This window comes from Pseudophryne corroboree, chromosome 8, assembly GCF_028390025.1.
Source record: "Pseudophryne corroboree isolate aPseCor3 chromosome 8, aPseCor3.hap2, whole genome shotgun sequence".
Lineage (NCBI taxonomy): Eukaryota > Metazoa > Chordata > Amphibia > Anura > Myobatrachidae > Pseudophryne > Pseudophryne corroboree.
This window is the reverse complement of record NC_086451.1, coordinates 375,943,021-376,005,955: the sequence shown is the minus strand read 5'-3', so window position 1 is coordinate 376,005,955 and position 62,935 is coordinate 375,943,021. Positions and strand designations below refer to the sequence as shown.

At 35.3% G+C, this 62,935-nt stretch overlaps 26 non-coding genes across 26 annotated transcripts; all 26 read left to right on the top strand.

Moving 5' to 3' along the window:
• Positions 1-6,693: 6,693 nt before the first annotated feature.
• Positions 6,694-6,766, top strand: TRNAR-UCG (transfer RNA arginine (anticodon UCG)). Its single transcript has one exon. It is a non-coding gene; the product is annotated as a tRNA-Arg (tRNA).
• Positions 6,767-7,439: 673 nt separating this feature from the next.
• TRNAR-UCG (transfer RNA arginine (anticodon UCG)) lies at positions 7,440-7,512 on the top strand. Its single transcript has one exon. It is a non-coding gene; the product is annotated as a tRNA-Arg (tRNA).
• Positions 7,513-8,931: 1,419 nt separating this feature from the next.
• TRNAR-UCG (transfer RNA arginine (anticodon UCG)) lies at positions 8,932-9,004 on the top strand. Its single transcript has one exon. It is a non-coding gene; the product is annotated as a tRNA-Arg (tRNA).
• Positions 9,005-9,677: 673 nt separating this feature from the next.
• Positions 9,678-9,750, top strand: TRNAQ-UUG (transfer RNA glutamine (anticodon UUG)). Its single transcript has one exon. It is a non-coding gene; the product is annotated as a tRNA-Gln (tRNA).
• Positions 9,751-11,168: 1,418 nt separating this feature from the next.
• Positions 11,169-11,241, top strand: TRNAR-UCG (transfer RNA arginine (anticodon UCG)). The gene has a single exon. It is a non-coding gene; the product is annotated as a tRNA-Arg (tRNA).
• A 1,419-nt stretch (positions 11,242-12,660) lies between these two features.
• TRNAR-UCG (transfer RNA arginine (anticodon UCG)) lies at positions 12,661-12,733 on the top strand. Its single transcript has one exon. It is a non-coding gene; the product is annotated as a tRNA-Arg (tRNA).
• Positions 12,734-13,406: 673 nt separating this feature from the next.
• On the top strand, positions 13,407-13,479 carry TRNAR-UCG (transfer RNA arginine (anticodon UCG)). The gene has a single exon. It is a non-coding gene; the product is annotated as a tRNA-Arg (tRNA).
• A 1,419-nt stretch (positions 13,480-14,898) lies between these two features.
• TRNAR-UCG (transfer RNA arginine (anticodon UCG)) lies at positions 14,899-14,971 on the top strand. The gene has a single exon. It is a non-coding gene; the product is annotated as a tRNA-Arg (tRNA).
• A 2,164-nt stretch (positions 14,972-17,135) lies between these two features.
• On the top strand, positions 17,136-17,208 carry TRNAR-UCG (transfer RNA arginine (anticodon UCG)). Its single transcript has one exon. It is a non-coding gene; the product is annotated as a tRNA-Arg (tRNA).
• A 688-nt stretch (positions 17,209-17,896) lies between these two features.
• TRNAR-UCG (transfer RNA arginine (anticodon UCG)) lies at positions 17,897-17,969 on the top strand. Its single transcript has one exon. It is a non-coding gene; the product is annotated as a tRNA-Arg (tRNA).
• A 688-nt stretch (positions 17,970-18,657) lies between these two features.
• TRNAR-UCG (transfer RNA arginine (anticodon UCG)) lies at positions 18,658-18,730 on the top strand. The gene has a single exon. It is a non-coding gene; the product is annotated as a tRNA-Arg (tRNA).
• Positions 18,731-20,894: 2,164 nt separating this feature from the next.
• Positions 20,895-20,967, top strand: TRNAR-UCG (transfer RNA arginine (anticodon UCG)). The gene has a single exon. It is a non-coding gene; the product is annotated as a tRNA-Arg (tRNA).
• A 688-nt stretch (positions 20,968-21,655) lies between these two features.
• TRNAR-UCG (transfer RNA arginine (anticodon UCG)) lies at positions 21,656-21,728 on the top strand. The gene has a single exon. It is a non-coding gene; the product is annotated as a tRNA-Arg (tRNA).
• A 674-nt stretch (positions 21,729-22,402) lies between these two features.
• Positions 22,403-22,475, top strand: TRNAR-UCG (transfer RNA arginine (anticodon UCG)). The gene has a single exon. It is a non-coding gene; the product is annotated as a tRNA-Arg (tRNA).
• Positions 22,476-23,893: 1,418 nt separating this feature from the next.
• TRNAR-UCG (transfer RNA arginine (anticodon UCG)) lies at positions 23,894-23,966 on the top strand. The gene has a single exon. It is a non-coding gene; the product is annotated as a tRNA-Arg (tRNA).
• Positions 23,967-26,130: 2,164 nt separating this feature from the next.
• On the top strand, positions 26,131-26,203 carry TRNAR-UCG (transfer RNA arginine (anticodon UCG)). Its single transcript has one exon. It is a non-coding gene; the product is annotated as a tRNA-Arg (tRNA).
• A 688-nt stretch (positions 26,204-26,891) lies between these two features.
• On the top strand, positions 26,892-26,964 carry TRNAR-UCG (transfer RNA arginine (anticodon UCG)). The gene has a single exon. It is a non-coding gene; the product is annotated as a tRNA-Arg (tRNA).
• A 673-nt stretch (positions 26,965-27,637) lies between these two features.
• TRNAR-UCG (transfer RNA arginine (anticodon UCG)) lies at positions 27,638-27,710 on the top strand. The gene has a single exon. It is a non-coding gene; the product is annotated as a tRNA-Arg (tRNA).
• Positions 27,711-31,363: 3,653 nt separating this feature from the next.
• TRNAR-UCG (transfer RNA arginine (anticodon UCG)) lies at positions 31,364-31,436 on the top strand. The gene has a single exon. It is a non-coding gene; the product is annotated as a tRNA-Arg (tRNA).
• A 1,418-nt stretch (positions 31,437-32,854) lies between these two features.
• TRNAR-UCG (transfer RNA arginine (anticodon UCG)) lies at positions 32,855-32,927 on the top strand. Its single transcript has one exon. It is a non-coding gene; the product is annotated as a tRNA-Arg (tRNA).
• A 1,417-nt stretch (positions 32,928-34,344) lies between these two features.
• TRNAR-UCG (transfer RNA arginine (anticodon UCG)) lies at positions 34,345-34,417 on the top strand. Its single transcript has one exon. It is a non-coding gene; the product is annotated as a tRNA-Arg (tRNA).
• Positions 34,418-37,326: 2,909 nt separating this feature from the next.
• TRNAR-UCG (transfer RNA arginine (anticodon UCG)) lies at positions 37,327-37,399 on the top strand. Its single transcript has one exon. It is a non-coding gene; the product is annotated as a tRNA-Arg (tRNA).
• A 2,164-nt stretch (positions 37,400-39,563) lies between these two features.
• TRNAR-UCG (transfer RNA arginine (anticodon UCG)) lies at positions 39,564-39,636 on the top strand. Its single transcript has one exon. It is a non-coding gene; the product is annotated as a tRNA-Arg (tRNA).
• A 688-nt stretch (positions 39,637-40,324) lies between these two features.
• TRNAR-UCG (transfer RNA arginine (anticodon UCG)) lies at positions 40,325-40,397 on the top strand. Its single transcript has one exon. It is a non-coding gene; the product is annotated as a tRNA-Arg (tRNA).
• Positions 40,398-42,560: 2,163 nt separating this feature from the next.
• Positions 42,561-42,633, top strand: TRNAR-UCG (transfer RNA arginine (anticodon UCG)). Its single transcript has one exon. It is a non-coding gene; the product is annotated as a tRNA-Arg (tRNA).
• Positions 42,634-43,306: 673 nt separating this feature from the next.
• Positions 43,307-43,379, top strand: TRNAR-UCG (transfer RNA arginine (anticodon UCG)). The gene has a single exon. It is a non-coding gene; the product is annotated as a tRNA-Arg (tRNA).
• Positions 43,380-62,935: the final 19,556 nt, after the last annotated feature.

The window sequence follows — 62,935 nt, the reverse complement described above, 5'->3', positions numbered from 1 at the left end:
ACAGCACATGACGCAAAGAAAAAAAGAGGCGCAATGAGGTAGCTGTGTGAGTAAGATTAGCGACCCTAGTGGCCGACACAAACACCGGGCCCATCTAGGAGTGGCACTGCAGTGTCACGCAGGATGGCCCTTCCAAAAAACCCTCCCCAAACAGCACATGACGCAAAGAAAAAAAGAGGCGCAATGAGGTAGCTGACTGTGTGAGTAAGATTAGCGACCCTAGTGGCCGACACAAACACCGGGCACATCTAGGAGTGGCACTGCAGTGTCACGCAGGATGTCCCTTCCAAAAAACCCTCCCCAAACAGCACATGACGCAAAGAAAAAAAGAGGCGCAATGAGGTAGCTGTGTGAGTAAGATTAGCGACCCTAGTGGCCGACACAAACACCGGGCACATCTAGGAGTGGCACTGCAGTGTCACGCAGGATGTCCCTTCCAAAAAACCCTCCCCAAACAGCACATGACGCAAAGAAAAAAAGAGGCGCAATGAGGTAGCTGTGTGAGTAAGATTAGCGACCCTAGTGGCCGACACAAACACCGGGCCCATCTAGGAGTGGCACTGCAGTGTCACGCAGGATGTCCCTTCCAAAAAACCCTCCCCAATCAGCACATGATGCAAAGAAAAAGAAAAGAAAAAAGAGGTGCAAGATGGAATTATCCTTGGGCCCTCCCACCCACCCTTATGTTGTATAAACAAAACAGGACATGCACACTTTAACCAACCCATCATTTCAGTGACAGGGTCTGCCACACGACTGTGACTGATATGACGGGTTGGTTTGGACCCCCCCCAAAAAAGAAGCAATTAATCTCTCCTTGCACAAACTGGCTCTACAGAGGCAAGATGTCCACCTCATCTTCACCCTCCGATATATCACCGTGTACATACCCCGACTCACAGATTATCAATTCGTCCCCACTGGAATCCACCATCTCAGCTCCCTGTGTACTTTGTGGAGGCAATTGCTGCTGGTCAATGTCTCCGCGGAGGAATTGATTATAATTCATTTTAATGAACATCATCTTCTCCACATTTTCTGGATGTAAACTCGTACGCCGATTGCTGACAAGGTGAGCGGCGGCACTAAACACTCTTTCGGAGTACACACTTGTGGGAGGGCAACTTAGGTAGAATAAAGCCAGTTTGTGCAAGGGCCTCCAAATTGCCTCTTTTTCCTGCCAGTATAAGTACGGACTGTGTGACGTGCCTACTTGGATGCGGTCACTCATATAATCCTCCACCATTCTATCAATGTTGAGAGAATCATATGCAGTGACAGTAGACGACATGTCCGTAATCGTTGTCAGGTCCTTCAGTCCGGACCAGATGTCAGCATCAGCAGTCGCTCCAGACTGCCCTGCATCACCGCCAGCGGGTGGGCTCGGAATTCTGAGCCTTTTCCTCGCACCCCCAGTTGCGGGAGAATGTGAAGGAGGAGATGTTGACAGGTCGCGTTCCGCTTGACTTGACAATTTTGTCACCAGCAGGTCTTTCAACCCCAGCAGACCTGTGTCTGCCGGAAAGAGAGATCCAAGGTAGGCTTTAAATCTAGGATCGAGCACGGTGGCCAAAATGTAGTGCTCTGATTTCAACAGATTGACCACCCGTGAATCCTTGTTAAGCGAATTAAGGGCTGCATCCACAAGTCCCACATGCCTAGCGGAATCGCTCCGTGTTAGCTCCTTCTTCAATGCCTCCAGCTTCTTCTGCAAAAGCCTGATGAGGGGAATGACCTGACTCAGGCTGGCAGTGTCTGAACTGACTTCACGTGTGGCAAGTTCAAAGGGCATCAGAACCTTGCACAACGTTGAAATCATTCTCCACTGCACTTGAGACAGGTGCATTCCATCTCCTATATCGTGCTCAATTGTATAGGCTTGAATGGCCTTTTGCTGCTCCTCCGACCTCTGAAGCATATAGAGGGTTGAATTCCACCTCGTTACCACTTCTTGCTTCAGATGATGGCAGGGCAGGTTCAGTAGTTTTTGGTGGTGCTCCAGTCTTCTGTACGTGGTGCCTGTACGCCGAAAGTGTCCCGCAATTTTTCTGGCCACCGACAGCATCTCTTGCACGCCCCTGTCGTTTTTTAAAAAATTCTGCACCACCAAATTCAAGGTATGTGCAAAACATGGGACGTGCTGGAATTTGCCCATATTTAATGCACACACAATATTGCTGGCGTTGTCCGATGCCACAAATCCACAGGAGAGTCCAATTGGGGTAAGCCATTCCGCGATGATCTTCCTCAGTTGCCGTAAGAGGTTTTCAGCTGTGTGCGTATTCTGGAAAGCGGTGATACAAAGCGTAGCCTGCCTAGGAAAGAGTTGGCGTTTGCGAGATGCTGCTACTGGTGCCGCCGCTGCTGTTCTTGCGGCGGGAGTCCATACATCTACCCAGTGGGCTGTCACAGTCATATAGTCCTGACCCTGCCCTACTCCACTTGTCCACATGTCCGTGGTTAAGTGGACATTGGGTACAACTGCATTTTTTAGGACACTGGTGAGTCTTTTTCTGACGTTCGTGTACATTCTCGGTATCGCCTGCCTAGAGAAGTGGAACCTAGATGGTATTTGGTAACGGGGGCACACTGCCTCAATAAATTGTCTAGTTCCCTGTGAACTAACGGCGGATACCGGACGCACGTCTAACACCAACATAGTTGTCAAGGACTCAGTTATCCGCTTTGCAGTAGGATGACTGCTGTGATATTTCATCTTCCTCGCAAAGGACTGTTGAACAGTCAATTGCTTACTGGAAGTAGTACAAGTGGGCTTACGACTTCCCCTCTGGGATGACCATCGACTCCCAGCGGCAACAACAGCAGCGCCAGCAGCAGTAGGCGTTACACGCAAGGATGCATCGGAGGAATCCCAGGCAGGAGAGGACTCGTCAGACTTGCCAGTGACATGGCCTGCAGGACTATTGGCATTCCTGGGGAAGGAGGAAATTGACACTGAGGGAGTTGGTGGGGTGGTTTGCGTGAGCTTGGTTACAAGAGGAAGGGATTTACTGGTCAGTGGACTGCTTCCGCTGTCACCCAAAGTTTTTGAACTTGTCACTGACTTATTATGAATGCGCTGCAGGTGACGTATAAGGGAGGATGTTCCGAGGTGGTTAACGTCCTTACCCCTACTTATTACAGCTTGACAAAGGGAACACACGGCTTGACACCTGTTGTCCGCATTTCTGGTGAAATACCTCCACACCGAAGAGCTGATTTTTTTGGTATTTTCACCTGGCATGTCAACGGCCATATTCCTCCCACGGACAACAGGTGTCTCCCCGGGTGCCTGACTTAAACAAACCACCTCACCATCAGAATCCTCCTGGTCAATTTCCTCCCCAGCGCCAGCAACACCCATATCCTCCTCATCCTGGTGTACTTCAACACTGACATCTTCAATCTGACTATCAGGAACTGGACTGCGGGTGCTCCTTCCAGCACTTGCAGGGGGCGTGCAAATGGTGGAAGGCGCATGCTCTTCACGTCCAGTGTTGGGAAGGTCAGGCATCGCAACCGACACAATTGGACTCTCCTTGTGGATTTGGGATTTCAAAGAACGCACAGTTCTTTGCGGTGCTTTTGCCAGCTTGAGTCTTTTCAGTTTTCTAGCGAGAGGCTGAGTGCTTCCATCCTCATGTGAAGCTGAACCACTAGCCATGAACATAGGCCAGGGCCTCAGCCGTTCCTTGCCACTCCGTGTGGTAAATGGCATATTGGCAAGTTTACGCTTCTCCTCCGACAATTTTATTTTAGGTTTTGGAGTCCTTTTTTTTCTGATATTTGGTGTTTTGGATTTGACATGCTCTGTACTATGACATTGGGCATCGGCCTTGGCAGACGACGTTGCTGGCATTTCATCGTCTCGGCCATGACTAGTGGCAGCAGCTTCAGCACGAGGTGGAAGTGGATCTTGATCTTTCCCTAATTTTGGAACCTCAACTTTTTTGTTCTCCATATTTTATAGGCAGAACTAAAAGGCACCTCAGGTAAACAATGGAGATGGATGGATTGGATACTAGTATACAATTATGGACGGACTGCCACGGTTAGGTGGTATAAAAAAACCACGGTTAGGTGGTATATAATACAATTATGGATGGACGGACTGCCTGCCGAGTGCCGACACAGAGGTAGCCACAGCCGTGAACTACCGCACTGTACACTGGTTGATAAAGAGATAGTAGTATACTCGTAACAACTAGTATGACGACGGTATAAAGAATGAAAAAAAAACCACGGTTAGGTGGTATATATTATAATACAATTATGGTTGGACGGACTGCCTGCCGAGTGCCGACACAGAGGTAGCCACAGCCGTGAACTACCGCACTGTACACTGGTTGATAAAGAGATAGTAGTATACTCGTAACAACTAGTATGACGACGGTATAAAGAATGAAAAAAAAACCACGGTTAGGTTGTATATAATACAATTATGGTTGGACGGACTGCCTGCCGAGTGCCGACACAGAGGTAGCCACAGCCGTGAACTACCGCACTGTACACTGGTTGATAAAGAGATAGTAGTATACTCGTAACAACTAGTATGACGACGGTATAAAGAATGAAAAAAAAACCACGGTTAGGTGGTATATATTATAATACAATTATGGTTGGACGGACTGCCTGCCGAGTGCCGACACAGAGGTAGCCACAGCCGTGAACTACCGCACTGTACACTGGTTGATAAAGAGATAGTAGTATACTCGTAACAACTAGTATGACGACGGTATAAAGAATGAAAAAAAAACCACGGTTAGGTGGTATATATTATAATACAATTATGGATGGACGGACTGCCTGCCGAGTGCCGACACAGAGGTAGCCACAGCCGTGAACTACCGCACTGTACACTGGTTGATAAAGAGATAGTAGTATACTCGTAACAACTAGTATGACGACGGTATAAAGAATGAAAAAAAAACCACGGTTAGGTGGTATATAATACAATTATGGTTGGACGGACTGCCTGCCGAGTGCCGACACAGAGGTAGCCACAGCCGTGAACTACCGCACTGTACACTGGTTGATAAAGAGATAGTAGTATACTCGTAACAACTAGTATGACGACGGTATAAAGAATGAAAAAAAAACCACGGTTAGGTGGTATATATTATAATACAATTATGGATGGACGGACTGCCTGCCGAGTGCCGACACAGAGGTAGCCACAGCCGTGAACTACCGCACTGTACTGTGTCTGCTGCTAATATAGACTGGTTGATAAAGAGATAGTATACAATACTACTAATATACTGGTGGTCAGGCACTGGTCACCACTAGTCACACTGGCAGTGGCACTCCTGCAGCAAAAGTGTGCACTGTTTAATTTTAATATAATATTATTTATCATGTACTCCTGGCTCCTGCTATAACAACCTGCAGTGCTCCCCAGTCTCCCCCACAATTATAAGCTTTATATACAATACATTGATGTGCAGCACACTGGGCTGAGCAGTGCACACAGACTGAGTCACTGTGTGACTGTGTATCGTTTTTTTCAGGCAGAGAACGGATATATTAAATAAAACAAACAACTGCACTGTCTCTGGTGGTCACTGGTCACTGTGGTCGTCAGTCACTAAACTCTGTCTGCACTCTCTTCTAATCTACAGTATCACAGCAATCTCTCTCTCTCTCTTCTAAATCTAATCTAAATGGAGAGGACGCCAGCCACGTCCTCTCCCTATCAATCTCAATGCACGTGTGAAAATGGCGGCGACGCGCGGCTCCTTATATAGAATCCGAGTCTCGCGAGAATCCGACAGCGTCATGATGACGTTCGGGCGCGCTCGGGTTAACCGAGCAAGGCGGGAAGATCCGAGTCGCTCGGACCCGTGAAAAAAAAAGTGAAGTTCGTGCGGGTTCGGATTCAAATAAACCGAACCCGCTCATCTCTAGTTACTATACTTTCTTAGGCATTAATATATTGACAAACAGTGACCACCTGGCCTAATGGATAAGGCGTCTGACTTCAGATCAGAAGATTGAGGATTCGAGTCCCTTCGTGGTCATTGGATTCAATGTTATTTGTTTATACTGTATTTTTTTCATTAAGATGAAATATTTTGTAAGGAATATAATAATGAAATCAGAACAAACACAGCTCAAAGTAAAATATCTCAAAACCTTTGTTCTTTAAACTATTTAGCAAACTTTGTAGATTGCACAGCAGTCAATGTATCTTTAAGTTGATTTAAGGTTTCTCAAAATTCTAGGCTTGGGTATTGTGGAATACTAAACATTATTATTTTCTTTCAGAATCAATAACTAAAATTATTGTTGGATCAAAGTTTGTCATCTAGGTGTATATATTTTTACATAAAGATAACATCTTATGTTTGGATTATAATCATGAAATCAGATCAAACATGATTCAAAGTGAAGAATCTCTAACCCTTTGGTCTTTAAACTATTCAGTAAACTTTGTAGATTGCACATCTACCATTAAATATATTTCTCAGTTTGTTTAATGTTTCTCAAACTTCTTGAATGGGGTATTGTAGAATAATAAACAATATTAGTTTTATTCAGAATTAATAATTGAAATTATTGTTGGATTAAAGTTTGACATCTGAGTGTAAGATTATCCAAAACAGTTGTCTCAAAGAAACAAAACAAATACGTTTTTTACTTGAATCTTTAAATTACTATACTTTCTTAGGCATTAATCTTTGGACAGACATTGACCACGTGGCCTAATGGATAAGGCGTCTGACTTCGGATCAGAAGATTGAGGGTTCGAGTCCCTTCGTGGTCAATGCATTCAATGTTATTTGTTTATACTGTATTTTGTTCATTAAGATTAAATATTTTGTAAGGAATATAATAATGAAATCAGAACAAACACAGCTCAAAGTAAAATATCTCAAAACCTTTGTTCTTTAAACTATTTAGCAAACTTTGTAGATTGCACAGCAGTCAATGTATCTTTAAGTTGATTTAAGGTTTCTCAAAATTCTAGGCTTGGGTATTGTGGAATACTAAACATTATTATTTTCTTTCAGAATCAATAACTAAAATTATTGTTGGATCAAAGTTTGTCATCTAGGTGTATATATTTTTACATAAAGATAACATCTTATGTTTGGATTATAATAATGAAATCAGATCAAACATGATTCAAAGTGAAGAATCTCTAACCCTTTGGTCTTTAAACTATTCAGTAAACTTTGTAGATTGCACATCAACCATTAAATATATTTCTCAGTTTGTTTAAGGTTTCTCAAACTTCTTGAATGGGGTATTGTAGAATAATAAACAATATTAATTTTATTCAAAATTAATAATTGAAATTATTGTTGGATTAAAGTTTGACATCTGAGTGTAAGATTATCCAAAACAGTTGTCTCAAAGAAACAAAACAAATATGTTTTTTACTTGAATCTTTATATTACTATACTTTCTTAGGCGTTAATCTTTGGATAGACATTGACCACGTGGTCTAATGGATAAGGCGTCTGACTTCGGATCAGAAGATTGAGGGTTCGAGTCCCTTCGTGGTCATTGCATTCAATGTTATTTGTTTATACTGTATTTTGTTCATTAAGATTAAATATTTTGTAAGGAATATAATAATGAAATCAGAACAAACACAGCTCAAAGTAAAATATCTCAAAACCTTTGTTCTTTAAACTATTTAGCAAACTTTGTAGATTGCACAGCAGTCAATGTATCTTTAAGTTGATTTAAGGTTTCTCAAAATTCTAGGCTTGGGTATTGTGGAATACTAAACATTATTATTTTCTTTCAGAATCAATAACTAAACTTATTGTTGGGTCAAAGTTTGTCATCTAGGTGTATATATTTTTACATAAAGATAACATCTTATGTTTGGATTATAATAATGAAATCAGATCAAACATGATTCAAAGTGAAGAATCTCTAACCCTTTGGTCTTTAAACTAATCAGTAAACTTTGTAGATTGCACATCAACCATTGAATATATTTCTCAGTTTGTTTAAGGTTTCTCAAACTTCTTCAATGGGGTATTGTAGAATACTAAACAATATTAGTTTTATTCAGAATTAATAATTGAAATTATTGTTGGATTAAAGTTTGTCATCTGAGTGTAATATTATCCAAAACAGTTGTCTCAAAGAAACAAAACAAATATGTTTTTTACTTGAATCTTTATATTACTATACTTTCTTAGGCGTTAATGTTTGGACAGACATTGGCCATGTGGCCTAATGGATGAGGCGTCTGACTTCGGATCAGAAGATTGAGGGTTCGAGTCTCTTCGTGGTCATTGCATTCGATGTTATTTGTTTATACTGTATTTTGTTCATTAAGATTAAATATTTTGTAAGGAATATAATAATGAAATTAGAACAAACACAGCTCAAAGTAAAATATCTCAAAACCTTTGTTCTTTAAACTATTTAGCAAACTTTGTAGATTGCACAGCAGTCAATGTATCTTTAAGTTGATTTAAGGTTTCTCAAAATTCTAGGCTTGGGTATTGTGGAATACTAAACATTATTATTTTCTTTCAGAATCAATAACTAAAATTATTGTTGGATCAAAGTTTGTCATCTAGGTGTATATATTTTTACATAAAGATAACATCTTATGTTTGGATTATAATAATGAAATCAGATCAAACATGATTCAAAGTGAAGAATCTCTAACCCTTTGGTCTTTAAACTATTCAGTAAACTTTGTAGATTGCACATCAACCATTAAATATATTTCTCAGTTTGTTTAAGGTTTCTCAAACTTCTTGAATGGGGTATTGTAGAATAATAAACAATATTAGTTTTATTCAGAATTAATAATTGAAATTATTGTTGGATTAAAGTTTGACATCTGAGTGTAAGATTATCCAAAACAGTTGTCTCAAAGAAACAAAACAAATATGTTTTTTACTTGAATCTTTATATTACTATACTTTCTTAAGCGTTAATCTTTGGACAGACATTGACCACGTGGCCTAATGGATAAGGCGTCTGACTTCGGATCAGAAGATTGAGGGTTCGAGTCCCTTCGTGGTCATTGCATTCAATGTTATTTGTTTATACTGTATTTTGTTCATTAAGATTAAATATTTTGTAAGGAATATAATAATGAAATCAGAACAAACACAGCTCAAAGTAAAATATCTCAAAACCTTTGTTCTTTAAACTATTTAGCAAACTTTGTAGATTGCACAGCAGTCAATGTATCTTTAAGTTGATTTAAGGTTTCTCAAAATTCTAGGCTTGGGTATTGTGGAATACTAAACATTATTATTTTCTTTCAGAATCAATAACTAAACTTATTGTTGGGTCAAAGTTTGTCATCTAGGTGTATATATTTTTACATAAAGATAACATCTTATGTTTGGATTATAATAATGAAATCAGATCAAACATGATTCAAAGTGAAGAATCTCTAACCCTTTGGTCTTTAAACTAATCAGTAAACTTTGTAGATTGCACATCAACCATTGAATATATTTCTCAGTTTGTTTAAGGTTTCTCAAACTTCTTCAATGGGGTATTGTAGAATACTAAACAATATTAGTTTTATTCAGAATTAATAATTGAAATTATTGTTGGATTAAAGTTTGTCATCTGAGTGTAATATTATCCAAAACAGTTGTCTCAAAGAAACAAAACAAATATGTTTTTTACTTGAATCTTTATATTACTATACTTTCTTAGGCGTTAATGTTTGGACAGACATTGGCCATGTGGCCTAATGGATAAGGCGTCTGACTTTGGATCAGAAGATTGAGGGTTCGAGTCTCTTCGTGGTCATTGCATTTGATGTTATTTGTTTATACTGTATTTTTTTCATTAAGATGAAATATTTTGTAAGGAATATAATAATGAAATCAGAACAAGCACAGCTCAAAGTAAAATATCTCAAAACCTTTTTTCTTTAAACTATTTAGCAAACTTTGTAGATTGCACAGCAGTCAATGTATCTTTAAGTTGATTTAAGGTTTCTCAAAATTCTAGGCTTGGGTATTGTGGAATACTAAACATTATTATTTTCTTTCAGAATCAATAACTAAAATTATTGTTGGATCAAAGTTTGTCATCTAGGTGTATATATTTTTACATAAAGATAACATCTTATGTTTGGATTTTAATAATGAAATCAGATCAAACATGATTCAAAGTGAAGAATCTCTAACCCTTTTGTCTTTAAACTATTCAGTAAACTTTGTAGATTGCACATCAACCATTAAATATATTTCTCAGTTTGTTTAAGGTTTCTCAAATTTCTTGAATGGGGTATTGTAGAATACTAAACAATATTAGTTTTATTCAGAATTAATAATTGAAATTATTGTTGGATTAAAGTTTGTCATCTGAGTGTAAGATTATCCAAAACAGTTGTCTCAAAGAAAAAAACAAATATGTTTTTTACTTGAATCTTTATGTTACTATACTTTCTTAGGCATTAATATATTGACAAACAGTGACCACCTGGCCTAATGAATAAGGCGTCTGACTTCGGATCAGAAGATTGAGGATTCGAGTCCCTTCGTGGTCATTGGATTCAATGTTATTTGTTTATACTGTATTTTTTTCATTAAGATTAAATATTTTGTAAGGAATATAATAATGAAATCAGAACAAACACAGCTCAAAGTAAAATATCTCAAAACCTTTGTTCTTTAAACTATCTAGCAAACTTTGTAGATTGCACAGCAGTCAATGTATCTTTAAGTTGACTTAAGGTTTCTCAAAATTTTAGGCTTGGGTATTGTGGAATACTAAACATTATTATTTTCTTTCAGAATCAATAACTAAAATTATTGTTGGATCAAAGTTTGTCATCTAGGTGTATATATTTTTACATAAAGATAACATCTTATGTTTGGATTATAATAATGAAATCAGATCAAACATGATTCAAAGTGAAGAATCTCTAACCCTTTGGTCTTTAAACTATTCAGTAAACTTTGTAGATTGCACATCAACCATTAAATATATTTCTCAGTTTGTTTAAGGTTTCTCAAACTTCTTGAATGGGGTATTGTAGAATAATAAACAATATTAATTTTATTCAAAATTAATAATTGAAATTATTGTTGGATTAAAGTTTGACATCTGAGTGTAAGATTATCCAAAACAGTTGTCTCAAAGAAACAAAACAAATATGTTTTTTACTTGAATCTTTATATTACTATACTTTCTTAGGCATTAATCTTTGGATAGACAGTGACCACGTGGTCTAATGGATAAGGCGTCTGACTTCGGATCAGAAGATTGAGGGTTCGAGTCCCTTCGTGGTCATTGCATTCAATGTTATTTGTTTATACTGTATTTTGTTCATTAAGATTAAATATTTTGTAAGGAATATAATAATGAAATCAGAACAAACACAGCTCAAAGTAAAATATCTCAAAACCTTTGTTCTTTAAACTATTTAGCAAACTTTGTAGATTGCACAGCAGTCAATGTATCTTTAAGTTGATTTAAGGTTTCTCAAAATTCTAGGCTTGGGTATTGTGGAATACTAAACATTATTATTTTCTTTCAGAATCAATAACTAAACTTATTGTTGGGTCAAAGTTTGTCATCTAGGTGTATATATTTTTACATAAAGATAACATCTTATGTTTGGATTATAATAATGAAATCAGATCAAACATGATTCAAAGTGAAGAATCTCTAACCCTTTGGTCTTTAAACTAATCAGTAAACTTTGTAGATTGCACATCAACCATTGAATATATTTCTCAGTTTGTTTAAGGTTTCTCAAACTTCTTCAATGGGGTATTGTAGAATACTAAACAATATTAGTTTTATTCAGAATTAATAATTGAAATTATTGTTGGATTAAAGTTTGTCATCTGAGTGTAATATTATCCAAAACAGTTGTCTCAAAGAAACAAAACAAATATGTTTTTTACTTGAATCTTTATATTACTATACTTTCTTAGGCGTTAATGTTTGGGCAGACATTGGCCATGTGGCCTAATGGATGAGGCGTCTGACTTCGGATCAGAAGATTGAGGGTTCGAGTTTCTTCGTGGTCATTGCATTCGATGTTATTTGTTTATACTGTATTTTGTTCATTAAGATTAAATATTTTGTAAGGAATATAATAATGAAATTAGAACAAACACAGCTCAAAGTAAAATATCTCAAAACCTTTGTTCTTTAAACTATTTAGCAAACTTTGTAGATTGCACAGCAGTCAATGTATCTTTAAGTTGATTTAAGGTTTCTCAAAATTCTAGGCTTGGGTATTGTGGAATACTAAACATTATTATTTTCTTTCAGAATCAATAACTAAAATTATTGTTGGATCAAAGTTTGTCATCTAGGTGTATATATTTTTACATAAAGATAACATCTTATGTTTGGATTATAATAATGAAATCAGATCAAACATGATTCAAAGTGAAGAATCTCTAACCCTTTGGTCTTTAAACTATTCAGTAAACTTTGTAGATTGCACATCAACCATTAAATATATTTCTCAGTTTGTTTAAGGTTTCTCAAACTTCTTGAATGGGGTATTGTAGAATAATAAACAATATTAGTTTTATTCAGAATTAATAATTGAAATTATTGTTGGATTAAAGTTTGACATCTGAGTGTAAGATTATCCAAAACAGTTGTCTCAAAGAAACAAAACAAATATGTTTTTTACTTGAATCTTTATATTACTATACTTTCTTAGGCGTTAATCTTTGGACAGACATTGACCACGTGGCCTAATGGATAAGGCGTCTGACTTCGGATCAGAAGATTGAGGGTTCGAGTCCCTTCGTGGTCATTGCATTCAATGTTATTTGTTTATACTGTATTTTGTTCATTAAGATTAAATATTTTGTAAGGAATATAATAATGAAATCAGAACAAACACAGCTCAAAGTAAAATATCTCAAAACCTTTGTTCTTTAAACTATTTAGCAAACTTTGTAGATTGCACAGCAGTCAATGTATCTTTAAGTTGATTTAAGGTTTCTCAAAATTCTAGGCTTGGGTATTGTGGAATACTAAACATTATTATTTTCTTTCAGAATCAATAACTAAACTTATTGTTGGGTCAAAGTTTGTCATCTAGGTGTATATATTTTTACATAAAGATAACATCTTATGTTTGGATTATAATAATGAAATCAGATCAAACATGATTCAAAGTGAAGAATCTCTAACCCTTTGGTCTTTAAACTAATCAGTAAACTTTGTAGATTGCACATCAACCATTGAATATATTTCTCAGTTTGTTTAAGGTTTCTCAAACTTCTTCAATGGGGTATTGTAGAATACTAAACAATATTAGTTTTATTCAGAATTAATAATTGAAATTATTGTTGGATTAAAGTTTGTCATCTGAGTGTAATATTATCCAAAACAGTTGTCTCAAAGAAACAAAACAAATATGTTTTTTACTTGAATCTTTATATTACTATACTTTCTTAGGCGTTAATGTTTGGACAGACATTGGCCATGTGGCCTAATGGATAAGGCGTCTGACTTCGGATCAGAAGATTGAGGGTTCGAGTCTCTTCGTGGTCATTGCATTTGATGTTATTTGTTTATACTGTATTTTTTTCATTAAGATGAAATATTTTGTAAGGAATATAATAATGAAATCAGAACAAGCACAGCTCAAAGTAAAATATCTCAAAACCTTTTTTCTTTAAACTATTTAGCAAACTTTGTAGATTGCACAGCAGTCAATGTATCTTTAAGTTGATTTAAGGTTTCTCAAAATTCTAGGCTTGGGTATTGTGGAATACTAAACATTATTATTTTCTTTCAGAATCAATAACTAAAATTATTGTTGGATCAAAGTTTGTCATCTAGGTGTATATATTTTTACATAAAGATAACATCTTATGTTTGGATTTTAATAATGAAATCAGATCAAACATGATTCAAAGTGAAGAATCTCTAACCCTTTTGTCTTTAAACTATTCAGTAAACTTTGTAGATTGCACATCAACCATTAAATATATTTCTCAGTTTGTTTAAGGTTTCTCAAATTTCTTGAATGGGGTATTGTAGAATACTAAACAATATTAGTTTTATTCAGAATTAATAATTGAAATTATTGTTGGATTAAAGTTTGTCATCTGAGTGTAAGATTATCCAAAACAGTTGTCTCAAAGAAAAAAACAAATATGTTTTTTACTTGAATCTTTATGTTACTATACTTTCTTAGGCATTAATATATTGACAAACAGTGACCACCTGGCCTAATGAATAAGGCGTCTGACTTCGGATCAGAAGATTGAGGATTCGAGTCCCTTCGTGGTCATTGGATTCAATGTTATTTGTTTATACTGTATTTTTTTCATTAAGATTAAATATTTTGTAAGGAATATAATAATGAAATCAGAACAAACACAGCTCAAAGTAAAATATCTCAAAACCTTTGTTCTTTAAACTATCTAGCAAACTTTGTAGATTGCACAGCAGTCAATGTATCTTTAAGTTGACTTAAGGTTTCTCAAAATTTTAGGCTTGGGTATTGTGGAATACTAAACATTATTATTTTCTTTCAGAATCAATAACTAAAATTATTGTTGGATCAAAGTTTGACATCTAAGTGTATATATTTTTAAGATAAAGATAACATCTTATGTTTGGATTATAATAATGATATCAGATCAAACATGATTCAAAGTGAAGAATCTCTAACCTTTTGGTCTTTAAACTATTCAGTAAACTTTGTAGATTGCACATCAACCATTAAATATATTTCTCAGTTTGTTTAAGGTTTCTCAAACTTCTTGAATGGGGTATTGTAGAATACTAAACAATATTAGTTTTATTCAGAATTAATAATTGAAATTATTGTTGGATTAAAGTTTGTCATCTGAGTGTAAGATTATCCAATACAGTTGTCTCAAAGAAACAAAACAAATATGTTTTTTACTTGAATCTTTATATTACTATATTTTTTTAGGCGTTAATCTTTGGACAGACATTGACTACGTGGCCTAATGGATAAGGCGTCTGACTTCGGATCAGAAGATTGATGGTTCGAGTCCCTTCGTGGTCATTGCATTCAATGTTATTTGTTTATACTGTTTTTTTTTCATTAAGATGAAATATTTTGTAAGGAATATAATAATGAAATCAGAACAAACACAGCTCAAAGTAAAATATCTCAAAACCTTTGTTCTTTAAACTATATAGCAAACTTTGTAGATTGCACAGCAGTCAATGTATCTTTAAGTTGATTTAAGGTTTCTCAAAATTCTAGGCTTGGGTATTGTGGAATACTAAACATTATTATTTTCTTTCAGAATCAATAACTAAAATTATTGTTGGATCAAAGTTTGTCATCTAGGTGTATATATTTTTACATAAAGATAACATCTTATGTTTGGATTATAATAATGAAATCAGATCAAACATAATTCAAAGTGAAGAATCTCTAACCCTTTGGTCTTTAAACTAATCAGTAAACTTTGTAGATTGCACATCAACCATTAAATATATTTCTCAGTTTGTTTAAGGTTTCTCAAACTTATTCAATGGGGTATTGTAGAATACTAAACAATATTAGTTTTATTCAGAATTAATAATTGAAATTATTGTTGGATTAAACTTTGTCATCTGAGTGTAATATTATCCAAAACAGTTGTCTCAAAGAAACAAAACAAATATGTTTTTTACTTGAATCTTTATATTACTATACTTTCTTAGGCGTTAATCTTTGGACAGACATTGGCCATGTGGCCTAATGGATAAGGCGTCTGACTTCGGATCAGAAGATTGAGGGTTTGAATTTCTTCGTGGTCATTGCATTCGATGTTATTTGTTTATACTGTATTTTTTTCATTAAGATGAAATATTTTGTAAGGAATATAATAATGAAATCAGAACAAACACAGCTCAAAGTAAAATATCTCAAAACCTTTTTTCTTTAAACTATTTAGCAAACTTTGTAGATTGCACAGCAGTCAATGTATCTTTAAGTTGATTTAAGGTTTCTCAAAATTCTAGGCTTGGGTATTGTGGAATACTAAACATTATTATTTTCTTTCAGAATCAATAACTAAAATTATTGTTGGATCAAAGTTTGTCATCTAGGTGTATATATTTTTACATAAAGATAACATCTTATGTTTGGATTTTAATAATGAAATCAGATCAAACATGATTCAAAGTGAAGAATCTCTAACCCTTTTGTCTTTAAACTATTCAGTAAACTTTGTAGATTGCACATCAACCATTAAATATATTTCTCAGTTTGTTTAAGGTTTCTCAAACTTCTTGAATGGGGTATTGTAGAATACTAAACAATATTAGTTTTATTCAGAATTAATAATTGAAATTATTGTTGGATTAAAGTTTGTCATCTGAGTGTAAGATTATCCAAAACAGTTGTCTCAAAGAAAAAAACAAATATGTTTTTTATTTGAATCTTTATGTTACTATACTTTCTTAGGCATTAATATATTGACAAACAGTGACCACCTGGCCTAATGAATAAGGCGTCTGACTTCTGATCAGAAGATTGAGGATTCGAGTCCCTTCGTGGTCATTGGATTCAATGTTATTTGTTTATACTGTATTTTTTTCATTAAGATTAAATATTTTGTAAGGAATATAATAATGAAATCAGAACAAACACAGCTCAAAGTAAAATATCTCAAAACCTTTGTTCTTTAAACTATTTAGCAAACTTTGTAGATTGCACAGCAGTCAATGTATCTTTAAGTTGATTTAAGGTTTCTCAAAATTCTAGGCTTGGGTATTGTGGAATACTAAACATTATTATTTTCTTTCAGAATCAATAACTAAAATTATTGTTGGATCAAAGTTTGTCATCTAGGTGTATATATTTTTACATAAAGATTACATTTTATGTTTGGATTATAATCATGAAATCAGATCAAACATGATTCAAAGTGAAGAATCTCTAACCCTTTGGTCTTTAAACTATTCAGTAAACTTTGTAGATTGCACATCAACCATTAAATATATTTCTCAGTTTGTTTAATGTTTCTCAAACTTCTTCAATGGGGTATTGTAGAATAATAAACAATATTAGTTTTATTCAGAATTAATAATTGAAATTATTGTTGGATTAAAGTTTGACATCTGAGTGTAAGATTATCCAAAACAGTTGTCTCAAAGAAACAAAACAAATACGTTTTTTACTTGAATCTTTAAATTACTATACTTTCTTAGGCATTAATCTTTGGACAGACATTGACCACGTGGCCTAATGGATAAGGCATCTGACTTCGGATCAGAAGATTGAGGGTTCGAGTCCCTTCGTGGTCATTGCATTCAATGTTATTTGTTTATACTGTATTTTGTTCATTAAGATTAAATATTTTGTAAGGAATATAATAATGAAATCAGAACAAACACAGCTCAAAGTAAAATAGCTCAAAGTAAAATATCTCAAAACCTTTGTTCTTTAAACTATTTAGCAAACTTTGTAGATTGCACAGCAGTCAATGTATCTTTAAGTTAATTTAAGGTTTCTCAAAATTCTAGGCTTGGGTATTGTGGAATACTAAACATTATTATTTTCTTTCAGAATCAATAACTAAAATTATTGTTGGATCAAAGTTTGTCATCTAGGTGTATATATTTTTACATAAAGATAACATCTTATGTTTGGATTATAATAATGAAATCAGATCAAACATGATTCAAAGTGAAGAATCTCTAACCCTTTGGTCTTTAAACTATTCAGTAAACTTTGTAGATTGCACATCAACCATTAAATATATTTCTCAGTTTGTTTAAGGTTTCTCAAACTTCTTGAATGGGGTATTGTAGAATAATAAACAATATTAGTTTTATTCAGAATTAATAATTGAAATTATTGTTGGATTAAAGTTTGACATCTGAGTGTAAGATTATCCAAAACAGTTGTCTCAAAGAAACAAAACAAATATGTTTTTTACTTGAATCTTTATATTACTATACTTTCTTAGGCGTTAATCTTTGGACAGACATTGACCACGTGGCCTAATGGATAAGGCGTCTGACTTCGGATCAGAAGATTGAGGGTTCGAGTCCCTTCGTGGTCATTGCATTCAATGTTATTTGTTTATACTGTATTTTGTTCATTAAGATTAAATATTTTGTAAGGAATATAATAATGAAATCAGAACAAACACAGCTCAAAGTAAAATAGCTCAAAGTAAAATATCTCAAAACCTTTGTTCTTTAAACTATTTAGCAAACTTTGTAGATTGCACAGCAGTCAATGTATCTTTAAGTTAATTTAAGGTTTCTCAAAATTCTAGGCTTGGGTATTGTGGAATACTAAACATTATTATTTTCTTTCAGAATCAATAACTAAAATTATTGTTGGATCAAAGTTTGTCATCTAGGTGTATATATTTTTACATAAAGATAACATCTTATTTTTGGATTATAATAATGAAATCAGATCAAACATGATTCAAAGTGAAGAATCTCTAACCTTTTGGTCTTTAAACTATTCAGTAAACTTTGTAGATTGCACATCAACCATTAAATATATTTCTCAGTTTGTTTAAGGTTTCTCAAACTTCTTGAATGGGGTATTGTAGAATACTAAACAATATTAGTTTTATTCAGAATTAATAATTGAAATTATTGTTGGATTAAAGTTTGTCATCTGAGTGTAAGATTATCCAATACAGTTGTCTCAAAGAAACAAAACAAATATGTTTTTTACTTGAATCTTTATATTACTATATTTTTTTAGGCGTTAATCTTTGGACAGACATTGACTACGTGGCCTAATGGATAAGGCGTCTGACTTCGGATCAGAAGATTGATGGTTCGAGTCCCTTCGTGGTCATTGCATTCAATGTTATTTGTTTATACTGTTTTTTTTTCATTAAGATGAAATATTTTGTAAGGAATATAATAATGAAATCAGAACAAACACAGCTCAAAGTAAAATATCTCAAAACCTTTGTTCTTTAAACTATATAGCAAACTTTGTAGATTGCACAGCAGTCAATGTATCTTTAAGTTGATTTAAGGTTTCTCAAAATTCTAGGCTTGGGTATTGTGGAATACTAAACATTATTATTTTCTTTCAGAATCAATAACTAAAATTATTGTTGGATCAAAGTTTGTCATCTAGGTGTATATATTTTTACATAAAGATAACATCTTATGTTTGGATTATAATAATGAAATCAGATCAAACATAATTCAAAGTGAAGAATCTCTAACCCTTTGGTCTTTAAACTAATCAGTAAACTTTGTAGATTGCACATCAACCATTAAATATATTTCTCAGTTTGTTTAAGGTTTCTCAAACTTATTCAATGGGGTATTGTAGAATACTAAACAATATTAGTTTTATTCAGAATTAATAATTGAAATTATTGTTGGATTAAACTTTGTCATCTGAGTGTAATATTATCCAAAACAGTTGTCTCAAAGAAACAAAACAAATATGTTTTTTACTTGAATCTTTATATTACTATACTTTCTTAGGCGTTAATCTTTGGACAGACATTGGCCATGTGGCCTAATGGATAAGGCGTCTGACTTCGGATCAGAAGATTGAGGGTTTGAATTTCTTCGTGGTCATTGCATTCGATGTTATTTGTTTATACTGTATTTTTTTCATTAAGATGAAATATTTTGTAAGGAATATAATAATGAAATCAGAACAAACACAGCTCAAAGTAAAATATCTCAAAACCTTTTTTCTTTAAACTATTTAGCAAACTTTGTAGATTGCACAGCAGTCAATGTATCTTTAAGTTGATTTAAGGTTTCTCAAAATTCTAGGCTTGGGTATTGTGGAATACTAAACATTATTATTTTCTTTCAGAATCAATAACTAAAATTATTGTTGGATCAAAGTTTGTCATCTAGGTGTATATATTTTTACATAAAGATAACATCTTATGTTTGGATTTTAATAATGAAATCAGATCAAACATGATTCAAAGTGAAGAATCTCTAACCCTTTTGTCTTTAAACTATTCAGTAAACTTTGTAGATTGCACATCAACCATTAAATATATTTCTCAGTTTGTTTAAGGTTTCTCAAACTTCTTGAATGGGGTATTGTAGAATACTAAACAATATTAGTTTTATTCAGAATTAATAATTGAAATTATTGTTGGATTAAAGTTTGTCATCTGAGTGTAAGATTATCCAAAACAGTTGTCTCAAAGAAAAAAACAAATATGTTTTTTATTTGAATCTTTATGTTACTATACTTTCTTAGGCATTAATATATTGACAAACAGTGACCACCTGGCCTAATGAATAAGGCGTCTGACTTCTGATCAGAAGATTGAGGATTCGAGTCCCTTCGTGGTCATTGGATTCAATGTTATTTGTTTATACTGTATTTTTTTCATTAAGATTAAATATTTTGTAAGGAATATAATAATGAAATCAGAACAAACACAGCTCAAAGTAAAATATCTCAAAACCTTTGTTCTTTAAACTATTTAGCAAACTTTGTAGATTGCACAGCAGTCAATGTATCTTTAAGTTGATTTAAGGTTTCTCAAAATTCTAGGCTTGGGTATTGTGGAATACTAAACATTATTATTTTCTTTCAGAATCAATAACTAAAATTATTGTTGGATCAAAGTTTGTCATCTAGGTGTATATATTTTTACATAAAGATTACATTTTATGTTTGGATTATAATCATGAAATCAGATCAAACATGATTCAAAGTGAAGAATCTCTAACCCTTTGGTCTTTAAACTATTCAGTAAACTTTGTAGATTGCACATCAACCATTAAATATATTTCTCAGTTTGTTTAATGTTTCTCAAACTTCTTCAATGGGGTATTGTAGAATAATAAACAATATTAGTTTTATTCAGAATTAATAATTGAAATTATTGTTGGATTAAAGTTTGACATCTGAGTGTAAGATTATCCAAAACAGTTGTCTCAAAGAAACAAAACAAATACGTTTTTTACTTGAATCTTTAAATTACTATACTTTCTTAGGCATTAATCTTTGGACAGACATTGACCACGTGGCCTAATGGATAAGGCATCTGACTTCGGATCAGAAGATTGAGGGTTCGAGTCCCTTCGTGGTCATTGCATTCAATGTTATTTGTTTATACTGTATTTTGTTCATTAAGATTAAATATTTTGTAAGGAATATAATAATGAAATCAGAACAAACACAGCTCAAAGTAAAATAGCTCAAAGTAAAATATCTCAAAACCTTTGTTCTTTAAACTATTTAGCAAACTTTGTAGATTGCACAGCAGTCAATGTATCTTTAAGTTAATTTAAGGTTTCTCAAAATTCTAGGCTTGGGTATTGTGGAATACTAAACATTATTATTTTCTTTCAGAATCAATAACTAAAATTATTGTTGGATCAAAGTTTGTCATCTAGGTGTATATATTTTTACATAAAGATAACATCTTATTTTTGGATTATAATAATGAAATCAGATCAAACATGATTCAAAGTGAAGAATCTCTAACCCTTTGGTCTTTAAACTATTCAGTAAACTTTGTAGATTGCACATCAACCATTAAATATATTTCTCAGTTTGTTTAAGGTTTCTCAAACTTCTTGAATGGGGTATTGTAGAATAATAAACAATATTAGTTTTATTCAGAATTAATAATTGAAATTATTGTTGGATTAAAGTTTGACATCTGAGTGTAAGATTATCCAAAACAGTTGTCTCAAAGAAACAAAACAAATATGTTTTTTACTTGAATCTTTATATTACTATACTTTCTTAGGCGTTAATCTTTGGACAGACATTGACCACGTGGCCTAATGGATAAGGCGTCTGACTTCGGATCAGAAGATTGAGGGTTCGAGTCCCTTCGTGGTCATTGCATTCAATGTTATTTGTTTATACTGTATTTTGTTCATTAAGATTAAATATTTTGTAAGGAATATAATAATGAAATCAGAACAAACACAGCTCAAAGTAAAATATCTCAAAACCTTTGTTCTTTAAACTATTTAGCAAACTTTGTAGATTGCACAGCAGTCAATGTATCTTTAAGTTGATTTAAGGTTTCTCAAAATTCTAGGCTTGGGTATTGTGGAATACTAAACATTATTATTTTCTTTCAGAATCAATAACTAAACTTATTGTTGGGTCAAAGTTTGTCATCTAGGTGTATATATTTTTACATAAAGATAACATCTTATGTTTGGATAATAATAATGAAATCAGATCAAACATGATTCAAAGTGAAGAATCTCTAACCCTTTGGTCTTTAAACTAATCAGTAAACTTTGTAGATTGCACATCAACCATTGAATATATTTCTCAGTTTGTTTAAGGTTTCTCAAACTTCTTCAATGGGGTATTGTAGAATACTAAACAATATTAGTTTTATTCAGAATTAATAATTGAAATTATTGTTGGATTAAAGTTTGTCATCTGAGTGTAATATTATCCAAAACAGTTGTCTCAAAGAAACAAAACAAATATGTTTTTTTGCTTGAATCTTTATATTACTATACTTTCTTCGACGTTAATATTTGGACAGACATTGGCCATGTGGCCTAATGGATAAGGCGTCTGACTTCGGATCAGAAGATTGAGGGTTCGAGTCTCTTCGTGGTCATTGCATTCGATGTTGTTTGTTTATACTGTATTTTTTTCATTAAGATGAAATATTTTGTAAGGAATATAATAATGAAATCAGAACAAACACAGCTCAAAGTAAAATATCTCAAAACCTTTTTTCTTTAAACTATTTAGCAAACTTTGTAGATTGCACAGCAGTCAATGTATCTTTAAGTTGATTTAAGGTTTCTCAAAATTCTAGGCTTGGGTATTGTGGAATACTAAACATTATTATTTTCTTTCAGAATCAATAACTAAAATTATTGTTGGATCAAAGTTTGTCATCTAGGTGTATATATTTTTACATAAAGATAACATCTTATGTTTGGATTTTAATAATGAAATCAGATCAAACATGATTCAAAGTGAAGAATCTCTAACCCTTTTGTCTTTAAACTATTCAGTAAACTTTGTAGATTGCACATCAACCATTAAATATATTTCTCAGTTTGTTTAAGGTTTCTCAAATTTCTTGAATGGGGTATTGTAGAATACTAAACAATATTAGTTTTATTCAGAATTAATAATTGAAATTATTGTTGGATTAAAGTTTGTCATCTGAGTGTAAGATTATCCAAAACAGTTGTCTCAAAGAAAAAAACAAATATGTTTTTTACTTGAATCTTTATGTTACTATACTTTCTTAGGCATTAATATATTGACAAACAGTGACCACCTGGCCTAATGAATAAGGCGTCTAACTTCTGATCAGAAGATTGAGGATTCGAGTCCCTTCGTGGTCATTGGATTCAATGTTATTTGTTTATACTGTATTTTTTTCATTAAGATTAAATATTTTGTAAGGAATATAATAATGAAATCAGAACAAACACAGCTCAAAGTAAAATATCTCAAAACCTTTGTTCTTTAAACTATCTAGCAAACTTTGTAGATTGCACAGCAGTCAATGTATCTTTAAGTTGACTTAAGGTTTCTCAAAATTTTAGGCTTGGGTATTGTGGAATACTAAACATTATTATTTTCTTTCAGAATCAATAACTAAAATTATTGTTGGATCAAAGTTTGACATCTAAGTGTATATATTTTTAGATAAAGATAACATCTTATGTTTGGATTATAATAATGATATCAGATCAAACATGATTCAAAGTGAAGAATCTCTAACCTTTTGGTCTTTAAACTATTCAGTAAACTTTGTAGATTGCACATCAACCATTAAATATATTTCTCAGTTTGTTTAAGGTTTCTCAAACTTCTTGAATGGGGTATTGTAGAATACTAAACAATATTAGTTTTATTCAGAATTAATAATTGAAATTATTGTTGGATTAAAGTTTGTCATCTGAGTGTAAGATTATCCAATACAGTTGTCTCAAAGAAACAAAACAAATATGTTTTTTACTTGAATCTTTATATTACTATATTTTTTTAGGCGTTAATCTTTGGACAGACATTGACTACGTGGCCTAATGGATAAGGCGTCTGACTTCGGATCAGAAGATTGATGGTTCGAGTCCCTTCGTGGTCATTGCATTCAATGTTATTTGTTTATACTGTATTTTTTTCATTAAGATGAAATATTTTGTAAGGAATATAATAATGAAATCAGAACAAACACAGCTCAAAGTAAAATATCTCAAAACCTTTGTTCTTTAAACTATTTAGCAAACTTTGTAGATTGCACAGCAGTCAATGTATCTTTAAGTTGATTTAAGGTTTCTCAAAATTCTAGGCTTGGGTATTGTGGAATACTAAACATTATTATTTTCTTTCAGAATCAATAACTAAAATTATTGTTGGATCAAAGTTTGTCATCTAGGTGTATATATTTTTACATAAAGATAACATCTTATGTTTGGATTATAATAATGAAATCAGATCAAACATAATTCAAAGTGAAGAATCTCTAACCCTTTGGTCTTTAAACTAATCAGTAAACTTTGTAGATTGCACATCAACCATTAAATATATTTTTCAGTTTGTTTAAGGTTTCTCAAACTTATTCAATGGGGTATTGTAGAATACTAAACAATATTAGTTTTATTCAGAATTAATAATTGAAATTATTGTTGTATTAAACTTTGTCATCTGAGTGTAATATTATCCAAAACAGTTGTCTCAAAGAAACAAAACAAATATGTTTTTTACTTGAATCTTTATATTACTATACTTTCTTAGGCGTTAATCTTTGGACAGACATTGGCCATGTGGCCTAATGGATAAGGCGTCTGACTTCGGATCAGAAGATTGAGGGTTTGAATTTCTTCGTGGTCATTGCATTCGATGTTATTTGTTTATACTGTATTTTTTTCATTAAGATGAAATATTTTGTAAGGAATATAATAATGAAATCAGAACAAACACAGCTCAAAGTAAAATATCTCAAAACCTTTTTTCTTTAAACTATTTAGCAAACTTTGTAGATTGCACAGCAGTCAATGTATCTTTAAGTTGATTTAAGGTTTCTCAAAATTCTAGGCTTGGGTATTGTGGAATACTAAACATTATTATTTTCTTTCAGAATCAATAACTAAAATTATTGTTGGATCAAAGTTTGTCATCTAGGTGTATATATTTTTACATAAAGATAACATCTTATGTTTGGATTTTAATAATGAAATCAGATCAAACATGATTCAAAGTGAAGAATCTCTAACCCTTTTGTCTTTAAACTATTCAGTAAACTTTGTAGATTGCACATCAACCATTAAATATATTTCTCAGTTTGTTTAAGGTTTCTCAAACTTCTTGAATGGGGTATTGTAGAATACTAAACAATATTAGTTTTATTCAGAATTAATAATTGAAATTATTGTTGGATTAAAGTTTGTCATCTGAGTGTAAGATTATCCAAAACAGTTGTCTCAAAGAAAAAAACAAATATGTTTTTTATTTGAATCTTTATGTTACTATACTTTCTTAGGCATTAATATATTGACAAACAGTGACCACCTGGTCTAATGAATAAGGCGTCTGACTTCTGATCAGAAGATTGAGGATTCGAGTCCCTTCGTGGTCATTGGATTCAATGTTATTTGTTTATACTGTATTTTTTTCATTAAGATTAAATATTTTGTAAGGAATATAATAATGAAATCAGAACAAACACAGCTCAAAGTAAAATATCTCAAAACCTTTGTTCTTTAAACTATTTAGCAATTTTTGTAGATTGCACAGCAGTCAATGTATCTTTAAGTTGATTTAAGGTTTCTCAAAATTCTAGGCTTGGGTATTGTGGAATACTAAACATTATTATTTTCTTTCAGAATCAATAACTAAAATTATTGTTGGATCAAAGTTTGTCATCTAGGTGTATATATTTTTACATAAAGATTACATCTTATGTTTGGATTATAATCATGAAATCAGATCAAACATGATTCAAAGTGAAGAATCTCTAACCCTTTGGTCTTTAAACTATTCAGTAAACTTTGTAGATTGCACATCAACCATTAAATATATTTCTCAGTTTGTTTAATGTTTCTCAAACTTCTTCAATGGGGTATTGTAGAATAATAAACAATATTAGTTTTATTCAGAATTAATAATTGAAATTATTGTTGGATTAAAGTTTGACATCTGAGTGTAAGATTATCCAAAACAGTTGTCTCAAAGAAACAAAACAAATACGTTTTTTACTTGAATCTTTAAATTACTATACTTTCTTAGGCATTAATCTTTAGACAGACATTGACCACGTGGCCTAATGGATAAGGCATCTGACTTCGGATCAGAAGATTGAGGGTTCGAGTCCCTTCGTGGTCATTGCATTCAATGTTATTTGTTTATACTGTATTTTGTTCATTAAGATTAAATATTTTGTAAGGAATATAATAATGAAATCAGAACAAACACAGCTCAAAGTAAAATAGCTCAAAGTAAAATATCTCAAAACCTTTGTTCTTTAAACTATTTAGCAAACTTTGTAGATTGCACAGCAGTCAATGTATCTTTAAGTTAATTTAAGGTTTCTCAAAATTCTAGGCTTGGGTATTGTGGAATACTAAACATTATTATTTTCTTTCAGAATCAATAACTAAAATTATTGTTGGATCAAAGTTTGTCATCTAGGTGTATATATTTTTACATAAAGATAACATCTTATGTTTGGATTATAATAATGAAATCAGATCAAACATGATTCAAAGTGAAGAATCTCTAACCCTTTGGTCTTTAAACTATTCAGTAAACTTTGTAGATTGCACATCAACCATTAAATATATTTCTCAGTTTGTTTAAGGTTTCTCAAACTTCTTGAATGGGGTATTGTAGAATAATAAACAATATTAGTTTTATTCAGAATTAATAATTGAAATTATTGTTGGATTAAAGTTTGACATCTGAGTGTAAGATTATCCAAAACAGTTGTCTCAAAGAAACAAAACAAATATGTTTTTTACTTGAATCTTTATATTACTATACTTTCTTAGGCGTTAATCTTTGGACAGACATTGACCACGTGGCCTAATGGATAAGGCGTCTGACTTCGGATCAGAAGATTGAGGGTTCGAGTACCTTCGTGGTCATTGCATTCAATGTTATTTGTTTATACTGTATTTTGTTCATTAAGATTAAATATTTTGTAAGGAATATAATAATGAAATCAGAACAAACACAGCTCAAAGTAAAATATCTCAAAACCTTTGTTCTTTAAACTATTTAGCAAACTTTGTAGATTGCACAGCAGTCAATGTATCTTTAAGTTGATTTAAGGTTTCTCAAAATTCTAGGCTTGGGTATTGTGGAATACTAAACATTATTATTTTCTTTCAGAATCAATAACTAAACTTATTGTTGGGTCAAAGTTTGTCATCTAGGTGTATATATTTTTACATAAAGATAACATCTTATGTTTGGATTATAATAATGAAATCAGATCAAACATGATTCAAAGTGAAGAATCTCTAACCCTTTGGTCTTTAAACTAATCAGTAAACTTTGTAGATTGCACATCAACCATTGAATATATTTCTCAGTTTGTTTAAGGTTTCTCAAACTTCTTCAATGGGGTATTGTAGAATACTAAACAATATTAGTTTTATTCAGAATTAATAATTGAAATTATTGTTGGATTAAAGTTTGTCATCTGAGTGTAATATTATCCAAAACAGTTGTCTCAAAGAAACAAAACAAATATGTTTTTTACTTGAATCTTTATATTACTATACTTTCTTCGACGTTAATATTTGGACAGACATTGGCCATGTGGCCTAATGGATAAGGCGTCTGACTTCGGATCAGAAGATTGAGGGTTCGAGTCTCTTCGTGGTCATTGCATTCGATGTTATTTGTTTATACTGTATTTTTTTCATTAAGATGAAATATTTTGTAAGGAATATAATAATGAAATCAGAACAAACACAGCTCAAAGTAAAATATCTCAAAACCTTTTTTCTTTAAACTATTTAGCAAACTTTGTAGATTGCACAGCAGTCAATGTATCTTTAAGTTGATTTAAGGTTTCTCAAAATTCTAGGCTTGGGTATTGTGGAATACTAAACATTATTATTTTCTTTCAGAATCAATAACTAAAATTATTGTTGGATCAAAGTTTGTCATCTAGGTGTATATATTTTTACATAAAGATAACATCTTATGTTTGGATTTTAATAATGAAATCAGATCAAACATGATTCAAAGTGAAGAATCTCTATCCCTTTTGTCTTTAAACTATTCAGTAAACTTTGTAGATTGCACATCAACCATTAAATATATTTCTCAGTTTGTTTAAGGTTTCTCAAATTTCTTGAATGGGGTATTGTAGAATACTAAACAATATTAGTTTTATTCAGAATTAATAATTGAAATTATTGTTGGATTAAAGTTTGTCATCTGAGTGTAAGATTATCCAAAACAGTTGTCTCAAAGAAAAAAACAAATATGTTTTTTACTTGAATCTTTATGTTACTATACTTTCTTAGGCATTAATATATTGACAAACAGTGACCACCTGGCCTAATGAATAAGGCGTCTAACTTCTGATCAGAAGATTGAGGATTCGAGTCCCTTCGTGGTCATTGGATTCAATGTTATTTGTTTATACTGTATTTTTTTCATTAAGATTAAATATTTTGTAAGGAATATAATAATGAAATCAGAACAAACACAGCTCAAAGTAAAATATCTCAAAACCTTTGTTCTTTAAACTATCTAGCAAACTTTGTAGATTGCACAGCAGTCAATGTATCTTTAAGTTGATTTAAGGTTTCTCAAAATTTTAGGCTTGGGTATTGTGGAATACTAAACATTATTATTTTCTTTCAGAATCAATAACTAAAATTATTGTTGGATCAAAGTTTGACATCTAAGTGTATATATTTTTAGATAAAGATAACATCTTATGTTTGGATTATAATAATGATATCAGATCAAACATGATTCAAAGTGAAGAATCTCTAACCTTTTGGTCTTTAAACTATTCAGTAAACTTTGTAGATTGCACATCAACCATTAAATATATTTCTCAGTTTGTTTAAGGTTTCTCAAACTTCTTGAATGGGGTATTGTAGAATACTAAACAATATTAGTTTTATTCAGAATTAATAATTGAAATTATTGTTGGATTAAAGTTTGTCATCTGAGTGTAAGATTATCCAATACAGTTGTCTCAAAGAAACAAAACAAATATGTTTTTTACTTGAATCTTTATATTACTATATTTTTTAGGCGTTAATCTTTGGACAGACATTGAGTACGTGGCCTAATGGATAAGGCGTCTGACTTCGGATCAGAAGATTGATGGTTCGAGTCCCTTCGTGGTCATTGCATTCAATGTTATTTGTTTATACTGTATTTTTTTCATTAAGATGAAATATTTTGTAAGGAATATAATAATGAAATCAGAACAAACACAGCTCAAAGTAAAATATCTCAAAACCTTTGTTCTTTAAACTATTTAGCAAACTTTGTAGATTGCACAGCAGTCAATGTATCTTTAAGTTGATTTAAGGTTTCTCAAAATTCTAGGCTTGGGTATTGTGGAATACTAAACATTATTATTTTCTTTCAGAATCAATAACTAAAATTATTGTTGGATCAAAGTTTGTCATCTAGGTGTATATATTTTTACATAAAGATAACATCTTATGTTTGGATTATAATAATGAAATCAGATCAAACATGATTCAAAGTGAAGAATCTCTAACCCTTTGGTCTTTAAACTAATCAGTAAACTTTGTAGATTGCACATCAACCATTAAATATATTTCTCAGTTTGTTTAAGGTTTCTCAAACTTATTCAATGGGGTATTGTAGAATACTAAACAATATTAGTTTTATTCAGAATTAATAATTGAAATTATTGTTGGATTAAACTTTGTCATCTGAGTGTAATATTATCCAAAACAGTTGTCTCAAAGAAACAAAACAAATATGTTTTTTACTTGAATCTTTATATTACTATACTTTCTTAGGCGTTAATCTTTGGACAGACATTGGCCATGTGGCCTAATGGATAAGGCGTCTGACTTCCGATCAGAAGATTGAGGGTTTGAGTCTCTTCCTGGTCATTGCATTCGATGTTATTTGTTTATACTGTATTTTTTTCATTAAGATGAAATATTTTGTAAGGAATATAATAATGAAATCAGAACAAACACAGCTCAAAGTAAAATATCTCAAAACCTTTTTTCTTTAAACTATTTAGCAAACTTTGTAGATTGCACAGCAGTCAATGTATCTTTAAGTTGATTTAAGGTTTCTCAAAATTCTAGGCTTGGGTATTGTGGAATACTAAACATTATTATTTTCTTTCAGAATCAATAACTAAAATTATTGTTGGATCAAAGTTTGTCATCTAGGTGTATATTTTTTTACATAAAGATAACATCTTATGTTTGGATTTTAATAATGAAATCAGATCAAACATGATTCAAAGTGAAGAATCTCTAACCCTTTTGTCTTTAACTATTCAGTAAACTTTGTAGATTGCACATCAACCATTAAATATATTTCTCAGTTTGTTTAAGGTTTCTCAAACTTCTTGAATGGGGTATTGTAGAATACTAAACAATATTAGTTTTATTCAGAATTAATAATTGAAATTATTGTTGGATTAAAGTTTGTCATCTGAGTGTAAGATTATCCAAAACAGTTGTCTCAAAGAAAAAAACAAATATGTTTTTTATTTGAATCTTTATGTTACTATACTTTCTTAGGCATTAATATATTGACAAACAGTGACCACCTGGCCTAATGAATAAGGCGTCTGACTTCGGATCAGAAGATTGAGGATTCGTGTCCCTTCGTGGTCATTGGATTCAATGTTATTTGTTTATACTGTATTTTTTTCATTAAGATTAAATATTTTGTAAGGAATATAATAATGAAATCAGAACAAACACAGCTCAAAGTAAAATATCTCAAAACCTTTGTTCTTTAAACTATCTAGCAAACTTTGTAGATTGCACAGCAGTCAATGTATCTTTAAGTTGATTTAAGGTTTCTCAAAATTTTAGGCTTGGGTATTGTGGAATACTAAACATTATTATTTTCTTTCAGAATCAATAACTAAAATTATTGTTGGATCAAAGTTTGACATCTAAGTGTATATATTTTTAGATAAAGATAACATCTTATGTTTGGATTATAATAATGATATCAGATCAAACATGATTCAAAGTGAAGAATCTCTAACCTTTTGGTCTTTAAACTATTCAGTAAACTTTGTAGATTGCACATCAACCATTAAATATATTTCTCAGTTTGTTTAAGGTTTCTCAAACTTCTTGAATGGGGTATTGTAGAATACTAAACAATATTAGTTTTATTCAGAATTAATAATTGAAATTATTGTTGGATTAAAGTTTGTCATCTGAGTGTAAGATTATCCAATACAGTTGTCTCAAAGAAACAAAACAAATATGTTTTTTACTTGAATCTTTATATTACTATATTTTTTTAGGCGTTAATCTTTGGACAGACATTGACTACGTGGCCTAATGGATAAGGCGTCTGACTTCGGATCAGAAGATTGATGGTTCGAGTCCCTTCGTGGTCATTGCATTCAATGTTATTTGTTTATACTGTATTTTTTTCATTAAGATGAAATATTTTGTAAGGAATATAATAATGAAATCAGAACAAACACAGCTCAAAGTAAAATATCTCAAAACCTTTGTTCTTTAAACTATTTAGCAAACTTTGTAGATTGCACAGCAGTCAATGTATCTTTAAGTTGATTTAAGGTTTCTCAAAATTCTAGGCTTGGGTATTGTGGAATACTAAACATTATTATTTTCTTTCAGAATCAATAACTAAAATTATTGTTGGATCAAAGTTTGTCATCTAGGTGTATATATTTTTACATAAAGATAACATCTTATGTTTGGATTTTAATAATGAAATCAGATCAAACATGATTCAAAGTGAAGAATCTCTAACCCTTTTGTCTTTAAACTATTCAGTAAACTTTGTAGATTGCACATCAACCATTAAATATATTTCTCAGTTTGTTTAAGGTTTCTCAAACTTCTTGAATGGGGTATTGTAGAATACTAAACAATATTAGTTTTATTCAGAATTAATAATTGAAATTATTGTTGGATTAAAGTTTGTCATCTGAGTGTAAGATTATCCAAAACAGTTGTCTCAAAGAAAAAAACAAATATGTTTTTTATTTGAATCTTTATGTTACTATACTTTCTTAGGCATTAATATATTGACAAACAGTGACCACCTGGTCTAATGAATAAGGCGTCTGACTTCTGATCAGAAGATTGAGGATTCGAGTCCCTTCGTGGTCATTGGATTCAATGTTATTTGTTTATACTGTATTTTTTTCATTAAGATGAAATATTTTGTAAGGAATATAATAATGAAATCAGAACAAACACAGCTCAAAGTAAAATATCTCAAAACCTTTGTTCTTTAAACTATTTAGCAATTTTTGTAGATTGCACAGCAGTCAATGTATCTTTAAGTTGATTTAAGGTTTCTCAAAATTCTAGGCTTGGGTATTGTGGAATACTAAACATTATTATTTTCTTTCAGAATCAATAACTAAAATTATTGTTGGATCAAAGTTTGTCATCTAGGTGTATATATTTTTACATAAAGATTACATCTTATGTTTGGATTATAATCATGAAATCAGATCAAACATGATTCAAAGTGAAGAATCTCTAACCCTTTGGTCTTTAAACTATTCAGTAAACTTTGTAGATTGCACATCAACCATTAAATATATTTCTCAGTTTGTTTAATGTTTCTCAAACTTCTTCAATGGGGTATTGTAGAATAATAAACAATATTAGTTTTATTCAGAATTAATAATTGAAATTATTGTTGGATTAAAGTTTGACATCTGAGTGTAAGATTATCCATAACAGTTGTCTCAAAGAAACAAAACAAATACGTTTTTTACTTGAATCTTTAAATTACTATACTTTCTTAGGCATTAATCTTTGGACAGACATTGACCACGTGGCCTAATGGATAAGGCATCTGACTTCGGATCAGAAGATTGAGGGTTCGAGTCCCTTCGTGGTCATTGCATTCAATGTTATTTGTTTATACTGTATTTTTTTCATTAAGATGAAATATTTTGTAAGGAATATAATAATGAAATCAGAACAAACACAGCTCAAAGTAAAATATCTCAAAACCTTTTTTCTTTAAACTATTTAGCAAACTTTGTAGATTGCACAGCAGTCAATGTATCTTTAAGTTGATTTAAGGTTTCTCAAAATTCTAGGCTTGGGTATTGTGGAATACTAAACATTATTATTTTCTTTCAGAATCAATAACTAAAATTATTGTTGGATCAAAGTTTGTCATCTAGGTGTATATATTTTTACATAAAGATAACATCTTATGTTTGGATTTTAATAATGAAATCAGATCAAACATGATTCAAAGTGAAGAATCTCTAACCCTTTTGTCTTTAAACTATTCAGTAAACTTTGTAGATTGCACATCAACCATTAAATATATTTCTCAGTTTGTTTAAGGTTTCTCAAATTTCTTGAATGGGGTATTGTAGAATACTAAACAATATTAGTTTTATTCAGAATTAATAATTGAAATTATTGTTGGATTAAAGTTTGTCATCTGAGTGTAAGATTATCCAAAACAGTTGTCTCAAAGAAAAAAACAAATATGTTTTTTACTTGAATCTTTATGTTACTATACTTTCTTAGGCATTAATATATTGACAAACAGTGACCACCTGGCCTAATGAATAAGGCGTCTAACTTCTGATCAGAAGATTGAGGATTCGAGTCCCTTCGTGGTCATTGGATTCAATGTTATTTGTTTATACTGTATTTTTTTCATTAAGATTAAATATTTTGTAAGGAATATAATAATGAAATCAGAACAAACACAGCTCAAAGTAAAATATCTCAAAACCTTTGTTCTTTAAACTATCTAGCAAACTTTGTAGATTGCACAGCAGTCAATGTATCTTTAAGTTGATTTAAGGTTTCTCAAAATTTTAGGCTTGGGTATTGTGGAATACTAAACATTATTATTTTCTTTCAGAATCAATAACTAAAATTATTGTTGGATCAAAGTTTGACATCTAAGTGTATATATTTTTAGATAAAGATAACATCTTATGTTTGGATTATAATAATGATATCAGATCAAACATGATTCAAAGTGAAGAATCTCTAACCTTTTGGTCTTTAAACTATTCAGTAAACTTTGTAGATTGCACATCAACCATTAAATATATTTCTCAGTTTGTTTAAGGTTTCTCAAACTTCTTGAATGGGGTATTGTAGAATACTAAACAATATTAGTTTTATTCAGAATTAATAATTGAAATTATTGTTGGATTAAAGTTTGTCATCTGAGTGTAAGATTATCCAATACAGTTGTCTCAAAGAAACAAAACAAATATGTTTTTTACTTGAATCTTTATATTACTATATTTTTTAGGCGTTAATCTTTGGACAGACATTGACTACGTGGCCTAATGGATAAGGCGTCTGACTTCGGATCAGAAGATTGATGGTTCGAGTCCCTTCGTGGTCATTGCATTCAATGTTATTTGTTTATACTGTATTTTTTTCATTAAGATGAAATATTTTGTAAGGAATATAATAATGAAATCAGAACAAACACAGCTCAAAGTAAAATATCTCAAAACCTTTGTTCTTTAAACTATTTAGCAAACTTTGTAGATTGCACAGCAGTCAATGTATCTTTAAGTTGATTTAAGGTTTCTCAAAATTCTAGGCTTGGGTATTGTGGAATACTAAACATTATTATTTTCTTTCAGAATCAATAACTAAAATTATTGTTGGATCAAAGTTTGTCATCTAGGTGTATATATTTTTACATAAAGATAACATCTTATGTTTGGATTATAATAATGAAATCAGATCAAACATGATTCAAAGTGAAGAATCTCTAACCCTTTGGTCTTTAAACTAATCAGTAAACTTTGTAGATTGCACATCAACCATTAAATATATTTCTCAGTTTGTTTAAGGTTTCTCAAACTTATTCAATGGGGTATTGTAGAATACTAAACAATATTAGTTTTATTCAGAATTAATAATTGAAATTATTGTTGGATTAAACTTTGTCATCTGAGTGTAATATTATCCAAAACAGTTGTCTCAAAGAAACAAAACAAATATGTTTTTTACTTGAATCTTTATATTACTATACTTTCTTAGGCGTTAATCTTTGGACAGACATTGGCCATGTGGCCTAATGGATAAGGCGTCTGACTTCCGATCAGAAGACTGAGGGTTTGAGTCTCTTCCTGGTCATTGCATTCGATGTTATTTGTTTATACTGTATTTTTTTCATTAAGATGAAATATTTTGTAAGGAATATAATAATGAAATCAGAACAAACACAGCTCAAAGTAAAATATCTCAAAACCTTTTTTCTTTAAACTATTTAGCAAACTTTGTAGATTGCACAGCAGTCAATGTATCTTTAAGTTGATTTAAGGTTTCTCAAAATTCTAGGCTTGGGTATTGTGGAATACTAAACATTATTATTTTCTTTCAGAATCAATAACTAAAATTATTGTTGGATCAAAGTTTGTCATCTAGGTGTATATATTTTTACATAAAGATAACATCTTATGTTTGGATTTTAATAATGAAATCAGATCAAACATGATTCAAAGTGAAGAATCTCTAACCCTTTTGTCTTTAAACTATTCAGTAAACTTTGTAGATTGCACATCAACCATTAAATATATTTCTCAGTTTGTTTAAGGTTTCTCAAACTTCTTGAATGGGGTATTGTAGAATACTAAACAATATTAGTTTTATTCAGAATTAATAATTGAAATTATTGTTGGATTAAAGTTTGTCATCTGAGTGTAAGATTATCCAAAACAGTTGTCTCAAAGAAAAAAACAAATATGTTTTTTATTTGAATCTTTATGTTACTATACTTTCTTAGGCATTAATATATTGACAAACAGTGACCACCTGGCCTAATGAATAAGGCGTCTGACTTCGGATCAGAAGATTGAGGATTCGAGTCCCTTCGTGGTCATTGGATTCAATGTTATTTGTTTATACTGTATTTTTTTCATTAAGATTAAATATTTTGTAAGGAATATAATAATGAAATCAGAACAAACACAGCTCAAAGTAAAATATCTCAAAACCTTTGTTCTTTAAACTATTTAGCAAACTTTGTAGATTGCACAGCAGTCAATGTATCTTTAAGTTGATTTAAGGTTTCTCAAAATTCTAGGCTTGGGTATTGTGGAATACTAAACATTATTATTTTCTTTCAGAATCAATAACTAAAATTATTGTTGGATCAAAGTTTGTCATCTAGGTGTATATATTTTTACATAAAGATAACATCTTATGTTTGGATTTTAATAATGAAATCAGATCAAACATGATTCAAAGTGAAGAATCTCTAACCCTTTTGTCTTTAAACTATTCAGTAAACTTTGTAGATTGCACATCAACCATTAAATATATTTCTCAGTTTGTTTAAGGTTTCTCAAATTTCTTGAATGGGGTATTGTAGAATACTAAACAATATTAGTTTTATTCAGAATTAATAATTGAAATTATTGTTGGATTAAAGTTTGTCATCTGAGTGTAAGATTATCCAAAACAGTTGTCTCAAAGAAAAAAACAAATATGTTTTTTACTTGAATCTTTATGTTACTATACTTTCTTAGGCATTAATATATTGACAAACAGTGACCACCTGGCCTAATGAATAAGGCATCTAACTTCTGATCAGAAGATTGAGGATTCGAGTCCCTTCGTGGTCATTGGATTCAATGTTATTTGTTTATACTGTATTTTTTTCATTAAGATTAAATATTTTGTAAGGAATATAATAATGAAATCAGAACAAACACAGCTCAAAGTAAAATATCTCAAAACCTTTGTTCTTTAAACTATCTAGCAAACTTTGTAGATTGCACAGCAGTCAATGTATCTTTAAGTTGATTTAAGGTTTCTCAAAATTTTAGGCTTGGGTATTGTGGAATACTAAACATTATTATTTTCTTTCAGAATCAATAACTAAAATTATTGTTGGATCAAAGTTTGACATCTAAGTGTATATATTTTTAGATAAAGATAACATCTTATGTTTGGATTATAATAATGATATCAGATCAAACATGATTCAAAGTGAAGAATCTCTAACCTTTTGGTCTTTAAACTATTCAGTAAACTTTGTAGATTGCACATCAACCATTAAATATATTTCTCAGTTTGTTTAAGGTTTCTCAAACTTCTTGAATGGGGTATTGTAGAATACTAAACAATATTAGTTTTATTCAGAATTAATAATTGAAATTATTGTTGGATTAAAGTTTGTCATCTGAGTGTAAGATTATCCAATACAGTTGTCTCAAAGAAACAAAACAAATATGTTTTTTACTTGAATCTTTATATTACTATATTATTTTAGGCGTTAATCTTTGGACAGACATTGACTACGTGGCCTAATGGATAAGGCGTCTGACTTCGGATCAGAAGATTGATGGTTCGAGTCCCTTCGTGGTCATTGCATTCAATGTTATTTGTTTATACTGTATTTTTTTCATTAAGATGAAATATTTTGTAAGGAATATAATAATGAAATCAGAACAAACACAGCTCAAAGTAAAATATCTCAAAACCTTTGTTCTTTAAACTATTTAGCAAACTTTGTAGATTGCACAGCAGTCAATGTATCTTTAAGTTGATTTAAGGTTTCTCAAAATTCTAGGCTTGGGTATTGTGGAATACTAAACATTATTATTTTCTTTCAGAATCAATAACTAAAATTATTGTTGGATCAAAGTTTGTCATCTAGGTGTATATATTTTTACATAAAGATAACATCTTATGTTTGGATTATAATAATGAATTCAGATCAAACATAATTCAAAGTGAAGAATCTCTAACCCTTTGGTCTTTAAACTAATCAGTAAACTTTGTAGATTGCACATCAACCATTAAATATATTTCTCAGTTTGTTTAAGGTTTCTCAAACTTATTCAATGGGGTATTGTAGAATACTAAACAATATTAGTTTTATTCAGAATTAATAATTGAAATTATTGTTGGATTAAACTTTGTCATCTGAGTGTAATATTATCCAAAACAGTTGTCTCAAAGAAACAAAACAAATATGTTTTTTACTTGAATCTTTATATTACTATACTTTCTTAGGCGTTAATCTTTGGACAGACATTGGCCATGTGGCCTAATGGAAAAGGCGTCTGACTTCGGATCAGAAGATTGAGGGTTTGAATTTCTTCGTGGTCATTGCATTCGATGTTATTTGTTTATACTGCATTTTTTTCATTAAGATGAAATATTTTGTAAGGAATATAATAATGAAATCAGAACAAACACAGCTCAAAGTAAAATATCTCAAAACCTTTTTTCTTTAAACTATTTAGCAAACTTTGTAGATTGCACAGCAGTCAATGTATCTTTAAGTTGATTTAAGGTTTCTCAAAATTCTAGGCTTGGGTATTGTGGAATACTAAACATTATTATTTTCTTTCAGAATCAATAACTAAAATTATTGTTGGATCAAAGTTTGTCATCTAGGTGTATATATTTTTACATAAAGATAACATCTTATGTTTGGATTTTAATAATGAAATCAGATCAAACATGATTCAAAGTGAAGAATCTCTAACCCTTTTGTCTTTAAACTATTCAGTAAACTTTGGAGATTGCACATCAACCATTAAATATATTTCTCAGTTTGTTTAAGGTTTCTCAAACTTCTTGAATGGGGTATTGTAGAATACTAAACAATATTAGTTTTATTCAGAATTAATAATTGAAATTATTGTTGGATTAAAGTTTGTCATCTGAGTGTAAGATTATCCAAAACAGTTGTCTCAAAGAAAAAAACAAATATGTTTTTTATTTGAATCTTTATGTTACTATACTTTCTTAGGCATTAATATATTGACAAACAGTGACCACCTGGCCTAATGAATAAGGCGTCTGACTTCTGATCAGAAGATTGAGGATTCGAGTCCCTTCGTGGTCATTGGATTCAATGTTATTTGTTTATACTGTATTTTTTTCATTAAGATTAAATATTTTGTAAGGAATATAATAATGAAATCAGAACAAACACAGCTCAAAGTAAAATATCTCAAAACCTTTGTTCTTTAAACTATTTAGCAAACTTTGTAGATTGCACAGCAGTCAATGTATCTTTAAGTTGATTTAAGGTTTCTCAAAATTCTAGGCTTGGGTATTGTGGAATACTAAACATTATTATTTTCTTTCAGAATCAATAACTAAAATTATTGTTGGATCAAAGTTTGTCATCTAGGTGTATATATTTTTACATAAAGATTACATCTTATGTTTGGATTATAATCATGAAATCAGATCAAACATGATTCAAAGTGAAGAATCTCTAACCCTTTGGTCTTTAAACTATTCAGTAAACTTTGTAGATTGCACATCAACCATTAAATATATTTCTCAGTTTGTTTAATGTTTCTCAAACTTCTTCAATGGGGTATTGTAGAATAATAAACAATATTAGTTTTATTCAGAATTAATAATTGAAATTATTGTTGGATTAAAGTTTGACATCTGAGTGTAAGATTATCCAAAACAGTTGTCTCAAAGAAACAAAACAAATACGTTTTTTACTTGAATCTTTAAATTACTATACTTTCTTAGGCATTAATCTTTGGACAGACATTGACCACGTGGCCTAATGGATAAGGCATCTGACTTCGGATCAGAAGATTGAGGGTTCGAGTCCCTTCGTGGTCATTGCATTCAATGTTATTTGTTTATACTGTATTTTGTTCATTAAGATTAAATATTTTGTAAGGAATATAATAATGAAATCAGAACAAACACAGCTCAAAGTAAAATAGCTCAAAGTAAAATATCTCAAAACCTTTGTTCTTTAAACTATTTAGCAAACTTTGTAGATTGCACAGCAGTCAATGTATCTTTAAGTTAATTTAAGGTTTCTCAAAATTCTAGGCTTGGGTATTGTGGAATACTAAACATTATTATTTTCTTTCAGAATCAATAACTAAAATTATTGTTGGATCAAAGTTTGTCATCTAGGTGTATATATTTTTACATAAAGATAACATCTTATGTTTGGATTATAATAATGAAATCAGATCAAACATGATTCAAAGTGAAGAATCTCTAACCCTTTGGTCTTTAAACTATTCAGTAAACTTTGTAGATTGCACATCAACCATTAAATATATTTCTCAGTTTGTTTAAGGTTTCTCAAACTTCTTGAATGGGGTATTGTAGAATAATAAACAATATTAGTTTTATTCAGAATTAATAATTGAAATTATTGTTGGATTAAAGTTTGACATCTGAGTGTAAGATTATCCAAAACAGTTGTCTCAAAGAAACAAAACAAATATGTTTTTTACTTGAATCTTTATATTACTATACTTTCTTAGGCGTTAATCTTTGGACAGACATTGACCACGTGGCCTAATGGATAAGGCGTCTGACTTCGGATCAGAAGATTGAGGGTTCGAGTCCCTTCGTGGTCATTGCATTCAATGTTATTTGTTTATACTGTATTTTGTTCATTAAGATTAAATATTTTGTAAGGAATATAATAATGAAATCAGAACAAACACAGCTCAAAGTAAAATATCTCAAAACCTTTGTTCTTTAAACTATTTAGCAAACTTTGTAGATTGCACAGCAGTCAATGTATCTTTAAGTTGATTTAAGGTTTCTCAAAATTCTAGGCTTGGGTATTGTGGAATACTAAACATTATTATTTTCTTTCAGAATCAATAACTAAACTTATTGTTGGGTCAAAGTTTGTCATCTAGGTGTATATATTTTTACATAAAGATAACATCTTATGTTTGGATTATAATAATGAAATCAGATCAAACATGATTCAAAGTGAAGAATCTCTAACCCTTTGGTCTTTAAACTAATCAGTAAACTTTGTAGATTGCACATCAACCATTGAATATATTTCTCAGTTTGTTTAAGGTTTCTCAAACTTCTTCAATGGGGTATTGTAGAATACTAAACAATATTAGTTTTATTCAGAATTAATAATTGAAATTATTGTTGGATTAAAGTTTGTCATCTGAGTGTAATATTATCCAAAACAGTTGTCTCAAAGAAACAAAACAAATATGTTTTTTACTTGAATCTTTATATTACTATACTTTCTTCGACGTTAATATTTGGACAGACATTGGCCATGTGGCCTAATGGATAAGGAGTCTGACTTCGGATCAGAAGATTGAGGGTTCGAGTCTCTTCGTGGTCATTGCATTCGATGTTATTTGTTTATACTGTATTTTTTTCATTAAGATGAAATATTTTGTAAGGAATATAATAATGAAATCAGAACAAACACAGCTCAAAGTAAAATATCTCAAAACCTTTTTTCTTTAAACTATTTAGCAAACTTTGTAGATTGCACAGCAGTCAATGTATCTTTAAATTGATTTAAGGTTTCTCAAAATTCTAGGCTTGGGTATTGTGGAATACTAAACATTATTATTTTCTTTCAGAATCAATAACTAAAATTATTGTTGGATCAAAGTTTGTCATCTAGGTGTATATATTTTTACATAATGATAACATCTTATGTTTGGATTTTAATAATGAAATCAGATCAAACATGATTCAAAGTGAAGAATCTCTAACCCTTTTGTCTTTAAACTATTCAGTAAACTTTGTAGATTGCACATCAACCATTAAATATATTTCTCAGTTTGTTTAAGGTTTCTCAAATTTCTTGAATGGGGTATTGTAGAATACTAAACAATATTAGTTTATTCAGAATTAATAATTGAAATTATTGTTGGATTAAAGTTTGTCATCTGAGTGTAAGATTATCCAAAACAGTTGTCTCAAAGAAAAAAACAAATATGTTTTTTACTTGAATCTTTATGTTACTATACTTTCTTAGGCATTAATATATTGACAAACAGTGACCACCTGGCCTAATGAATAAGGCGTCTAACTTCTGATCAGAAGATTGAGGATTCGAGTCCCTTCGTGGTCATTGGATTCAATGTTATTTGTTTATACTGTATTTTTTTCATTAAGATTAAATATTTTGTAAGGAATATAATAATGAAATCAGAACAAACACAGCTCAAAGTAAAATATCTCAAAACCTTTGTTCTTTAAACTATCTAGCAAACTTTGTAGATTGCACAGCAGTCAATGTATCTTTAAGTTGATTTAAGGTTTCTCAAAATTTTAGGCTTGGGTATTGTGGAATACTAAACATTATTATTTTCTTTCAGAATCAATAACTAAAATTATTGTTGGATCAAAGTTTGACATCTAAGTGTATATATTTTTAGATAAAGATAACATCTTATGTTTGGATTATAATAATGATATCAGATCAAACATGATTCAAAGTGAAGAATCTCTAACCTTTTGGTCTTTAAACTATTCAGTAAACTTTGTAGATTGCACATCAACCATTAAATATATTTCTCAGTTTGTTTAAGGTTTCTCAAACTTCTTGAATGGGGTATTGTAGAATACTAAACAATATTAGTTTTATTCAGAATTAATAATTGAAATTATTGTTGGATTAAAGTTTGTCATCTGAGTGTAAGATTATCCAATACAGTTGTCTCAAAGAAACAAAACAAATATGTTTTTTACTTGAATCTTTATATTACTATATTTTTTTAGGCGTTAATCTTTGGACAGACATTGACCACGTGGCCTAATGGATAAGGCGTCTGACTTCGGATCAGAAGATTGATGGTTCGAGTCCCTTCGTGGTCATTGCATTCAATGTTATTTGTTTATACTGTATTTTTTTCATTAAGATGAAATATTTTGTAAGGAATATAATAATGAAATCAGAACAAACACAGCTCAAAGTAAAATATCTCAAAACCTTTGTTCTTTAAACTATTTAGCAAACTTTGTAGATTGCACAGCAGTCAATGTATCTTTAAGTTGATTTAAGGTTTCTCAAAATTCTAGGCTTGGGTATTGTGGAATACTAAACATTATTATTTTCTTTCAGAATCAATAACTAAAATTATTGTTGGATCAAAGTTTGTCATCTAGGTGTATATATTTTTACATAAAGATAACATCTTATGTTTGGATTATAATAATGAAATCAGATCAAACATGATTCAAAGTGAAGAATCTCTAACCCTTTGGTCTTTAAACTAATCAGTAAACTTTGTAGATTGCACATCAACCATTAAATATATTTCTCAGTTTGTTTAAGGTTTCTCAAACTTATTCAATGGGGTATTGTAGAATACTAAACAATATTAGTTTTATTCAGAATTAATAATTGAAATTATTGTTGGATTAAAGTTTGTCATCTGAGTGTAATATTATCCAAAACAGTTGTCTCAAAGAAACAAAACAAATATGTTTTTTACTTGAATCTTTATATTACTATACTTTCTTAGGCGTTAATCTTTGGACAGACATTGGCCATGTGGCCTAATGGATAAGGCGTCTGACTTCGGATCAGAAGATTGAGGGTTTGAGTCTCTTCGTGGTCATTGCATTCGATGTTATTTGTTTATACTGTATTTTTTTCATTAAGATGAAATATTTTGTAAGGAATATAATAATGAAATCAGAACAAACACAGCTCAAAGTAAAATATCTCAAAACCTTTTTTCTTTAAACTATTTAGCAAACTTTGTAGATTGCACAGCAGTCAATGTATCTTTAAGTTGATTTAAGGTTTCTCAAAATTCTAGGCTTGGGTATTGTGGAATACTAAACATTATTATTTTCTTTCAGAATCAATAACTAAAATTATTGTTGGATCAAAGTTTGTCATCTACAGATGTGTCCACTATTACCTTTCTGAAAAGAGTGCAATGGCAGTAAATTTGGCATGACATGAATTCCTTTTGTTGTTGGGCCATCATGTTGTGCAATGACAATTCATGACAATTCATAGTTTCACCACTGGGTGTCCAGTGCATCACGTAACGTAGCTTTCCACCAACATTGCTGTTAAATAGACACTGTAATCAGGTCGTTCTGATTTATGGCCAGCTTTAGAGTCTAATTGCTAATTGTGTAGGTGTGAAAATCTCAGTGTGAGAGGCCTTTGAAGTAGACTCCTTGGTGGGTACAGATTTTATCCTGGCTGGGGGATGTTACTATACAGTATGTTGCTCAGAGCACAGAGGTTAATTAAGTTTAAAGTGAAATTAAATAATAAGTTAAGAAAAACCTTAGTGCTATAGAGTAAAAGAACATATAAGATTTTGCAATGATAAAATATTTCCAAATAAAGGGCCTCATTACGAGTTGATCGCACGAAGCTGCTTTTTGCAGCCCGTATCTCCGCCTATGAGGGTTGTTTTTTCCCCATAGCAAGGCTGCAATCGCTTGTGCAGGCCTGCTATGGTAAAAAATGTTGTGCAGTTTCTAAGTAGGTCTGGACTTAAGCTAGCCATACATCAGACCAACTTTTCTCCAACACTCCAAACTTCCAACCATCCAACTTGTCTGTTCAACTAAAACAGTGCCCCACACATCTCACCAACTTTTTACCAGTGCTCCACACATCTAACCAACTTTTCATCAGACCAACCAACCTTCCAACTTCTGTCCAACTTGTGATGTCACCGAAGTAGGCGGACAGTGCCTGCCTACAGTTCTTCAGTTTTGTTTTGTTTTTTCATTTCAAAACATGCAGAAGTGTCTTTTTTTCAGTGAAACTGGGCTTTTCTTTCACCACCATACATTTATTAGATTTACTTATTTTTATACTGAACTATGGATACCAGCATGGTTGGGCTGCCAAGGCAAATAAATATATATATATATATATACCAGATGTAGATATTTGGCACTCCCAATGTAGTAAAATGTACAGCTTGCCTGGTGCCCTCCTGAGCTTCAAAAAGCAAACATATCACAAACGATAGGCGGCACTCTAGGACTTTTCAAAAATCAAGAACATACGTGACCCTGTTCTGCCAGCTTAACGTTTCGGTTTCGGTCATTTTCAATCCGCCACACTTTGCTGGCGGAATCTAATAAAAAAATTTAAAAACATGTTTTTTTTGGTGTTTTTTTTTTTGGGTAATAGCATATCTATTTATATTAGAAGGGATTAGGTACTTGGTTTGTCTTTTTTGGAGGCACAAGTATTATTTATATATTTTTAAAAAGATTATTATTATTTTTTTTTGTTCAAATGGAATGGGAAAAACCCGAAAAAAAATTGCGTGGGGTCCCCCCTCCAAAGCATAACCAGCCTCGGGCTCTTCGAGCCGGTCCTGGTTCTAAAAATCCAGGGGAAAAATGGACAGGGGATCCCCCGTATTTTTAAAACCAGCACCGTGCTCTGCGCCTGGTGCTGGTGCAAAAAATACGGGGGACAAAAAGAGTAGGAGTCCCCCGTATTTTTTACACCAGCATCGGGCTCCACTAGCTGGACAGATAATGCCACAGCCGGGGGTCACTTTTATACAGTGCCCTGCGGCCGTGGCATTAAATATCCAACTAGTCACCCCTGGCCGGGGTACCCTGGGGGAGTGGGGACCCCTTCAATCAAGGTGTCCCCCCCCCAGGCACCCAAGGGCCAGGGGTGAAGCCCAAGGCTGTCCCCCCCGTCCAAAGGCTGCGGATGGGGGGCTGATAGCCTTGAGAAAATTGAAAGAATATTGTTTTTTCCAGCAGTACTACAAGTCCCAGCAAGCCTCCCCGCAAGCTGGTACTTGGAGAACCACAAGTACCAGCATGCGGGAGAAAATCGGGCCCGCTGGTACCTGTAGTTCTAATGGAAAAAAATACCCAAATAAAAACAGGAGACACACACCGTGACAGTAAAACTTTATTTCACACATGTCGACACACACATACTTACCAATGTTGACACAAAGCAGTCGGTCCTCTTCTCCAAGTAGAATCCACGGGTACCTGAAAATAAAAGATAATTATACTCACCTGATCCAGGGTCCAGATTATAATCCACGTACTTGGCAAAACAACAAACCGAACACCCGGACCAAACGGACTGAAAGGGGTCCCATGTTTACACATGGGACCCCTTTCCACGAATGCAGAGACACCCCCGTGACAGCTGTCACAGAAGTGTCTCTTCAGCCAATCAGGAAGCGCCACTCCGTGGCACTCACCTGATTAGCTCTGTGCACGTCTGAAGTGACAGAAGGCTGGCGCGGGGGGGGGAATTAGCGGTGTGGGAGCCGGTGCGGGCAGAGGTAGGCTGGCGGACGGGTTGGGGGGGTGAATTAGCGGTGCGGGAGCCGGTGCGGGCGGAGGGAGGCTGGCGGGCGCGGGGGGGGGGGGTGAATTACCGGTGCGGGAGCCGGTGCGGGCTGGAGTTGGCCCTGGTGGTGGTGAGGGGGAAGGGGTGCCGCGATCTTGGGGGGGCAGTGACTGCAGGAGGGGAGCAGAGGTGCTGCGATCGTGGGTGATATGCGGGGGGTGCCGCGATCATGGGTGATATGCGGGGGGTGCCGCGATCGTGGGTGGGGTGCGGGGGTACCGCGATCATGGGTGGGGTGCGGGGGGTGCAGCGATTACGGGTGGGGTGCGGGGGGTTGCCGCGATCGCAGGTGGGGTGCGGGGAGTGCCGCAACCGCAGGTGGGGTGCCACTGCTGGGTGTCCTGCGATCGCGGGTGATATGCGGGGGGTGCCGCGATCGCGGGTGATATGCGGGGGGTGCCGCGATCGCAGGTGATATGCGGGGGGTGCCGCGATCGCGGATGATATGCGGGGGTACCACGATCGTGGGTGGGGTGCGGGGGTACCGCGATCGTGGGTGGGGCGCGGGGGGTGCAGCGATCGCGGGTGTGGTGCGGGGGGGGTGCAGCGATCGCGGGTGGGGTGCGGGGGGTGCAGCGATCGCGGGTGTGGTGCGGGGGGTGGGGGTGCCGCGATCGCGGGTGATATGCAGGGGGGTGCCGCGATCGTGGCTGATATGCGGGGGTGCCGCGATTGCGGGTAAACTGCGGGGGGTGGCGCGATTGCGGGTAAGCTGCTGGGGTGTGTGTGGCACGATTGCGGGTAAACTGCGGTGGTGTGCGGGGTTGCCGCAACCGCAGGTGGGGTGCCAGTGATCGGGGGTGGCGTGCGGGGGTGCAGCAATCATGGGTGGGGTGCGGGTGGTGCCGCGATCGTGGGGTATCGCGGGAGGGGTGCCACTGCTGGGTGTCCTGTGACAGCGGCAGCCCGGCAGCAGTGATGTGCTACCGTAGCTGCCCTTGGTCCTCCTCCCGCTCCTCCGCCGCCGCCACTCCACGGGGTCCCGCTGTGACCGGGGCAGCCCGGCAGCAGTGATGAACTGCCGCAGCTGCCCCTGCACCTCCCGGCTCGTGCTGCCCAGTAGGTAGTGATGGGGAAGAAGTAGTTGGACACTGCTGGTTAGTGTCCGCCTGCTTATCGTTCAGTTGGGGGGAAAGTTTCCCCTACACCTGAACGATTAGTTGGGAAAATCAAACAAGTTTGATTTTCCCAACTAGTTGGACAGACCGTTTCTGGACGTTTTTCAGCGTGTGGGAGCAAACGGCTGATAATCGTTTGCTCCCACACACTGCCAGATTATCGTTCCAACCAGCCAACTAGTTGGCTGGTTGGAACGATATTTTCCTGATGTATGGCCAGCATTAGGCGGACATTACTACTCGATCGCAGCAAGTTGTCGTGCACGCATGGCCATCGCCGGGCAACGACGCTGGGACCGAAAAAAAACGATCGCAGCGCCGATCGCATGAAGATCGACAGGCGGAAGGCGTTCCTGGGCAACTCACCGTTTGTAGCCGTTTTCGGGGAGTGGTAAGAAAAACGCAGGCGTGGCGAGAGAAACGCAGGTGTGTCCAGGGCGGGTGTTTGACGTCAGAGCTAGGACCGAACAGGTTGAAAACATTGCAGCAGGTAAGTAAGTCACCGGCACCCCTGCACTGAGCATACTGCCAGCACTGCCGACACCCCTGCACCGAGGACACTTCTGGCACTCGTACACTGCCGACACTCCTGCACTGAGGATACCGCCGGCACAACTGCACTGGGGATACTGCCAGCACTCCGCCGGCATCCGTGATTCTGCTGACCGGAAGTCGGACCCGGTCACATGCTCATTGCCAGGGGTTACATGCTCGTTGCCAGGGGTTACATATGCTTGTTGCTATAGGGGTTACATGCTCAGTGCCAGGGGGTTACATGCTCAGTGCCAGGGGGTTACATGCTCATTCCGGGTAGCGCTGGGTAATGGTCTAGTAATACCTCTAGTATATGTTTCCTAGAAGGCAGCTGCCATTTTTAAAGGGCCATCTTCCATGCTGTCTGCATGGAATCTGCAGCTTCCAGTAGTAGGTAGAGCCTAAGCATCTATTGTGCCGGTGCTGCGCCTCCCCCCAGGACTCAGACATCCAGGCTGATCAGGCCCTGGGTCTCATGTTTCTTCACCCGCTTGTATGGCAGACAGAGCACTGAGTGACTTATTATCGAGCACAGCTACAGCACTGGACTGATTTATGCAGACAGACGCAGCCCCCACTTGTATGGCAGACAGAGCACTCAGTGACTTATTATGGCAGCATAGCCCCAGCACTGGACTGATTTGTGGCAGACAGACACAGCACCCATGTGTATGGCACACAGAGCACCCAGTGACTTATTATGGAGCACAGCCACAGCACTGGACTGATTTATGGCAGACAGATGCAGCACCCACTTGTATGGCAGACAGAGCACCCAGTGACTTATTATGGCAGCATAGCCCAAGCACTGGACTGATTTGTTACAGCACAGGACAACAGCACCGACAGCAGAACCAGCACCCACCCCACGCCACCCTTCCCGCCACCCTCCCACAGACAGACAACAGACTTGTCCGTCCTGTTCCCTCTGCAATGCTGGAGTGATAATTGCAGCAAGAAGTGTGGAATAGCATATAGTCCAGATCTCGCGAGAATCCGACAGCGGGATGATGACGTTTTGACTTGTTCCGGGATCTGAGTCTGGAAGGAAAACCCGAGCCGGACTCTGATCCCGGCTCGGATCGGGAAGTTCGGATGGGCTCGGATCTTGTAGATCTGAGCCCGCTCATCCCTACCTACTATAAGTATGAACAGCATTTGATGATGAAAGAGGGAGAGAACGCAGTTATTTTTTTCTCAATTCAGTGTGTAATCCAGAGATTATTATGGGTTCATGAACAAAGCCTAAATTGTCTCAGTTACTGTATTGCTATAACCTATTGCTTCTCTTTAATCCAATGGATATATTATACTTTTCTTTTCTGCTGCTGAATAATGGGGCCTACACACGGGGTATTAGATTGCTCAGATCGCTCAGCACACAGCGCTGCACCAACAATGTGTGCTGAGCGATCTGTCACTGCACGAGTTCTCAATAGAGAAAACACGGGAGATGACTAGATCTTTCACACATGCTTGAACTAACTAGATGGGCGATAGTGAAGCGCGGGGATGCGCATCACTATTGCTATAGTCCACGCACAGAGCAATTTGTGCTGAATTTCTAAGCGATTCACTCAAATCACTTAGAAAAGCAGCCTAAATCGCTACGTGTGTAGGTCCCAGTAGTCAATTTTTCCAGGCACGTCGTATGGGTACAAAGCGGATCGTTGCTGTGCACTGGTTCTAGCGAAGAATCCATTCGCACAGCCGATCGCAAAGAGATTGATAGGAAGAGCGCGATTGTGGGTGTCAACTGACCATTTTCTGGGAGTGTCTGGAAAAACACAGGCGTGTTGAGGCATTTGCAGGGTGGGTGTCTGATGTCAATTCCGGGCTTGAATAGGCTGAAGGGATCGCTGCGGCTGAGTTAGGTCAGAGCAACTCAGAAACTGCACAAGCTGTTTTTGTACAGGGCGGATGCACACGCGTTCGCACACTTGCAAAGCTAAAGTACACTCCCCTATAGGTGGCGTCTATCTGTTCGCAGCGCTGCAAAAAATAGCTAGCAAGTGAATAGATCTGAATTAGAGAAAAAAAACAATCGAGAGAGCGCTATTCACATCTGTTGTGGATATTTAAAAAATATTTTTATTTCTATCAATATTCCTTTTCACAATTATACTTAGTGCCGGCCGGCATCACATAAAAAATAAAAAAATTGAGGAAGCGGCCGATGCTATTGAGTAGGCTGGGAAACGCGTCTGTCACCATCTCCATACACAGACTGCAGCGGATCATTATCCATCAGCTGGCTGGCTGAATCACATCCCCAAAGCAGGGAAATGGCTGTGTAACCATCTGCCCATTGACTCCGGATAAGGCCAGGAGTGAAAGTACCGGCCGGGAGGACAAGCGGTCACATTGCGGTTAAAGCGAATAAGATGTCCACTCCAACTAAAAGGCTACCGGTAGGAGCATTAGCCAGGAGGATGACCGCAAATACTGTGACTTCAACAGAGGCATCTATATGGTATGCTTTTCAACATTATTCACAAAAGCAGCTCAAACAACCAAAAGGGAGCTGCTTTCAGCTCAAAATCGCTGGAGGAGAGAACACCGATACACAGAGCTAGATTAAAGGGGGGGGGGAGTACGTACCCCGGGCCCCCCTTTCCAAAGGGCCCCCTGCCACACCACAGATCGGATCTCTCTTCCGATCCAATGTGCGGTGCTGGGCTCCCGGCTCACGTCCTCGCTGCATAGGCGGCCGCACAGGTAGGACAGCTGAGCTGAGCGACAGCTCAGCTGTCCAATAATATATGAATGAAGCAGCCAGTCCCTGCAGCCTGCGTGCCCATCCAATGACTGGCTACTTCATTCATACATTATTGGACAGCTGAGCCGTCGCTCAGCTCAGCTGTCCTGTCTGTGTGGCCACTGCTGCAGTGGGGACGGTAGTGCAGGGCAGGTCAGCAGGTCCACCGTGTGCTGCTTGGGGAGCTGCCTTCTTTTTATTAGAGGCTCCACAGTATTAAGAGCCACAGGCCCCCCATGGTCTTAATCCGGCTCTGCCGATACACATACAGTACGATACACCCTTGTCATTTGTGTTTATTTAAACTCTTTGACAATACTGTATTCTTGCTGAATTGGCATAGATATACTATAGATAGTACTTTACATTTTGATTACAATCTCTAATTTTTCATCGACTGTACTTTAGGAGAGTCAAGAAAATAGTAGATGAGCTGACTGCTGATAATGATGAGCTTACTGCCATAGAACTCCGTCGTATTCTGCAAGCTGAGTATGGCCTTGACATCTCCTGTAGTAGCATAAAAAGAATGCGGAGGCAACTTGGTTGGACTTATGCCGGTGCTAGGTACTGTACAGTAAATTGAAATTTCAATTACAATTATAATACAATTTCTATACAGTTTGTATACAGTGCGGTAAACTAATTACATCTCTGAAATCAGCATCTGATTTTTCTTTAACATTATCTTAGTTTGGACGCTCAATTATCCTATTTCCACTGTAAAATGTATCCCATTTTACATTCCTTTCACAGGATGACTCACATGATTAGAGATGTTAACAAGGAAAAGAGAGTTCAACAGGCTCGTCAATGGATTGCTATTGGAGAAAATTTTGACAATGTCATATTTACAGATGAAACTTCTGTAGCACTTGAGAGGTTTGCAAGGAGGTCCTTCCGCAAACGTGGCCATTTATCATTTAAGCCATCTCCAAAGCACCCATTAAAAGTACATGTGTGGGGTGGTATCTCCCGCAGAGGCCCAGGACCAATTTTAATTTTTGAAGGTACATATAAAGTACAGTAGTAATGTACATTACTATGTTGTTTTTCAATATTTTCTATTTAGAACTACTGTCCAGTGACTACTGTAAGTCTATGGACTACGAGAAAAGGATTTACTGGTAGGTATATAAAATCCTGTTTTTTTTATTGTTCTGCGTCAGGTATCATGCATAAAACATTCTTCCAGTCCATGATCATTAATGATACTTTAGTGCCGTATGTAAGAAAGTATTGGTCATCTGGACATCGAATGTTCCAGGACAATGATCCAAAACATAGTGCTTCGGCCAAATTCATAGAGGAAAAAGGCATCATTTGGCAACGCACACCACCAGAGTAAGTACAGTTTTGCCCTGTAGACTGATGCTTCCTGTAAAGCATGAAATGCCAAATATTCCATATTTAAATTCTCTCCCTTTATTGACTTTTCACAGATCACCGGACATGAATCCTATCGAGCTAGTGTGGTCTCAAATGAAAAGTTATATTCGTTCTCAATGTAAGCCAAGGACAAAAGAGCAACTGATTGATGGCATCAATACATTTTGGAAAAACGTACTTACATTGGAGACCTGTAATAATTATGTAGACCATTTATTTTCTGTGCTGCCAGTGATTATAGAAAGAAATGGACAAGCCAGCTGCATGTAATTGGAATGGATCATATTGTCGACAAAAAGAAGGTCAACAGTCATTAGGTCGACCAATATTGGTCGACAGGCCATATGTCGACACATCAAAAAAGACAGTACGCAAACGAATAATGCATATAATTTGCATAAAGGGCCCTTTACCTATCGTACTCATCCTTTCTGCAAATGCTTGAAATATCAAAATTAGACTACCTGCTTAAATTAATTAATTTATTATATTTTATCTGTAACATGTACTTCACCCTAGTATTACATTTGTTATGCAATCTTGAAAATTGTTTAAAAAAAAAAAGTAGTCACCTCTGCAACACTGTATTCTGTAATTGTGTATGGATTGTACAAAGCATCCAAGTGATTGCATTCAGTTTTGTCTAACTTACAGTATATTTATACTATTTAGTTGGAATTATTTTATCATTGCAAAGTCTTATAATATGTTCCGTTACCTTGTAGCACTATTAGGTTTTAATTAACTTATTCTTTAATGTCACTTTAGACTTCATTCACCTCTGTGCTCTGAGTAACAAATAACCCCAATTTTTGCATTAATAAACTGAGGCTCTGAATTGCTAAAAGTTCACTGTTTATTTCAAATTCCAGGACAGCAGCCCTTCCCCCACCCAGAATACACGTTACTGTGCTGTAACTCTATTCCCCAAGGAATCTACTTCAAAGGCCTCTCACACTGAGATTTTCACACCTACACAATTAAGAACTGGACTCTAAAGCTGGCAATACTGTACATCAGAATGACCTGAATACGATCACACACACATAGCGATTTGGGCTGCTTTTCTAATTGCCTCACAATTCCTTTCACATGTGGTATCCCATGTATTTCAGACAAATGGAATCCATATATAGGGAAGAACAAAATTCCAAATTTCCCTCACAATTCCTTTCACATGTGGTATCCCATGTATTTCAGACAAATGGAATCCATATATAGGGAAGAACAAAATTCCAAATATAGTGTAGTATGTTAAAAGACAATAACAAAATTTTTAATACAATCAAATGCAAAATCTCCAAAAAAACATTGTAACAATTGATATGGCGATCAAATGATGATGAATGGCAAATTACCAGAATATGGTGCAAAATAAGCCTTAAATGATGCCTATAGCAATGTGGTTTGCTGCTGAATTATCCACAAATAACTTGAAAACAGAAAAGTGAAGATGGAGGTTTACCAGAATTCAACAGGGTATGTGCCTTAAAGATGTCAATTTATGGAGGCAATGGCTCCGGAACCTGTCTCCAAAGATCACGCTACTCCGTCAGTCTGGTGAATCTCCCTTCAGCAGTAGTTCTCCTGTCAAACAGAGCCAACGCGTTTCGGGAAATCTCCCTTCCTCAGGACTGAAACACCTCCATAAATTGACATCTTTAAGGCACATACCCTGTTGAATTCTGGTAAACCTCCATCTTCACTTTTCTGTTTTCAAGTTATTTGTGGATAATTCAGCAGCAAACCACATTGCTATAGGCATCATTTAAGGCTTATTTTGCACCATATTCTGGTAATTTGCCATTCATCATCATTTGATCGCCATATCAATTGTTACAATGGTTTTTTGGAGATTTTGCATTTGATTGTATTAAACATTTTGTTATTGTCTTTTAACATACTACACTATATTTGGAATTTTGTTCTTCCATATATATGGATTCCATTTGTCTGAAATACATGGGATACCACATGTGAAAGGAATTGTGAGGGAAATTTGGAATTTTGTTCTTCCCTATATATGGATTCCATTTGTCTGAAATACATGGGATACCACATGTGAAAGGAATTGTGAGGGAAGTATCATTCTAATTATATTCTAATTATATTCTGATTAGCGCACTACATTTGGTCTAACCTTTATTTTGTCACGTTAATTACTTTGGTATTGGGGATACCGCTTGACCTATCTGTGTGCAGCTTATCTCTCTTTTTGGCGCTGAGGTACTTTTCTGTTACATATAGCATTTGCTTTTCTAATTGATTTGCTGAGTCACTTAGAAATACAGCACAAATCTCTATGTGTGTATGGACTATAGCGATAGTGATGTGCGTCCCTGCATGCTTGAAAGATCTAGTCATCACCCATGTTTTCTCTATTGCAAACACGGGCAGTGACAGATCGCTCAGCACACATCGCTGGTGCAGCTCTGTGTGCTGAGTGATCTTGCTGAGCCCGTGTGATCACCGATATCGCTGGGCAGAAAACAGTCAACATACAGTGGCGTAACTACTGCCCCCGCAGCCCTCGCGGTGGCTTGGGGGCGAGGGGCTGCGGGGGCGCCACTGATTTAGTGCAGACTGACATGCGGACGAGCGTCCGCATGTCAGTCTGCGGTCTCGTTTCCTCCCTGCTGTTAGGAGGGACACAGAGGGCACAGTGCGCGCCTCTCCTGTGTCCCTCCTGGGTCTCCGGCGGCCGCGGGTCTCATAAAGGAAGTGCCGTTCGTGAGCACTTCCTTTATTACAATGACCCGCGGCCGCCGGAGACACAGGAGGGACACAGGAGAGGCGCGCACTGTGCCCTCCGTGTCCCTCCTAACAGCAGGGGAGCGGTGGCGGCTGCGGCGGCGGAGGAGGAAGGGGGGGGGGAATGACGCACTGAGGGGGCATATCTGGCACTGATGGGGCATATCTGGCAATGGGGGAATATCTGGCACTGGGGACATTTATGGCACTGGGGGGAATATCTGGCACTGGGGACATTTATGGCACTGGGGGGAATATCTGGCACTGGGGGCATATTTGGCAGGGAGGGGGGGGAGAATATCTGGCACTGGGGACATTTATGGCACTGGGGGGAATATCTGGCACTGGGGCATATGTGGCACGGGGGGGGATATCTGGCACTGGGGCATATGTGGCACTGGGGGGGGGGCAATATGTGGCACTGGGGGGGAATATCTGGCACGGGGCATATGTGGCACTGGGGGGGAATATCTGGCACTGGGGCATATGTGGCACGGGGGGGGATATCTGGCACTGGGGCATATGTGGCACTGGGGGGGCAATATGTGGCACTGGGGGGGGAATATCTGGCACGGGGCATATGTGGCACTGGGGGCATATGTGGCACTGTGGGGGAATATTTGGCACTGGGGATAATGTGGCACTGGGGAGGTATATGTGTACCTGGCACATGGGGGGGGCTATATTTGGCACTGGGGGCATGTGAGTACCTGGCACCGTGGGGGAATATCTGGCACTGGAGACATATGTGGCACTGGGAGCACAGCCCTAGCAACAAGGACTACCTCCTAGCAACGAGCATGACACCCAGTGCATGAAACCCCTGGCAACAAGCATGACACCCAGTGCATGAAACCCCTGGCAACGAGCATGACACCCAGTGCATGAAACCCCTGGCAACGAGCATGACACCCTGAGCATGAAAACCCCTGGCACCGTGCATGGAACCAAGAGCATGAAACCCCTGGCAATGAGCATGACACCCAGTGCATGAAACCCCTGAAAACGAGCAGGTAATTGAAAAGTAATTAGAAGCCTTACTGTAGGACTTAATGTGTAATGGGCATTACGGTGTGTGGCATAATGTATCACGGACATTGCGGTGTGTGTCATAATGTGTCACAGGCATTACGGTGTATGGTATACTATATCGCGGGCATTGTGATATGTGGTATAATGTCTCAGGGTCATTGCAGTGTGTGGCATAATGTATCACGGACATTGCGGTGTGTGTCATAATGTGTCAGGCATTACGGTGTGTGGTATACTATATCACGGGCATTGTGGTATATGGTATAATGTCTCAGGGTCATTGCAGTGTGGCATAATATATAACGGACATTGCGGTGTGTGGCATAGGGTATAACGGGCATTGCGGTATGTGTCACAGGTATTACGGTGTATGGTATACTATATCACGGGCATTGTGGTATAATGTCTCAAGGTCATTGCAGTGTGTGGCATAATGTGTCACAGGCATTGTATGTGCTATAATGTATCGGGCATTGCAGTGTGTGGTATAATGTATCACGGACATTGCAGTGTGTGTCATAATGTGTCACAGACATTGTATGTGCTATAATGTATCAGGGGCAGTGCAGTGTGTAGCATAATGTATAACGGGCATTGCGATTCCTGTCATAATGTGTCACAGGCATTACGGTGTGTGGCATAATGTGTCGGGGGCATTATGGTGTGTACATACTGTGTCATGTGCATTATTGTGTGTGGCATACTGTCTAAGGGCCATTGCAGTATGTGGCATAATGTATACTGGGCATTACTATAAAGAGGAAAAATTACAAATAATGTAAGGGGCATGAATCAGGATTATTTTTCTTTCCTGTGGTGGCCAACGTCTGGGCGTGCAGGTTGCAAAACTGGGGTATAAGGTAGTCTTTTCCTGCAATGCCACGCCCATTCCAACAAAACCACGCCCATCCCAACGAATCCACGCCCCCTTTTTTGCTGGCGCGCGCATATTTACCCCTTTATTCCTCCCAATTATGGGGGATGGGGGGGGGGGCGCCGAAGAATTTTTTGGCTTGGGGGAGAAAAATTTCTAGTTACGCCACTGTCAACATAGGTAAGTATGTGTGTGTCGACATGTGTGAAATAAAGTTTTACTGTCACGGTGTGTGTCTCCTGTTTTTATTTGGGTATTTTTTTTCCATTAGAACTACAGGTACCAGCGGGCACGTTTTTCTCCCGCATGCTGGTACTTGTGGTTCTCCAAGTACCAGCTTGCGGGGGAGGCTTGCTGGGACTTGTAGTACTACTGGAAAAAACAATATTCTTTCAATTTTCTCAAGGCTATCAGCCCCCCATCCGCAGCCTTTGGATGGGGGGACAGCCTCGGGCTTCACCCCTGGCCCTTGGGTGGCTGAGGGGTGGACCCCTTGATTGAAGGGGTCCCCACTCCCCCAGGGTACCCTGGCCAGGGGTGACTAGTTGGATATTTAATGCCATGGCCGCAGGGCACTGTATAAAAGTGACCCCTGGCTGTGGCATTATCTGTCCAGCTAGTGGAGCCCGATGCTGGTGTAAAAAATACGGGGGACCCCTACTCTTTTTGTCCCCCGCATTTTTTGCACCAACACCAGGCACAGAGCCCGGTGCTGGTTTTACAAATACAGGGGATGCCCTGTCCATTTTCCCCCCGGATTTTTAGAACCAGGACTGGCTCGAAGAGCCCGAGGCTGGTTATGCTTTGGAGGGGGGACCCCACGCAATTTTTGGGGGGTTTTTTCCCATCCCATTAAAAAAAAAAATATATATATATATATATAATAATAATCTTTTTAAAAATATATAAATAATACTTGTGCCTCCAAAAAAGAGGGCAGTGGGGTGCTGGCAGTGCGGGAGTGCCAGAAGTGTCCACTGTACCATCAACCAAGTGCAAGGAGGACATCTCCCGCACTACTGACACTCATGCACTGGGGATACTGCCAGACCTCCTGCACTGATTACACCACCTGCACCTCTGCACCGAGGACACTACTGGCACTCCCACATGTATTGGAGATATATTAATACTTCACAATTAGCTGCCACTGCTGATATTCCCGTGTGCCTGATGGATAAATTGCCCTGCACATACAGATGTCCATGTAGCTGCCCATGGTGCTGTTGGTGGCTAGAGGTGGGAGGAGAAGCCACCGGCATCCTTGACTCTGCTGACCGGAAGTCTGACCCGGTCACATGCTCGTGGCCAGGGGTTACAGGCTCGTTGCCAGGGGTTACATATGCTTTTTGCCATAGGGGTTATATGCTTAGAGCCAGGGGGTTACATGCTCATTCTGGGTAGCGCTGGGTAATGGTCTAGTAATACCCCTGGCATCTGTCTCCTATAAGGGCCATCTTCCAATGCGATCTGCATGGAATCTGCAGCTTCCAGTAGTAGGTAGAGCCTAAGCATCTATTGTGCCAGTGCTGCGCCCCCCAGGACTCAGCTATCCAGGCTGCAGCCTTATGGCTGATCAGGCCCTGGGTCTCATGTTTCTTCACCCACTTGTATGGCAGACAGAGCACCCAGTGATTTATTATGGAGCACAGCCCAAGCACAGGACTGATTTGTGGCAGACAGGCACAGCACCCACTTGTATGGCAGACAGAGCACCCAGTGATTTATTATGGAGCACAGCCCAAGCACAGGACTGATTTGTGGCAGACAGGTGCAGCACCCACCTGTATGGCAGACAGAGCACCCGGTTCCTTATTATGGCAGCACAGCCCAAGCACAGGACTGATTTGTGGCAGACAGGTGCAGCACCCACGTGTATGGCACACAGAGCACCCGGTTCCTTATTATGGCAACACAGCCTCAGCGCTGGACCGATTTGTGGCAGACAGACGCAGCACCCACTTGTATGGCAGACACTGTCGATCTTCAGACCGGATCCCAATGAAATATATGTGGTATTGAAATACCAAAAATTCTCTCTACTCACACCTTAACCACCAAACAATTGCAAAAAATGACAAGTATTAATAGTGCCTTTTAGTTAGTATCATAATTTCTATATTGAATCTCTGTGTGGAGTTTGTATGAACTCTTCATCAGCACATTATCAATCACAAGGAAAAAGATTTTTTTAAACATATAGGCAACATTGAGCCAGGTACATGTTGGAAGTTAGTATGAGAGATGTATTTGAAAAATATTAATACTTCACAATTAGCTGCTGCAGCTGATATTCCCGTGTGCATGATGGATAAATTGCCCTGCACATATGGCTCATGGGGGTCATTCTGACCCGATCGCTGCTGCTGACCAGCCGCTGCGGGCCGTGTAGTAATGAGCAGCTCCCGGCCAGCACGCTAAAGCTGCGCTGGCCGGGAGCTACTCGTGAAGTACAAAAGCATCGCCGCTGTGCAATACTTTTGCACTTCTGCAGGGGGGGGGGGCGTAACTGACCTGCGGGGCGGACTGGCCCTGTGCTGGACATCCCCCGCATGTCTCTGTTCCTGATTGTAGCCCTGCAAAATTTTGCAGGGCTACGATCAACTCGGAATGACACCCCATAGCTGCAATTTTGTTAGCAGATGGGCAAAACCATGGGGGTCATGCAGGCCTGATTGCACGCTAGGTTGTTTTGCTGAGCTGCGATCAGGACATAACTGCGCATGTGTGTGCCCCGCAATACGCAGGCGCGTCGCACAGGTACAAAGTGGATCGTTGCTGAGCAATGGATTTAATGAATAATCCATTCGCACAGACAATCGCAAGGAGATTGACTGGAAGAAAACATTTGTGGATGTCAACTGACCATTTTCTGGGAGTGTTTGGAAAAACGCAGGTGTGCCAATGCGTTTGCAGGGTGGGTGTCTGATGTAAATTCGGGGCAAACACTTTAGCCTGTTCGTGTCCGGAATTGACGTCAGACACCTGCCCTGCAAACGCTTGGACACGCCTGCGTTTTTCCAAACACTCCCAGAAAGCGTTCAGTTGCCACCCACAAATGCCCTCTTCCTGTCAATCTCCTTGCGATCTGCTGTGCGAATCGATTCTTCGTTAAATCCATTGCTCAGCAATGATCCGCTTTGTACCCGTACGACGCACATGCGCATTGAGGTGCATACGCATGTGCAGTTTCGACCTGATCGCACCGCTGCAAAACAACCTAGCGTGCGATCATTTCGGAATGACCCCCATGGTTTTGCCCATTTGCAAATAAAATGCTGCTAGAATCAGGTCTGAACTACTCCCTCTAGAATCTCTTTATCAGACTTTCTGCTTGCTTAGTTTCTGAAAATGCCACCTGCTGTCTGAAAAGTGGTACTGCACTATATTTCAGAGGAGATACACATGGCTTGCCGTGTATATCTTAAGAGGAAATCTTATCTCGTGCCATGAACGGCAGGCCATGATACTTTTTTCAGAAAGGTAATAGTGGACACATCTGTAGGTGTATATATTTTTACATAAAGATAACATCTTATGTTTGGATTTTAATAATGAAATCAGATCAAACATGATTCAAAGTGAAGAATCTCTAACCCTTTTGTCTTTAAACTATTCAGTAAACTTTGTAGATTGCATATCAACCATTAAATATATTTCTCAGTTTGTTTAAGGTTTCTCATACTTCTTGAATGGGGTATTGTAGAATACTAAACAATATTAGTTTTATTCAGAATTAATAATTGAAATTATTGTTGGATTAAAGTTTGTCATCTGAGTGTAAGATTATCCAAAACAGTTGTCTCAAAGAAAAAAACAAATATGTTTTTTATTTGAATCTTTATGTTACTATACTTTCTTAGGCATTAATATATTGACAAACAGTGACCACCTGGCCTAATGAATAAGGCGTCTGACTTTGGATCAGAAGATTGATGATTCGAGTCCCTTCGTGGTCATTGGATTCAATGTTATTTGTTTATACTGTATTTTTTTCATTAAGATTAAATATTTTGTAAGGAATATAATAATGAAATCAGAACAAACACAGCTCAAAGTAAAATATCTCAAAACCTTTGTTCTTTAAACTATTTAGCAAACTTTGTAGATTGCACAGCAGTCAATGTATCTTTAAGTTGATTTAAGGTTTCTCAAAATTCTAGGCTTGGGTATTGTGGAATACTAAACATTATTATTTTCTTTCAGAATCAATAACTAAAATTATTGTTGGATCAAAGTTTGACATCTAAGTGTATATATTTTTAGATAAAGATAACATCTTATGTTTGGATTATAATAATGAAATCAGATAAAACATTATTCTAAGTGAAGAATATCTAACCTTTTGGTCTTTAAACTATTCAGTAAACTTTGTAGAAGGCACATCAACCATTAAATGTATTTCTCAGTTTGTTTAAGGTTTCTCAAATTTCTTGAATGGGGTATTGTAGAATACTAAACAATATTAGTTTTATTCAGAATTAATAATTGAAATTATTGTTGGATTAAAGTTTGTCATCTGAGTGTAAGATTATCCAATACAGTTGTCTCAAAGAAACAAAACAAATATGTTTTTTACTTGAATCTTTATATTACTATACTTTCTTAGGCGTTAATCTTTGGACAGACATTGACCACGTGGTCTAATGGATAATGCGTCTGTCTGCAGATCAGAAGATTGAGGGTTCGAGTCCCTTCGTGGTCATTGCCTTCAATGTTATTTGTTTATACTGTATTTTTTTCATTAAGATGAAATATTTTGTAAGGAATATAATAATGAAATCAGAACAAACACAGCTCAAAGTAAAATAGCTCAAAGTAAAATATCTCAAAACCTTTGTTCTTTAAACTATTTAGCAAACTTTGTAGATTGCACAGCAGTCAATGTATCTTTAAGTTGATTTAAGGTTTCTCAAAATTCTAGGCTTGGGTATTGTGGAATACTAAACATTATTATTTTCTTTCAGAATCAATAACTAAAATTATTGTTGGATCAAAGTTTGTCATCTAGGTGTATATATTTTTACATAAAGATAACATCTTATGTTTGGATTATAATAATGAAATCAGATCAAACATGATTCAAAGTGAAGAATCTCTAACCCTTTGGTCTTTAAACTAATCAGTAAACTTTGTAGATTGCACATCAACCATTAAATATATTTCTCAGTTTGTTTAAGGTTTCTCAAACTTATTCAATGGGGTATTGTAGAATGCTAAACAATATTAGTTTTATTCAGAATTAATAATTGAAATTATTGTTGGATTAAAGTTTGTCATCTGAGTGTAAGATTATCCAAAACAGTTGTCTCAAAGAAACAAAACAAATATGTTTTTTACTTGAATCTTTATGTTACTATACTTTCTTAGGCATTAATGTATTGACAAACAGTGACCACCTGGCCTAATGGATAAGGCGTCTGACTTCAGATCAGAAGATTGAGGATTCGAGTCCCTTCGTGGTCATTGGATTCAATGTTATTTGTTTATACTGTATTTTTTTTTCATTAAGATGAAATATTTTGTAAGGAATATAATAATGAAATCAGAACAAACACAGCTCAAAGTAAAATATCTCAAAACCTTTGTTCTTTAAACTATTTAGCAAACTTTGTAGATTGCACAGCAGTCAATGTATCTTTAAGTTGATTTAAGGTTTCTCAAAATTCTAGGCTTGGGTATTGTGGAATACTAAACATTATTATTTTCTTTCAGAATCAATAACTAAAATTATTGTTGGATCAAAGTTTGTCATCTAGGTGTATATATTTTTACATAAAGATAACATCTTATGTTTGGATTTTAATAATGAACTCAGATCAAACATGATTCAAAGTGAAGAATCTCTAACCCTTTGGTCTTTAAACTATTCAGTAAACTTTGTAGATTGCACATCAACCATTAAATATATTTCTCAGTTTTTTAAGGTTTCTCAAAATTCTTGAATGGGGTATTGTAGAATTCTAAACAATATTAGTTTTATTCAGAATTAATAATTGAAATTATTGTTGGATTAAAGTTTGTCATCTGAGTGTAAGATTATCTAAAACAGTTGTCTCAAAGAAACAAAACAAATATGTTTTTTACTTGTATCTTTATGTTACTATACTTTCTTAGGCGTTAATCTTTGGACAGACATAGACCACGTGGCCTAATGGATAAGGCGTCTGACTTCAGATCAGAAGATTGATGGTTTGAGTCCCTTCGTGGTCATTGCATTCAATGTTATTTGTTTATACTGTATTTTTTTTCATTAAGATGAAATATTTTGTAAGGAATATAATAATGAAATCAGAACAAACACAGCTCAAAGTAAAATATCTCAAAACCTTTGTTCTTTAAAC